Consider the following 72,089-nt stretch of genomic DNA (forward strand, 5'->3'; position numbering starts at 1 on the left):
GCGATTTTAAGATTTAGAGCTCCAAAGTTTAAAAACACAGCATCTACGGGACACCAGTGTTGTTTTCTGTAACTTTGGGGCAAATTTAATTTTTGGTCCAATTTCCCAAAACGACAGTGTATACATGGACCAAATTGTTTGAATTTCTAAAAAGCCCATAACTTGTCTAATTTAAGATTTAAGCTCTAACATTTATAAACACAGCATCTACAGGACACCAGTGTTGTTTTCTGTATGTTCAGGGAAAAGTAATTTTTGGTCCAATTTCCCAAAACGACAGTGTATACATGGACCAAGTCATTTGTTTTTCTATAAAATCCATAGCTTTGCGAATTTAAGATTTAGAGCTCTAAAATTTAAAAACACAGCATCTACAGGACACCAGTATTGTTTTCTGTAAGTTTGGGGCAACTTTCATTTTTGGTCCAATTTCCCAAAACGACAGTGTATACATGGACCAAATTGTTGGATTTTCTAAGAAACCCATAGCGTGGCGAATTTAAGATTTAGAGCTCTAAAATGTAAAATCAAAACATCTACAGGACACCAGTAATATTTTCTATAAGTGTGAGGCAAAGTACATTTTTGGTCCAATTTCCCAAAATGGCAGTGTATACATGGACCAAATTGTTTGATTTTCAAGAAAGCCCATATCTTGGCGAATTACAAGATTTAGAGCTCTAAAATTGAAAAATCACAGCATCTACAGGACACAAGTAATAATTTCTGTGAGTTTGGGGCAAATTAAATTTTTGGTCCTATTTCCCAAAACGTCAGTGTATACATGGACCATATCGTTTAATTTTCTAAAAAGCCCATATCTTGGTGAATTTTAGATTAAGAGCTCAAAAATTTAAAAACACAGCATCTACAGGACACCAGTAATATTTTCTGTAACTTTGGGGCAAATTTTATATTTGGTCAAATTTCCCAAAACGACAATGTATACATGGACCAAATTGTTTGTTTTTCGAAAAACCCCATATCTTGGCGAATTTAAGATTTAGAGCTCTAAAATTTAAAAACACAGCATCTACAGGACACCAGTATTGTTTTCTGCAAGTTTGGGTCAAATTTAATTTTTGGTCAAATTTCCCAGAACGACGGTGTTTACATGGACCAAATTGTTTAACTTTCTGAAAAGCCCATATCTTGGTGAATTATAAGATTTAGAGCTCTAAAATTTAAAATCACAGCATCTACAGGATACCAGTATTGTTTTCTGTAAGTTTGGGTCAAATTTAATTTTTGGTCAAATTTCCCAGAACGACAGTGTATACATGGACCAAATTGTTTAATTTTCTTAACATCCCATATCTTGGCGATTTTAAGATTTAGAGCTCCAAAGTTTAAAAACACAGCATCTACGGGACACCAGTGTTGTTTTCTGTAACTTTGGGGCAAATTTAATTTTTGGTCCAATTTCCCAAAACGACAGTGTATACATGGACCAAATTGTTTGAATTTCTAAAAAGCCCATATCTTGGCAAATTTAAGATTTAGAGCTCTAAAATTTAATCACACCGCATCTACAGGACACCAGTTATAATTTCTGCATGTTTAGGGCAAATATAATTTTTGGTCCTATTTCTGAAAATGACAGTGTATACATGGACACAATTGTTTAACTTTCTGAAAAGCCCATATCTTGGAGAATTATAAGATTTAGAGCTCTAAAATTCAAAAACACAGCATCTACATCTACAGGACACCAGTGTTGTTTTCTGCAAGTTTGGGACAAATTAAATTTTTGGTCCAATTTCCCAAAACGACAGTGTATACATGGACCACCACTGCCATGTCCATCTTCTTTTTAGGGGAGGCAGTAGCTCAGTGGGTAGTGTATTGCTTGGGAACCAGGGGGTCACCGGTTCAAGTCCCTGCCAAGGTGCCCCTGAGCAAAACACTGAACCCCCAATTGCTCCCCCCTCTGTAATGAGTAGTAATGTAATGTATGTCGCTTAGGATGAAAGCGTCTGATAAATGATCGTAATGTAATGTAATGGACCAAATTGTTTGATTTTCTAAACAGCCCATATCTTGGCGAATTTAAGATTTAGAGCTCTAAAATTTAAAAACACAGCATCTACAGGACACCAGTATTGTTTTCTGCAAGTTTGGGACAAATTTAGTTTTTGGTCAAATTTCCCAAAACGACAGTGTTTACATGGACCAAATTGTTTAACTTTCTGAAAAGCCCATATCTTGGTGAATTATAAGATTTAGAGCTCTAAAATTTAAAAACACAGCAGCTACATCTACAGGACACCAGTATTGTTTTCTGCAAGTTTGGGACAAATTTAATTTTTGGTCCAATTTCCCAAAACGACAGTGTATACATGGACCACCACTGCCATGTCCATCGTCTTCTTAGGGGAGGCAGTAGCTCAGTGGGTAGGGTATTGCTTGGGAACCAGGGGGTCACTGGTTCGAGTCCCTGCCAAGGTGCCCCTGAGCAAAACACTGAACCCCCAATTGCTCCCCCCTCTGTAATGAGTGGTAATGTAATGTATGTCGCTTACGATGAAAGCGTCTGATAAATGATCGTAATGTAATGGACTAAATTGTTTGCTTTTCCAAAAAGCCCATATCTTGGCGAATTTTGGATTTAGAGCTCTAAAATCTAAAAACACAGCATCTATAGACACCAGTAATATTTTCTGTTATTTTGGGGCAAATTCAATTTTTGGTCCAATTTCCCAAAGTGACAGTGTATACATGGACCAAATTCTTTGATTTTCTAAAAAGGCCATATCTTGGTGAATTATAAGATTTAGAGCTCTAAAACTTAAAATCACAGCATCAACAGGACACCAGGATTACTATGTGTAAGTTTGGGGAAAATTTAATATTTGGTCCAATTTCCCAAAACGACAGTGTATACATGGACCACATCGTTGGATTTTCTAAAAAGCCCATATCATGGCGAATTTAAGATTAAGAGCTCTAAAATTTAAAAACACAGGATCTACAGGACACCAGTGTTGTTTTCTGTAAGTTTGGGACAAATTTAATTTTTGGTCCAATTTCCCAAATCGACAGTGTATACATGGACCAAATCGTTTAATTTTCTAAAAAGCCCATAGCTTGGCGAATTTTAAATATCGAACTCTAAAATTTAAAAACACAGCATCTACAGGACACCAGTATTGTTTTCTGTAAGTTTGGGTCGAATTTAATTTTTGGTAAAATTCCCCAAAACGACAGTGTATACATGGACCAAATAGTTGGATTTTCTAAAAAGCCCATAGCTTGGCGAATTTTAGATTTAGAGCTCTAAAATCTAAAAACACAGCATCTATAGACACCAGTTATATTTCCTGTATGTTTGGGGAAATATAAATTTTTGGTCCAATTTCCCAAAACGACAGTGTATACATGGACCACCACTGCCATGTCCATCTTCTTTTTAGGGGAGGCAGTAGCTCAGTGGGTAGTGTATTGCTTGGGAACCAGGGGGTCACCGGTTCAAGTCCCTGCCAAGGTGCCCCTGAGCAAAACACTGAACCCCCAATTGCTCCCCCCTCTGTAATGAGTAGTAATGTAATGTATGTCGCTTAGGATGAAAGCGTCTGATAAATGATCGTAATGTAATGGACTAAATTGTTTGCTTTTCCAAAAAGCCCATATCTTGGCGAATTTAAGATTTAGAGCTCTAAAATTTGAAAACACAGCATCTACAGGACACCAGTATTGTTTTCTGTAAGTTTGGGACAAATTTAATTTTTGGTCCAAATTCCCAAAATGGCAGTGTATACATGGACCACATTGTTTGATTTTCTAAAAAGCCCATATCTTGGTGAATTATAAGACTTAGAGCTCTAAAATTCAAAATCACAGCATCAACAGGACACCAGGATTACTTTCTGTAACTTTGGGGAAAATTTTATTTTTGGTCTAATTTACCAAAACGACAGTTTATACATGGACCAAATTGTTTAATTTCCTAAAAAGCCCATAGCTTGGCCAATTAAAGATTTAGAGCTCTAAATTTAAAAACACAGCATCTATGGACACCGGAAATATTTTCTGTAATTTTGGGGCGAATTCAATTTTTGGTCCAATTTCCCAAAACGACAGTGTATACATGGACCAAATTGTTGGATTTTCTAAGAAGCCCATATCTTGGCAAATTTAAGATTTAGAGCTCTAAAATTTAAAAACACAGCATCTACAGGACACCACCATTGTTTCCTGTAAGTTTGGGGCAAATTAAATTTTTGGTCCAATTTCCCAAATCGACAGTGTATACATGGACCAAATTGTTTAATTTTCTAAAAAGCCCATAGCTTTGGCGAATTTTAGATTTAGAGCTCTAAAATCTTAAAACACAGCATCTGTAGACACCAGTAATATTTTCTGTAATTTTGGGGCAAATTAAATTTTTGGTCCAATTTCCCAAAACGGCAGTGTATACATGGACCACATTGTTGATTTTCTAAAAAGCCCATATCTTGGTGAATTATAAGATTTAGAGCTCTTAAATTCAAAATCACAGCATCTACAGGACACCAGGATTACTTTCTGTAACTTTGGGGAAAATTTTATTTTTGGTCTAATTTACCAAAACGACAGTGTATACATGGACCAAATTGTTTAATTTTCTAAAAAGCCCATAGCTTGGCGAATTTTAGATTTAGAGCTCTAAAATCTAAAAACACAGCATCTATAGACACCAGTAATATTTTCTGTTATTTTGGGGCAAATTCAATTTTTGGTCCAATTTCCCAAAGCGACAGTGTATATACATGGACCAAATTGTTTGATTTTCTAAAAAGGCCATATCTTGGTGAATTATAAGATTTGGAGCTCTAAAATTTAAAACCACAGCATCAACAGGACACCAGGATTACTGTGTGTAAGTTAGGGGAAAATTTAATATTTGGTCCAATTTCCCAAAACGACAGTGTATACATAGACCAAATCTTGGATTTTCTAAAAAGCCCATATCTTGGCGAATTTCAGATCTAGAGCTCTAAAATCTAAAAACACAGCATCTACAGGACACCAGTAATATTTTCTGTCATTTTGGGGCAAATTAAATTGTTGGTCCAATTTCCCAAATCGACAGTGTATACATGGACCAAATCGTTGGATTTTATAAAAGGCCCATAACTTGTCTAATTTTAGATTTAGAGATCTAAAATTTAAAAACACAGCATCTACAGGACACCAGTGTTGTGTTCTGCAATTTTGGGGCAAATTATATTTTTGGTCCTTTTTCCCAAAATGATCGTGTATACATGGACCAAATTGTTTGATTTTCTAAAAAGGCCATATGTTGGTGAATTATAAGATTTAGAGCTCTTAAACTTCAAATCACAGCATCAACAGGACACCAGGATTACTATGTGTAAGTTTGGGGAAAATTTAATATTTGCTCCAATTTCCCAAAACGACAGTGTATACATGGACCAAATCGTTGGATTTTCTAAAAAGCCGATATCTTGGCGAATTTAAGATTAAGAGCTCTAAAATTTAAAAACACAGGATCTACAGGACACCAGTGTTGTTTTCTGTAAGTTTGGGACAAATTTAATTTTTGGTCCAATTTCCCAAATCGACAGTGTATACATGGACCAAATCGTTTAATTTTCTAAAAAGCCCATAGCTTGGCGAATTTTAAATTTTGAGCTCTAAAATTTAAAAACACAGCATCTACAGGACACCAGTATTGTTTTCTGTAAGTTTGGGTCGATTTAAATTTTTGGTAAAATTTCCCAAAACGACAGTGTATACATGGACCAAATAGTTGAATTTTCTAAAAAGCCCATAGCTTGGCGAATTTTAGATTCAGAGCTCTAAAATCTAAAAACACAGCATCTATAGACACCAGTTATATTTTCTGTATGTTTGGGGAAATATAAATTTTTGGTCCAATTTCCCAAAACGACAGTGTATACATGGACCACCGCTGCCATGTCCATCTTCTTTTTAGGGGAGGCAGTAGCTCAGTGGGTAGGGTATTGCTTGGGAACCAGGGGGTCACCGGTTCAAGTCCCTGCCAAGGTGCCCCTGAGCAAAACACTGAACCCCCAATTGCTCCCCCCTCTGTAATGAGTGGTAATGTAATGTACGTCACTTAGGATGAAAGCGTCTGATAAATGATCGTAATGTAATGGACTAAATTGTTTGCTTTTCCAAAAAGCCCATATCTTGGCGAATTTAAGATTTAGAGCTCTAAAATTTGAAAACACAGCATCTACAGAACACCAGTATTGTTTTCGGTAAGTTTGGGACAAATTCAATTTTTGGTCCAAATTCCCAAAATGGCAGTGTATACATGGACCACATTGTTTGATTTTCTAAAAAGCCCATATCTTGGTGAATTATAAGACTTACAGCTCTAAAATTCAAAATCACAGCATCAACAGGACACCAGGATTACTTTCTGTAACTTTGGGGAAATTTTTATTTTTGGTCTAATTTACCAAAACGACAGTGTATACATGGACCAAATTGTTTAATTTTCTAAAAAGCCCATATCTTGGCAAATTTAAGATTTAGAGCTCTAAAATTTAAAAACACAGCATCTACAGGACACCAGTATTGTTTCCTGTAATTTTGGGGCAAATTAAATTTTTGGTCCAATTTCCCAAATCGACAGTGTATACATGGACCAAATTGTTTAATTTTCTAAAAAGCCCATAGCTTTGGCGAATTTTAGATTTAGAGCTCTAAAATCTTAAAACACAGCATCTATAGACACCAGTAATATTTTCTGTAATTTTGGGGCATATTAAATTTTTGGTCCAGTTTCCCAAAACGACAGTGTATAAATGGACCAAATTCTTTGATTTTCTAAAAAGCCCATAGCTTGGCGAATTTTAGATTTAGAGCTCCAAAATTGAAAAACACAGCATCAACAGGACACCAGGATTACTATGTGTAAGTTTGGGGAAAATTTAATATTTGGTCCAATTTCCCAAAACGACAGTGTATACATGGACCAAATCGTTGGATTTTCTAAAAAGCCCATATCTTGGCGAATTTAAGATTAAGAGCTCTAAAATTTAAAAACACAGCATCTACAGGACACCAGTATTGTTTTCTGTAAGTTTGGGTCAAATTTAATTTTTGGTCAAATTTCCCAGAACAGCAGTGTATACATGGACAGAAATTGTTTGATTTTCTAAAAAGCCCATATCTTGGCGAATTTAAGATTTAGAGCTCTACAATTTAAAACACAGCATCTACAGGACACCAGTATTGTTTTCTGCAAGTTTGGGTCAAATTTAATTTTTGGTAAAATTTCCCAGAACGACAGTGTATATACATGGACCAAATTGTTGGATTTTGTAAAAGCCCATAGCTTGGCGAATTTAAGATTTAGAGCTCTAAAATTTAAAAACACAGCATCTACAGGACACCAGTATTGTTTTTTGTAAGTTTGGGACAAATTTAATTTTTGGTCCAATTTCCCAAATCGACAGTGTATACATGGACCAAATCGTTTAATTTTCTAAAAAGCCCATAGCTTGGCGAATTTTAAATTTAGAGCTCCAAAATCTAGAAAACACAGCATCTACAGACACCAGTTATATTTTCTGTAATTTTGGGGCAAATTTAATTTTTGGTCCAATTTCCCAAAACGACAGTGTATACATGGACCAAATTCTTTGTTTTTTTAAACAGCCCATATCTTGGTGAATTATAAGATTTACAGCTCTAAAATTTAAAAACACAGCATCTACAGGACACCAGTGTTGTTTTCTGTAAATATGGAACGAATTTAATTTTTGGTCCAATTTCCCAAAACGACAGTGTATACATGGACCAAATTCTTTGTTTTTTTAAACAGCCCATATCTTGGTGAATTTAAGATTTAGAGCTCTAAAATTTAATCACACAGCATATACAGGACACCAGTTATAATTTCTGTATGTTTGGAGCAAATATAATTTTTGGTCCTATTTCCGTTAAAAGGACAGTGTATACATGGACCACCACTGCCATGTCCATCTTCTTTTTTGGGGAGGCAGTAGCTCAGTGGGTACGGCTTCCGCTTGGGAACTGGGGGGTCACCGGTTCGAGTCTCTGCCAAGGTGCCCCTGAGCAAAACACCGAACCCCCAATTGCTCCCCCCTCTGTAATAAGTGGTAATGTACGTCACTTAGGATGAAAGCGTCTGCTAAATGATCGTAATGTAATGGATTTTCTAAAAAAGCCCATAACTTCTCTAATTTAAGATTTAGAGCTCTAAAATTTAAAAACACAGCATCAACAGGACATCAGTGTTGTTTTCTGTAACTTTGGGGCAAATTTAATTTTTGGTCCAATTTCCCAAAACGACAGTGTATACATGGACCAAATTGTTTGATTTTCTAAAAAGCCCATATCTTGGAAAATTTAACATTCAGAGCTCTAAAATTTAAAAACGCAGCCTCTACAGGACACCAGGATTACTTTCTGTAATTTTGGGGAAAATTACATTTTTGGTCTAATTTCCCGAAAACGACAGTGTATACATGGACCAAATCGTTGGATTTTCTAAAAAGCCCATATCTTGGCAAATTTAAGTTTTGAGCTCTAAAATTTAAAAACACAGCATGTACAGGACACCAGTTATATTTTCTGTAACTTTGGGGCAAATTTAATTTTAGGTCCTATTTCCCATAACAACAGTGTATACATGGACCAAATTCTTTGTTTTTCTAAACAGCCCATATCTTGGCTAATTTAAGATTTAGAGCTCTAAAATTTCAAAACACAGCATCTACAGGACACCATTATTGTTTTCTGTAAGTTTGGGGCAAATAAAATCTTTGGTCCAATTGCCCAAAAGGACAGTGTATACATGGACCATATCGTTTGATTTTCTAAAAAGCCCATATCTTGGTGAGTTTTAGATTTAGAGCTCTCAAATTTAAAAACACAGCATCTACAGGATACCAGTATTGTTTTCTGTAAGTTTGGGGCAAAGTTCATATTGGTCCAATTTCCCAAAACAACAGTGTATACATGGACCAAATCGTTTGAAGTTGGTAGAGCGTTAGACTGAAGGTCTAAATGTCTCTTGTTCAATCCCAGGTTTTTCCAAAAATCCCCCTTGTCACAAAAATGTCAGTGTAACCACAGATGAAAAGGTCAGAAATGTCTGAAAATGACCATATCATACCATACCATATCTCTGCACATATCTTGAAAATAACCCACTTGGTCCATGGTTACGATGACATTTTTCCCGAATTTGACCAAAATTAAAATTTTCCCCTAAACTTGAAGCAAATGATCTTAGTGCCATCTACATGATGTGGTTGAAATTCTAGAGCTCTCGCTCTTTCCTTGTCCATGATATGGGCCTTTTACAAAAATGACCCATTTGGTCCATGGCTACTAAGACATTTTCCCAAATTTGACCAAAGTCAAAATTTGCCCCAAACTTGCAGCAAGTGACCCTAGTGCCATGGGTTGCAGACCCCCTTGTTGAAGACCTCTGCCTTAGACTAAGAATATAAACACAGCAAAGTAAGTAAGAACAAAACACAAAAATATAATCTGAAATAGTAAGTTGCTGTGCTGTCATCATTATTTCAGTCGTAAATGAATATGAAGGAAATGAGGAACAAGACAGGAGGTGGTCCAGCTCAACCCGATCACACATCTGCCAGGCAGCTGGTCCTCTCCACAAATCACGGTAGGCTAATAATGGAGGTGGGCCAAGGGGTTTTCCCCTCTGATCCCAGTGCTGGCGGCTCCAGGCAAAGGCTGTTTACACACATTAGTGGTTTGGTGGTAAAGAGTCGTCAGCACACATTATTGCTGACCCTGATGCAGGTGTGACTGCCCAAGCAAGTTGCCATCTGCCTCTAGAGCCTTGATTGGTTTCTGATAATGTAGTGAACATACTATATGCACCCTTAAATTGTCCATCAGGTGGAGCATTAGGATGAGTAAATGCTCTCTGTGGCCTCTGAGTTGCATTTGGCAGCAATTGTACCATTTTCTCTTTAATCACAGCAGAGGTGGTGAGATTATGGAGCCGTTTAGGCCAAAGCACATGCCTGCAAGTCATCATGACCTAATGTCTCAACAATTACAGGCCTGTGGTAGTCTGCACATAGGCCCAACTGCTTCAAGTGTCCTAAGAATGTGAAGTAATAGCTTCCCTTGCTATGTCTTATTTCACAGGAAGAGGAAATTCCACATTCTCCCCAGACTGTGGCCTCCACCTCGAGGGTGTCAAGAACACATGTTGCAAGTTTCACATTTGCAGATTTGGCATCTGCAAAAGCATTTCAGGTCAATTTCACATTGATGACATTTAAACAAGATTATGTATGAGACTATTTAGAGAGAACTCCCTGTGTTATTAATGCTAAAGTAAAGGGACCTGCAACAAAGTCTCTGCTGTGTGCAAACATGTCTTTCCGTGCCTAATGTGCATAATCATAAATTGTGGAAGACGGACATGAAGCTTTAGTTAACACGCATGTAACTAAAGCTTCACGTCCTAGGTACCTAACTTATTGCACTCCTACTCTAGCACTAGTTATGCTCTTAGCTGTTGGTTTTGGAAGGAAATGCACTCCCGATTTCTTGTGACCCGAAGTTCTTTTATCTACCTTTGTTGAACACACTTATTGGAAGTTGCTTTGGATAAAAGCATCTGCTAAATGACCGTAATGTAATGTAATGTAATGTCCTTTTGAATATAATTCTCTGCAGATTATGTAAAATCCACAACTCAACATCACGATAACCTCTATGTAACAATGGATGTTTGTTTGCAAAAGCAGGAAGACTATAATCCCTGAGGTCATTTTCAGAGTGGAACTTGCTGTATCGGGGCGCTAACTATAATCAATACACCATAAGTGATGGTTAACTTTTTTAATTGAGAGTGTGAGCCGACTTAGTTGCAAGCTGATGACTCAGCGGCTCGATGGAGAAACTTTGTGGATGCGCTCGTCCCTCTGTAATTCTCCAGCACAGCCCAAACCTTTTTTTACTGTTACTTTAGTGAAGTGTTAAGTGTTCTTACTTAATCGCTTGAAACTTTAATGGCAGCCCGTCCCACTTAGCTGCAGTTAAATGTTGTTTATTGGGCATTTCTGTGGGTAGTCACACTATTCTGTGTCTGTGTAGAAGTCGTGTCTGCTGCAGTCACTCATGTCAAAACTGAATGTTGTGTCTATCAAAGATTCTTCCAGGTTTGAAAACCTTTATATGATTTTATGATTATGATCTTACTTATTCCTGGACACTGGTGTATAATAGGGCTGTTAGACGACTAATGAGGGAATTGGAGTTGTGTGTGGAGTGTGTTACTGGCCAAAGTAAATGATTGGTAGAGGAGAGGGAACTGGGAACACACACACATTTTTAACACTGCTTGTGAGGGGTTGTCACTGTCATTACTATAATTACAAACTGGATAGTTTAGCATTAATCAGTAACAAAAAGACCAAGAGATGACATCTCATGTGGCATATGTCGAGTTTACCACATAAGATGTTTCCCTCAGGAAGCATTGAGTCTTAGGTCATTTCTGGTTTCTGGCATGGATCACCACAGGATGGATATTAGCCATCTGTAAGGCAGAAGGAGAGTTTGCTACTTATGAGGGGATTTGTTCGCTGTCCAGCTGTGTCGGTTTGCCTCAATTTTCTTTTAGGGTGCTGGTCGATACAGAATACAATGATCAGATCCCAAAGATATAGTTCCCAAGTATTGACATAACATGAAATTCTTCAATTATTTTGACATTCTATTTTTCTTGAAAGTGACACATTATGATTTCACATTTTACTTAAATCTGCTGTTAATCTCGCATCTGCTCCTAAGTCTGAATCAATACACTCATGCAAAGGTATCTACTTATTTAAGATGTCTGCAAACTGAGGAATGCTGAGAAAATGTGTCTGTCTTGGTTCAATCTTCACATACATAGTACACGGGACACAAGATTCCATGGACGTGGACACGTGTTGTGACAGAGCTCATGTAATGAGGCAAACATCACCATCAACATGTTACTAACATGCTTTGTCAATGAATGAGACCTCCTTGGTTCAGTCGTAAGCTTACTACATTTCACCTTGTGACAGTAGCAGTGTCAGCTACATGGCTATCATGGCCACTACCATTATGACAAGGAATGAAACAACAAAGACATCATGTTAAGGCCATGAGATCAGACATAAATCCTAAAATTACACGCAAGGGGCACAGCATGGCTTTGATATGAGAAGGACAAGTATTATAAAAATGCAATTCCATGCATAAGGATTTAGAATGGGTGTAAAACGTGAACTTTTCCTGTGACTGACCCTGTAGTGTCTGTTTATGCAGGTCATGATTCAGAGCCAGAATTGCACTCTAATCACTCAGTAGGTGGGTAATCTTCATAATTGAAATGCTTGAAATCCTTTTGCAAACAGAAGCTGTGCGGTAGCTGAATCCTTTTTTATTATTATGTGTATTACACATTTTTCATCAAGTGAAAAAGGATATTGAGGCAAATCCTATCAAGTATGTTAAATCTCATTTAGCTGCTGGCTGTGGCCCAAAAAGATGGCAAATAGCATTCTGCAGCAACTTTTAAACCATTGATTCTTATATAATATTCGCTTAAATATATATAAAAAAATTTAATGGAGCAATATGTGCGAGACTGTGATTACAAATATTTTTGAAAATGGTTTCCTTTGACGAAATTACAATTGTACTGGTCAGTGATGTTGGTTGATTGTTTCCTATGTGTCACCATGAACCAGCATGTTCCTCAACATCATTTCGTTTTCAGATTTTTTTAGATGCAATTTGATTTTTAAATGTGCCACTTGAATCAAGTCTAATTATTTTGAGCGCTTCAATGAATGCCAGTGTCATTACCGCTGGGACTGAAACTAAAACCAGTGCCTGCAACGTATAATAACTCTTCCTCCATCAACATGGTTCACACCTGGCCAAAAGCTTCTAAACTTATAAGCAATTTATTTCCCTGTTGGCTTTTTGTTTTGATGGCAAAATAAAATGGACTAAAGCTACATCACTCCCTGTCTTTAAACCTTTGAATATGTCGGAATCCACTGCAGGTGAAGGGGATTTCTGAAGGAACAGAAGATGCGAATGACCACGGCACATTCATACTTAACCTTTGGGGTCATCAAGGCCTTTGGTGTGTTCAATGTTGAGATACAACACTACTTTGAAACCGGAAACAGGAACATCATCAACATTGGATGACTTCTATTGCTGTGGCTGCCATCCATGTTGTGGGTGATTATCACATCTCTTCTTCTGTTCTTCTGTTTCTTCTATTTTTTCTGCACGTAAATCTTGAGTCTCTATTACAGTTTTTCACGATTGCAAAGGTACTTTTCTTGAAACATCCCACCACTTTCTCAGAATTGTGAAAAAGAAACCCAGTCCTCATACCACATTCACAAAACTTCGACTCGTCTGGCAAAATCAAACAATGGACTCAAAACCATTTTATCTTTGCTCAAAACCAAAACACTTACAGAGTGCAAATAAAGCCAGACAATATTTTACACTACTGAGCATTCATTACACACTACATTAAGACATCTTAAAGACTTAATTTTATTGTTTTACCTATTTACATACTGTACACATACTGTTAGCAGTTTGTATGACAGCAGTATCTGGCACTTACATAAGAAGTATAGTACTGTAAAAGAAAAAGAGGAAATTTAAATGAAACCATTGTCAAACGATTTGGTTTCATCATATGATTCGAAACATGTGTGAAGGATTTTGAGTGGTCGCCTGTAAATGATGCCGACCGTGTTGTAGTTGTGTTTTGTGGCCGATGTTTGGCACTTAGCATCAAAATGAAAATCACAGTGCAAAGTGTGCTCTGGTGAATGAGAATGTGTTTAGGGTTTTGCAAAATCTGTTAATGAGATCTGACTTGGTGAATGTTGTTTAAGGTTTTGCCAATGAGTGAATTGATTCAATAAATGGGTTAAGGCCAACGAAAGCGTCACTGGGTTAACACATGAAACTATATTCAAAACAATATTATATACTGTTGAAACACCAGTATGTGTTCATCAACCCTCAGTAATTACATGAATTGTGCCTGTGTCATATCTGTCAAAACATCATTGCTCCTCTTGAGCCTTTCATTCTTGAGATGACTCAGCATAAACACAGCCCCCTTGTGTGTGTCCCGCCCCCCGCCCTTCATCTTGCAGTGAAATCATGCCAAAAACATGATGCCTAATTCTTTTGGCTGTTGAATGAATCATACAAATCTTAATCATCTGCAGAATTTAACAGCTATTAACAAAACACTCAACAGCATCCAGCAGAGAGCTGATTCGTTCCTACTAGAGTGGTTGTTTATCATCTCACCTACATAAAGAGCTTGTCAGAATTGAATATTTAAACATGACAAGTCTGATCATTTGTTGCCACCAAGGATGTGTAAGAATGTTTTCAGATCTTCGATTCATTTGAAATTGAATCATTATGCAAATGTGATCCCACCCTGGCAGTAAGAGGCTCTGGGATTAATTTGAATACTCTAAACCTCTTAAGTCATCTGTGGTTTAACTCAATTTCTATTTTCAATGACAATATAACTTTTAAAGTAGCTAAAAATAGTCCTTTTTCTCAGGATGACCTTTTCATTTATGCAGCGTCCTCATTTCTTTTACATATTGGACCTCTCATGTGTGCTTCCTGTGTGCCTTTGCAGCTCCTGGAGCTTGTAGCCGGCGCTCAGCAGTCATAATGGGAGGTCTGTTATGCAGCTTAGGAGTGGCGACGGGGGCTTTTGCTCCTAACCTGGTTCAGCTTTACTTAACAGTTGCTTTCCTGAATGGTAAGTGATGCAAATACACACTCACCCTCACCCTCACACACTCACACACAGCTGTACATCATTCTGTTTCCCTATTGTTTTGCAGGTTTTGGTAATGTGTTCACATGGACTTCCAGTGTGACCATGCTGGGTTTGTACTTTGAGAAGAGGGTTCTGGTGGCCAACACTTTGCCCTGCGCTGGATAGTGCATTCTTACCTTTCTCCTTACTCCACTCATCCAGCTCTTGATTGACAGCTTCTCGTGGAAGAGTGCAATGCTGGTCCTGGCGTGTCTCCAGCTTAACCTGTATGCATGTGGAATGCTACTGAGGCCCCTAAAAGCCAGTAAGGTCTCAGTCTCAGTAAGGTCAAAGCAGAGGGAGGAGGGAGTTTGACCCTGAAACTGTTGGGAAAAGAGGATTTCTATAAGAACAAATGAAACTGTCTCGGAGAAGAGGAGGTGCATTCAAAGTGTGTCTTCTTTGAGTGGCAAATCTGAGACGGGGAGGGACGGTGAGTTCAATGAAAGGCTACTTAAATTCAAAATGTTATGTTAAAAAAGTTGCTGCAAAAAAAACAATCCTCACCTTGTACATACATTATAGGGCCAATGCTTATGTTCAGTAGCTGCAGCTGATGCTTGTCTGCCTCCTGTGTGTTTAGGTGCAGCAGAGGACTGCTACAGTAATTTTACAGGGCACAGTGTTGCTCCTCTGCCCAGTGTAGTAACCTATACACATTTGTTGATCTGGCTGCTTTCAGCTCAGCCTATGGCCTCGTATACGGCGCCGCTGCTTCCATCCACATCACCGTGCTGGCTGAGGTGGTGGGCGTTCAGGTTTGGGATTTTTCATGCTCATATGCAGCAGTGGAGGCCTGCTGCGAACACCCATAGCTGGTGAGACAGAGAGACGCTTTGATGTTCAACGTAACTTTTTGGATTCTCAAAAAGAAAATGACTTCAGCTACAAATTGTTTCTGTAAAACCTCCTGTGACCACAGCATTGCGTGGGCGACCCTCTACAGAACAGAGTACAATAATACTGTAAGGCAGTGGTTCCTATTATCGGAACAAAAACATCAGCAAAATTCATTAACCCTGTGATTCAAGGTTAAACTTTTTGACATTTTTCTGTTCCTTTTCCTACCAAAGCCATTAAATCTCAAACAATGGTTCCACATAAGCTACATTTTGCATTTTAAGTGAGGCGTATGGAATCTCTTCAACTATGACGAGACTTTTATACCCTTGTGTCAGGGAGGACCGCCCTTCAATTAATCACGGATGTGGCTGATGGTCCATCTTATGGGATCCTACATTTTCATATTCAGAGAGCCACCGTGCAAAAATACAATATCACAGGGTTTTATGAATGTGTTAATGTCATGGCCCACTGCTCCCTAAAGACATTTCCTTACTCCTCCTCCATGTTCTCCTCCACAGAGTTTCTGTTCTGTTACTTACTTGCACTATCATTCATGCATTCATTCATATAGGATGAGTTTATTGCACAAAATTTGGGTGGCTGTATTAAGATCCCAATTGAATTAAAACACATTTTTAATGCAAAATCCACGTCTTACTCCTGTCATACATGTCTGACATGTTCTGATGTTGACTGCATATTCCCAACAAGGCTGAACAAGCCTATTCTAATCATATTCAGGCCAGAAACAACTATAACCAACATATTGTTTTTTCTGGATCTACTGTATCTCTATAACTATTAATTATGTATCAAATCCATTTGCTTGCTATTGCCTCATTATCATCTTTTCTACACATTAGTGGTTGTTTCATTGTTCTGCCATATTTGATACTGTGACCCCTGTCCAAGCTTATATTTGTATCCACCAGCTCTATATTTGGATGCCTTTTGATATTGTATCATGGGAGAAATATGCCATTTGTTTTCATTGAGAGTGGTGTGTTATTTTTGAGGCAATGAACAATACAAAAGATATTTATATCCTGGATTCACATCTGCAGCAAAATGTTTTTTTTGAAGAATCCTGCGAACAACAAACAGACACAGGCAATGGCTCCTTGGCAGTTGTAATGTTTTCATGATTTTTCTAATGATTGTTAGGTGAAATCCCCTCATTTGTACACTTAATAAAATACATGTATGTATTTAATATTTTGTAATGCATAGATAAGCTTGTAGCTGCCCCACATTACACCATAAATAAATACAAGCTGTCTGGAAAGCGCTGTTAGTGGCTTCTAATCTGCCAGCATCTTTGGCAATCTGTGTGCAATTATCCTCATTAATCCATGTTAATTGTTGGTACTCAGGTAGAATTACAATGATGATGATGATGATGATTGGTAAAAACCCAGTCACAGCAGAATTAAATGTAAATTTCCTGTCATTTTCTGTACAAACAACACTCAGATTGGCTCTGCTAAAAGCCACAGAGTGTTGACCATGATTACTGGAGTTACGACTCTTTTTATTCACAACTTCAAATAATACTGTAGCAGTAAATACAGCCTGAAAAACATCCAGCTTGACTTTGGCAGCCAGGCAGAGCAAACCCTTGCCAGCAGAGTGTGTCCTGCCCCTGAGCACAGCCAGCACTAAATCAGTTGGGGGGGGAAACTCTCACGTGAAATATTGGCCCGTCCAACAGAGCGACGAAACAAAACACTCATCTAATTGTGGCTTGGATATTTCAGACAGCGGATAGTATTTATGGATTTGGAGAGGGCTGACCGTGTGGCAAAAAGACTCTCTGAAGTGTGACAGGCGTTGACACAGTGTAGATCTTTATTAATTATAAATTAACTGGCCGTGATGGACTCAAGAAGAAACTATACATACGTTTTATTCAAGCATGCTGCTTACATTTTGTCTACTGGGTCTTTATACGTCTGTTTCACCTTTCATATCTTCATTTCACTCCTTGCAGAAACCTCCAGAAAACCTATGAGTAAGAATTTAATTTAGATCATTACATTGTACTGAGGTATGTATAAAAATATTGCCTCCAGTGTCCTATTTATAACTTACCATGGTCCCTCTGACTCTGAGGTGATCACAAAGTTATGCCAAACTGTACCGTTTATAACCTGGAGTACTTCTAATACTTTGAAGAGTGAGTTGATAGATGTGTCAGATGAATCAAAGCGTTCTAAATATTTCCTGCACTTGCTTTACCACTGCAGGATGAAAAACTCTGGCTCATCCATATCTGTCTGACATTAAACGTTCGTATAAGTGATGCATTCCGAGCAAGGTCGAAGGTGTAAATATGATATATGAACGTTGTCACTAGACTTACAGATTGAAGACCTGACTGTCACAAACTTGCGGAAGGCTTTCACCTCACACATATTCCTGTCCCTTAAGGTTTCTTCATTCACAAGCATAATGAGCGGTTATGGGACGGGGTTCCTCAGGGCAGAAGTGGCTCTCGTAGTCTCTGCACTCTTACTTCTTCTCCTCCAACAGATGAACCATAGGGGTCAGGGGCTCGCAGCCAGCCACCCCGATCTGTCCACAGACAGCAATACCTCAAAACAAAAGCACGAGAAGTGGACAGGCTGAAGAGTTGCAGATGCTGAAATAATTATCTGAATCTCAGCTGCAAAGTTGTGAAAATAGTGATTATCCCCAAAAGACTGAGAATGTGGATTGGCTTGTGAAATTCAAGGACAATGTGGTCACAGTTTGTTTGCATGTGACCCTCACATGTGTAAACACAAAGACAAGTTGGGATATTTGCAACAAAAATTCAAATTCGTATCTAGAAGAGAATCATAATTAAATTCATAAAGTCTATTACTTAGCAATCAAATGCCACAACATCAGAATTTCAGAGTAATCTGGCACACCACCAGGGTGCAATTCAAAAACCACATGTTGTAAGAACCACAAAACTAGACTAAAATATGTCTGACATGTTTCTATTCTACATGTGAGGACTTGGAGTGGAGTCGATTCCACTCTCAATCAGAAGTTCAAAAGTTGATTCAAAGGACAAAAGTGTCAAAGTCACTTTTGCGTTTGAATGATTCAGTAACTCAGCGGAACATGTGGGCATGGCTCCATCCAGTGGCACTCCAGTAATATTGCATTTGAACTCTACACAGCTGCATGACCGATCAAATGTAATTTACAGATGTAAATCAAACATCACTGTAATCATTTCCAGCAGGATCGTGCTTCGGTCTATTTAACTGAAGAAAATGCACCAAACAGCCCCAAACACTCAACAACTGAGATGCAGTTATATAATTCTCTTGCTGAAATTGTTCAACCAAAACAAAATACATTCTAAATGGTTTGATTAAATTCTTTCCAAGTTATTTCTCTGTGTCGTCCAAACCACAGTGGGAAAGAGATTCTTATTTCTGCTTTGCTATGCTTGGAATGTGCATCCATGAAGAAAACTAGCTTTCTTAACTCTGGAGTAACAAGAGGCGCCGGGTAAAAACATCTTCAAACTGATATAATACAAATAAGTTTAAGTAAACACAGCACTTTCCATAAGCCTTTAATAACAACCTCAAAACCAAAGCCAAAAACCAATGGAGGCTGCTTTATAAACAGTAGCCTACACACTGGAATCCCCCTCTGCAAGCTGCATAGACACGCACTCTCTCTCTCTCACACACACACACTAAAAGATGAAGGAGGAAACCTGCCACAACAACAGAACTGGTCACAAAAAGACACACAAGACATTGATCTGCAAGACAGAGATGTTGACATAATGTTTCATAGAAAACTCGGCATGAAACAAACAAACACACACACGCACACACACACACACACACACACACACACACACACACACGGTCTGCTGACTCAAACAGAACAAACAATCACAGCCTTTCTAGAGTTACTTGATACCTGTGGAGTTTCTTCACTGCACATAATTATCTAAATATTACTGCATAGTGACCTCACTGAAACTTGAATCCCTTTGTCTCTGTCCTTTGACTTCTTTTTTGATTTTGATGCTGTTATGAGTATTTTATAACTTTTTATGTTGTCTGAATCTCTGTTTATCTGAATTTCCTTTATTATTTATTATTTATCTACCTAAACTACACTTACCATTACTTGTAGTAGCCTGTAAAAAGTGGGACAAATTGTGTTTTGATCTGGTGTGTACGTGTGTTCGTGTGTGTATGCGTTTGAGAGAGAGCGAGTGAGAAAGAGAGAGGGAGACTTTGAAGTCTGACAGGACTTATTGAAGCTGACTACAGCACCTCTCAGTCTAGTTTTTTTTCCCCTTCACCAGCCTTGCATCCAGGGGTTATGTTGTGGAATGTTGCTCAGCTACCTGAGTTCAAAGAGCTTTGGGAGCAGGACGAGGCAGAGGAGAGGTGAGGAGAGAAAAAGGACGAGCAAGGAGGGGAGAGCCGGCAGAGGGAGGGACAAGAGAGGGACGTGGGAGGAAAACAGATGATGGGTTAATGTGAGAAAGGAGAGACGAGCAGGGAGTGAGCTGGGAGAGGAAACAGGAAAATGAGGAAGAGTTAAAGAGGAGCAATGTAAGGGACAAGTGGAGGAGAAAAGGGGGCTGAGGAATGTGAAGAAAGAGGAGGAGACTGACAGAAAAGTGGCAATTAAATGCTCAGACATGACTGGATAGAAAACATTGCAGTAAAAAAAAGTAGTGTGTCTGTAATACTAAACTAAACAGAATGGAGCCCTGTTAGAAATGGGATACTTTCCTATATGAACCATACAACAGACAAAACTCGCTACAAACTAGATAAGCAGTATGCAAATTTGGCTTGCAGTTATCTCTGTCCTCTGTGTGACTGTTGTGGGGTGACATCACTATTTCACAGAAGTAAAGGAATAAAACTGAAAGTGATTAATAGCTATTCAGGATTTATGGATTTGGTTTACTTGATCTTGCTTCATGTAATCAGTTTAAGGCCAAAGATTCATTCCACCACTGTCAGAAATGTGCGGAAATGTATTTTTATTCTAGCGTTTTCCTTTTGAACAACAAGTAATTTCTATTTGCAATATTTTAGCAAGACAATCACTAGTTATGCTGAACAATTAGGATTTTAATATTACACACGAGGAAAGACACATGTCAAGCGATAATGCAGAGGCCAAGCAGATGTTTGCTCTGTGTGAACCGCACTTTGTCCCACTATCAGTGCTATCATTTCCCATCTTGTTCCTTCTAACCTGGCCCATCTTGTCCTCCTACTCCTATCAGATAATGCAGGCATCAAGCATTATGCAGGCATCAGCAGCTGCAACACATCAAAGAATTTGTGCTGTCATATCACTTAGACAGAATAAAGATGCAGAGATAGAGAACATTCCCATGGTTGTAATGTTTCCATTCCTGTGTCAGTGTATCTGGTTGTTAGTCTAATAAAAGGCAGTGGATGGCGCCGCGCTACTTTACTTTTATTGTCAAATAAATCATGTAAAACCCACAACTCAATTTGTTTGTGTGCACGTCTCTCTCTATTTGTCCACTTTGCTAAAACTCAACTACACAAACTGTACAAACATGCAGCCAATCACAGGATATAACACACATTTATGTGCTTCATCTGCTCCATGTTTACACTGTGTCGGACACAGATTAAACCCAATGCTGGGATGTAGCTACGGCTCGCTTTCCATTTTAAATGAGAGCCGCAGATCAAAGTAGAGTTTTATTGCACCTCAAAATAAACAAGTTTTGTTAGATTAACTGTGGGAGTCAGTGCAACATAGTGAGTCATGTTTTAGGTTACAGTCCCGTTGCAAGAGCTGTGGCAATTGTTCAATTTTGCACCGACAGGAGGATGAATTACACGGAAAAACATCATCATGCCGTATATGATTTGTTGTGCATTATGTGTAATTTTAATGTATTATTTCAGTGCATTTCTAAACCTTTTCTAACATTTTGCATCCCAAAATTTGCAACTTTCACCCCTCACCTAATCCAATAGCTCAGTTCATACCAAACACTCACCCCTGACCTCTGACCCTTTGAGCTGATCTTTGACCCAGGCTGACAGCCCTGATTTGGCGTGAAAGGCGGTGACAGGCTCCTGCTTCAGGCCCTGCACATTGACACAAGAGCAGCCCACAAGAGAAGCACACGGTGTATCAGCATGTTTCCATTTAATTGCATAACATGCTATAAAAATGTAAAAATGCCATTCATCAACTAATTCTATTGCAAGATCATGTCAGCATAATCCAAATTCCTTCACGGTTATGGTCATATTTTAAGTTCAATAACTGTAGAACGCTCCTTCTCCATTTATGTCCAGGCCCAACATCCTGTTTCAGTCATGAACTTGGCAAATCACAGAAGCAAGTCCACATAACAAAACACAGATGTGCAGACACAAATGTTATACATACAGTATAACACAGTGTATACAAACTGCATATACTGTATATGGATATGTAGATTTAACACCGTATAAATGTATTATGTAGGTATGGGACGCACACTTGCATACACTGCCTCACACTAACACAAACCACAAACTGTGCATAAATCTCAGCATGCTCTCAAACTGCACATATTCCATCCAGATGCACAGTTTGACTTCATTATGGAACATATGTCCCACATATTGAATCCCCCATGTCTCATATGGTTTATATAAAATCCTACTCGCAGAGCTCATCACTTTCTGTGAGGATGAGGAGCTGCCCTGGACTCTGAGTCAAATCAGTTTGTGGACACATACCAAATATTACAACTAATCAGACTGGAATTAATTCCAAGCATGTGATGTGAAACTCCACCCTACCATGACGACTAGAGGAACACCTCAAAAAGAAAAGAATGCTTCTGAACAGCCTGATCATCAGTCATCAGACTTTCTCTTCAAGCCCCTGCCTCTGTTCAAGTGCGTTAGACTGCTGTCTGCCTATGCTGTCTTTCAACGCCTCACAAATATCTGTCACAGCGATGCGGACAGAAGAGACCAGAATTGTGGCATTAAAATGTTATCTGTTATCAAGACAAGCAGCAATTGCCTGTAATGCAAGGTGTAAATGTATGCTGAACACACTGCAGTCTCAATGCAATCCAATCTGTGACACATCTGTGCTCGGATCTCAGTCCCACGTAGCTATAGGTGCAAATGTGATCTATAAAGCTGGAACACAATTGTAAGATAACATCTATTCTCACTTGTTCTTGTTTATTAAGTTTTTTTAAATTGGATTTTCGACCTGGAAAAAGGGAAAGTATGGACTGGCCCACATAAAAAAGGTGATTCAGGTGGAAATTCAGGAAATTCTTATGATGAAATTTAATCATAATGTTGCCAAAATTCAGACAAGGACACTTTTTCAATCCAACAAGTAAAAGCAAATCCGTCACATGCGTCCAATGTCATCCAAATTTGAGTGTAGTAGTAAGTGTGTGTCCTTAAGTAATATGTATGTGTGCCTGTGTGTGTGTGTGCACCTGTGAAGCTTCATAACTTATGTCTGATACCTGGAATGCATAAACGCGTCCTCTCTCTCATCACACTGTATCCTGTACTTGAATGCAGTTGTTTAGTTTACTGAATAACCGTGTATACATTCCTGGTGGAGGAAAGAGGCAGGAAATGCATGATGTATGTGAGACGATGTTGGGGACTGCGTGCCTCTGAGTGCGCTCATGACGGGTTTAGTGCTGGGAACTAGTTCAAAGTGGAGAGCGGTGACTGAAACGCCTGCTGCAACCTCATGGGAGTGTCAATATTAGACGGCGTGTCCAACTTTTAACAAGATAGAACAGAAGTGACAGTAAGACAGAGATGAAAAAGGTAGTAGAGGTAGTTTCATCTCTTATGCAGCACATATTGTCAGATCAAGGATAAAGTGTTATATATACTTTGTCATTGTCTAATCATCTCTTCACAAAAGACTAGATCCTCCTCAATGAACTTTAAGACTTTAATTCAAGCACAGGTGGACTGAATCTGTAGCTGTGTCCGCCTTGAGCAGGGATCAGTTGATTTTCCCAGAAACCTGTGTGATCATACCACAGCACTAATGGCGGTAAGATATTTTGAATTTACATCAGCAATATGCATTTGTTTGTATTAGTATTGTACATTATTCAGCAATGTAATGGGTTCATTTCATAATACAATACCTGATATTTTTACATTTCAACGATACAATGAACATAACAGTGTCGGAGTATAGTAAGACCTTACAGTTATGCAACATACATCAACAGTTATTGAACACTTAAAGTTCATTTTTCTCACTGCTGCGGCAGGGGACACACACATCTTTCTTTCTCACACCATCATTCAGTCACTCTCTACCCTCTTCCGTTATCTCTATATCTCTCCTTCCTGCTCCCTCTTTTCTCTCACTCTTTCACTTTTGTGTAACTAAAGCCGGGGGCCTCCCAGTGACATGAGCCCTGCTCCTGTAAAACTAATAATGATGGAGATTTGTGCAGGCTTAGCATTCTTTCTCCCTTTCAGCACAAGACACAGAGAATGGAGCGAGGGGAGGGAAGGGGCGAAGGTCTGGAGTTGGGGGTGAGAGGGGGAGAACATCCTAGTTTGAGAAGGAGATAGATGAAAAAGGGGTGAGGAGGAGAAGTGAGAGCAGTGAAGCACATAAGATGGAGAGAGAGAGACAGAGAGGCCCCCTTCCCTGAAACACACCACATGCTTTCATTCTTTATGGGTCAATGCCAATGAAATCACACTGCATCCTCTGAAAACATGTTATTCAGCCCCAGGAGTCCACACACACACACACACACACACACACACATTCATGTGAACCTACTGAGGCATGTGCAGTTCAAGTTTTCCCACTAATGCTGTCATATAAGCCCTGCATGTCCTGTCTGTAAGAAACGATCAAGAATGTAAACATGGATGTTGGGTAAATTCACTTCATAGTTGCGCATACGTGTGCTTGAACTCCAGACTGACAGTCGACAAGAATTTACTACCCCGTACTTAGCGAAGCCCCTTATTTTCCCCTCCTTCAATGCCGCATGCAAGCAAAGCACGTGAAGCACAACCGCAACATGTATGTCCCAACCACACATAGACACAATCCTGACAAAGATCACCAGATGTGTTGTGGGATGCAGCGAGAGGGCAAAGGGGGAGGTCTCACATACACACTGCCCTGTCTGAATGTGGAGCATTTGCACTCTCTCCTCCCTCCTTTCACTCCCTCCCCTTCTCTTTCATAGAGACGTGTGCATGCCATGCCAGCAGACGGTTTCAACTCCTCTCAACAACTGATGCATGGACAGCTGCTGTTTCTTCGCTCCCCTAACTATTCTCCTCCGTCCCTTTCTTCCTCACACTGCCTCCATTCATTCCTTCTCTCCGTTGCCCCTTCTTTCCCTGTCATTCTGCTCTGTACTTTTCCTCAGGCAGATATAAAGGCAGGTCCTGTTTGAAGGAGGGAGCTTGTGTAATCTCTGGCTGCACATGAGCACCGGAGACTTTTGGTTTAGCTGGAAAGGCACCACAACCGGAGACTTCAAAACCCCCTACAACAGAGGCAGAAAGGTTGGAATAAGAGCAGAAGGAAGGAATACACAAACGGGAAAGGACGCAAAGGAGAGAAGCGCAGAAAGAGATTGGAATTGGGTAACAGGAGTGTGGTGACCATGCCGGGCACACTGCTACTACTGCTGCTCTCCCTGTTGGTCCTGTCCTCAGGAAGTGATGCCAGACAGATCAGGAAAAGAGGACTCAACCATAAGGTGGGGCTGCCAACCTCACTCTTGACTTTTTGTATATCTGTGTGTGTGTGTTAGTGTGGAAGCAGGAGATAAAGCACAGACTCTGTCCCAGGGCTTTGAGGTTTCACACTCTGAGCACAGTTTTGTGGCTGAGGTGAAAGTCTCTCAAGTTGACCACAAATCTCTGAAGTCTGCACAGAATGGATAGAGGGTGAAGTGTGCAGACAGGATCCAAAGTAAGAGAGATACAGAGTTCACTTTGATTTTGAAGCATGCACAACCTACAGTGGGCAGTTTCTCAGTTTTGACAAGAAGTTGCTGCAGTGCAACAGGTTGGAACACATTAATATTTGAAAGGTTTCCATAGAGAGGGAGAGAGAGTGTGTGTGTGTGTGTGTGTGTGTGTGTGTGTGTGTGTGTGTGTGTGTGTGTGTGTGTGTGTGTGTGTGTGTGTGTGCGCGCGTGTGTGTGTGTGTGTGGGGTCGGGGGTGTTACTCGGGTAGGAACTGAAGTTGCAGACTGGGCCCCTGCTTGTTAAATCTATGGTAGCTGATTGATCATCTTTAACAAGAGCTGGCTGTAGCACACACACACACACATTTCTGCTCTCCTTTCCTCTCAACCACATGTCCCTCTCAGGACACCTCCCTCTTTCAAAGCTCTCTCTCTCTCTCTCTCTCTCTCTCTCTCTCTCTCTCTCACTCTCTCACTCTCTCTCTCTCTCTCTCTCTCTCTCTCTCTCTCTCTCTCTCTCTCTCTCTCTCTCTCTCTCTCTCTCCTACCCTCTGGACAGGCCAAAAGCAGCATCTTACTGGATGCTGCTTCAAAGCTGTAATTGGAACATGCTGAGATGGCCGTGCAGAGGGTCTGTGTCTTTCCCCCCCAAACCTTTTCATCCATCCATCAATCACTCTTTTATTTTAACTTCCTCCTTCACACACATATTCTGTACACACAGACTCTGCCTCATTCATTGCTCTAAGAGCCTACAGAAAGAGAAATTATAGTCAGTGTAGCCTCTGCACTATGCAATAGTGTGTCTTTAAGGGAAAAGAAACATTTCTAACAACCCAAGATCACCAGTGTGATACATACCTGCCATACAAACTTGACCCCTTTGTTTAGTTATAAGTTGTTAAACAGAATTTTACCTCCAAATACTGCATGAAAACCGATGCTACACCATCTAAAACACCCTTTCTTTGCAGTATTCTCGTGTTTTTTTACTGTGTTATGTATGTTTTCCCTGCCTGTGCTTCCTATCTATTTATCTATCTATCTATTCCGCACCTGGCTGTTTGTTGGGAGGGAATCTCTCTTTGAATGACGTCGCCCAAGGTTTCTTCCTTTTACATGAATTATACATTCAGGATTTTTCTTAGAGTGGTCTGGACTGGGTCAGGATCCATCTGCTGTTCTGGGCCTGTAAAGCCCTTTGAGACATCGTATGTGATATTGAGCTATACAAAGAAATGGGACTCGTTTTGATTTCATTTACAACAGGAAAACATGGGTTCCTCAACTCCTGATTATGACAGCGACCAGCCACACAAATCACTGCAAAACAAAAATACCTTTAAGTACTGCCAAAGGGAAAAGCTAAGATGAAACTAAGACATATAAAATAAACACAACATAAACTAAGACTGAATGTCTGCTAGCCTTAGATTATTTCTGGATTTAGTGTAAATTACTGGGATTTGCTTTATGTTAACGTATATGGTTGCAATGTATGTGGAAAATACACAGTTTGTATTTTGATAAAGTAATGCTTTTTATATTTATTTAATTAATTTCAAGTTTTGAAAAAGAATATTTGAATTAAGAACGTGGAAATACATCATTCATAATTTACAAAACGCTGAAAATATTTTAAATGCATTATGTAGAGTAAAGTGTATTTCCTTTTCATTGTGATGTCATTGTCTTTTGTTTCCTCCATTCGACCTGTACCTAAAGGTCACCAGAAAGGTGTCTGTCTGACCTCTGAATCAAATTTTCTCACCCTGTGTCCACCTTCTCTCATCTCAACTTCCCTCTGCCACGGGGTTCAAAGTTCACCATCAACAATTTCTTAATTTCCTGCGTATGCCTTGACAGGCAAAGTGTTGCAGAAAGAATTCAGGGTGGATGCAGGGTGGCAAACATCAGAGAGAAACTTAGAGCAAGTGTAGAGGGAAACAGGTGGGATGGTGTGAACAGAGAATGGGAAAGATTAAGGGAATGTCACAGTAATTGTAGTAATAATAACTCGCCTAATACTTTTTGCATTTGCATTTGACTGTGGCCCTTGGAGAGGCTCTGGGGGAAATGTTGTTGTTGTTGTTGTAGAAGAAAATCAGTTTTCTCCAAGAAACCATACAGTACATTGCTTCTGATTCACAAATTCCTCATTTATCACACATACACATGCACACCTGGTTACATGCCCATGCCTGTCAGTGTGCATGCTATCGCTCATCTTTACAGGTCCGTTTATTTGATGGGATGTGTGGGACTGTGTTGTGACAAGACCTGGAATTAAGAGGGAGGCCTGCAGATGCTCAGTAACGTGATTCCTTCGTGCTCTGCTCTGCTTTGGACATTACTGATCAGATCCATACACTGCTGGATACCCTACCATGTTCAAACTGTCCAGTAATAGAATGGGAGTGTGTGGAGTATCACTGTCATTTTCTTAAGTCGTAATGTCTGGAAGCTTTGTAAAAGAAAAGTCATGGTTTCAATAAGGGGAAGGGATGGGATCAAAAGTGACATTTTGGGCAAAAGAATAAGCGTGTAGTACATTAAAATGGATTTCTCAATGGGAATATTTAAAGATATACAGACATAAATGCATGAATACACTGACTCACAGATGGCTGGCTGTTCTGTGTTCTGGTTTCCCCAGAGTCAGTCAGGGGACACTTCACATGCCACTGGTGGTATATGTGCCACAGTTTGAGAACCGCTATGCTAAACAAATGTGATCTACATGCACAAACACTATTTTTGTATTGATCATTTTATATTTAAATGATATATATGTTCAAGTCTTGGTGTGGATTTTAAATCAAAGTCAGCCAGTGGTTTGGTCAGGTGAGCCGGTGCATGTCACACACACACACACACACACACACACACACACACACACACACAAACACACACAGAGAGAGACAGAGACATTATCATCTCTCCACTTTGCTTTTTTCACAAGGAGCCTCTGATGTTCCAGACATTCCTTTATTTTGGCAGCAGAGAGACTTTCCATCTTGTATTATCTCTGAACACCAGACAGGAAGTTATGTGCAGTGTGTGTATGTGATGCCACATCAAAGCGCAGTACATTTATTGTAAAGTTGAAAAATTATCATCAAAGTCTTCCATGATTGTAGTTTTGTACAGCAGTGTAATTCAGCAGAAATGTGAGGTGGGGCCTCTGGTTGAGAGACAGCAGATGCTCTTTCTAACTGCTGTTCCAGTTCTAATTATCTGTGTTCCCAGTTCTGTGGTGTACAGTAAATCAGACCTCTAATACATCATGGTTCTCGCTCCCCACACAGTGTTTCACCGTGTCAGCAGGCCCACGTTTGAGCAGCATGTCTTCGCCTCATTCACTCAAACTCTCTTAGTTCATTTCTCTCACAGTGTAGCTTGATGCGTCTGAAGGAATCTCAAGGTCTGACCACCGCTCCGTGACTTTTACAGACACAAAATTAGTCCTTCACAAAAACAGGAAAGAAGCAATGTTTTTATTGGCATTTTAATTGCACTCGAGGGTATTTTGTGAAATACGAAAATGTATATCTTAATGATTGGAATAATAACTCATTATATGTTGGGTTTACACTCATTGTGAGTGGTAGAGAGTTTTGTCCCAGACCTTTTCTGATCTAGAATCTGGTGGAGAGAGCTGAGTGGTGTGCAATTCTGCATCATAATCCACCATCTCTCTGCCTATTTATTCAGTCAAATGGATCTAGTTCATCTTTGGGATGTTACTCAATTATAAAATGATCTCCATCCATGATTCATTAACATTCACATTTCCTTAGAAAAGTTGATCAGATTACAGTCATACAGGGGGTATTTGTTCTCCTTATTTGAGTTTTTGGGGGCAAAAACGTAGAATGTAGGAATGGTTGTGCCCTTTCCCCCCCTGCCCTAGAGCCAGACAGTGGTTTCTCCCCATGAAGTCCCCATAAAACACTCAGAAAGAGAGGGGCATAGAAAGAGAGAGGGTTAGGGTCAGTCTTTGCACCCAGCCACCCTGGGAAACCAAGGGCAGGTGAAAACAAACAAAGAAACAGGGGCAAGAATGTTGCAGGCAGAGAAAGAGAAGCAGACAGACACAGAGACAGAGGCAGGGGCGCCTTCAGACAGGCATGAACATCACACACGGGCCCGCTGGCAGTGTGTCTGCAGGAGTGCACAAGGCAGACAGGAGGGTAAATAAACAATGTGGAACATCAGAGAGATGTGTGCAGGATTGTGGTAAAGACTAGACATGTCAGCCCCTTTGACATACAAAGATTTAGAGATGAGCAGACAGAGGAGGAGGCCTGAGAGCTAAGATCTTAAAGTGGCGAAAAAAACGGACCTGAACTGAGAATACAAGCACGTGGCAGGACTGAAAATACCGGAGATTTGGTTCTCTGAGCCTCCAGAGTCGAGTACAGTAAACACACAGGAAGCATGAATGGCTTCTACAACATAGGCTTTTCATGTGCAGAAGAACATATACACACACTCATATAAACAGGAAGGGCATACTTATCTGGACCAGTAGTGAGTTTTGTAGGAGACTCAGAGAATAGATCGGATATGAGACAAGGAGACAGAAGCCATTATCTCCATTATCCAATCAGACTTTGTAGTCGCCATTCATAGATCAGCCAACGTGACTCCAACCTGTACACTAACATCCAGACATCTGTTTACAGTAAGAAAAGACTGTAGCCAGCGGGGGGGCAGGTTCTGATCCCAGACCTTCAACTGAAAACATATAACTGAATAATATGCAAGATCTTGCATCACGTAACTTTTCTGAGTTGCGGTTGTAAAAGTCACACAATCTTCCTCAATTGAATGGTGTGAATCCACCCCCAAATACCAGTCCACCCACTGTACACACAGATGCCCAAGGGAATTGGTGTGTGTTCCTTACAACACATACAGTGAGTGTGATGTTACCAGTGCCAAACTAACCAACCAGTGCCAAACATTTGCTTTCATTTTTACGGTTGTAGAAGAAAGTTAATCAAACCTGTTGAATAAACAATTCAATTCAATATAACTTTATTTATATAGCGCCACATTAAAACAAATGATATGTTTAGTAATAGAGGCGGCATCTTGGCGTACATTTTGTGTTTAAAACAAACCCCTCTGCCTGTGTGAAGTCTGCCTCTGCTTGGCTTAGGGTGTTTTGGCCTACTTTTCATTACCAGAGGAGTGTTTGTTCCCACGCTGACTGTCTGTCCTAATCCAGGTCCTTACTTATTGCAGGGAGGCAAACACGCTACAGTCAAAGCTGCTGTATCTGCTATTGCTCTGCTGAGCTGAGAGACCGGTTAGATCAGGTGCTGCCCTCTGCTGATCCTGTTTGAGCATCTGATTTTCAGTTACAAGTCCAAAACAAGTCTCAAATCATCCCAACACAAATCCAAGTCAGCCTCTAATAGTTTAATGACTAAAAGCGGCAACATGCATGTAATAATTGCACTAGGCAATACAAGATGAGGGAAGTGGCGTCACTAAAGCAATTAGACAATAAACACAGAAAACATTAACATTAAATACAAACATTAAATACTTTTTTAAATTTTAAGTCTAAAGTCAAGTTACCCTTCAAGTATCACTTGGTCACTTTCAGGTCCTGAAAAGACATCTAATCACACTAAACAAGTTTCATTTGATCACACCAAAAACAATGCTAATCACACTGAATAGGCATCTTATTACACTGAAAAGAACTGTGATCACACTGGGAATGCATGATTACACAGAAACCAGCTCAGATCTCAATGCAATGGCTCAGATCATGCACTCTTCACACTAGAAACAGCCAAATCCACAGCCTCATGGGACATTTCTGTGCTTTCTCTGTGTCTCAGGACTACGAGAATCCAAACCACTCCCAGTCCACACAGCCCCAGAAGAACGATCGGTGTCCCCCGCCACCCCAGATGTTGCCAGAGCGAGCATGTGAGGTGCCCGGTTGCCGATCGGATTCAGAGTGTGAGCGCCATAAACGCTGCTGCTACAATGGCTGCATCTACGCCTGCCTGGAGTCTGTTCAACCACCTCCAGGTCAGCGCAACCAGCAGAACACTTGCTACAAGATCAGCAGTGCTTTCTCACTGTATTATAGCATTATAGGTCCATGAATCACTAACAGAAACTGTGTTTAATTGGAATATTGTGCTTCAAAATGTTGTATTCAAAACTTCTGGTATAGGAAAAAGGAATGGAGTTTTGTTTCCAGAAACTGTAATTAATGTAAGGTTCAATTTAACCAGTATGTTTTGTGTGCATGTGTGTGTGTGTGTGTGTGTACTGAGCAGTGCTGGACTGGCTTGTGCAGCCCAAGCCTCGGTGGTTGGGGGGCAATGGCTGGCTGCTAGATGGGCCTGAGGAGGTTCTCCAAGGTGAGTACAGACACCTGAGCTGTAACGTTTGATTTCTCAAACTTGGAGCCATATCATGTAACACCTGTCTGAAGGATTTGGTGCTAATTATGAAATTCCCTCTGCGCCCTGCATTACATTTAACACATAATTATCATTATTGTTGCAGTTATAACCTCCTGCTATTTGTTTACTGGTGATATCCAATTCTGTATCATATGTACTCCCCAACATATCTTGTATAACGACCTAGTGAGGAAGAAACGAATAAAGATAATATTTTTCTGGATCAATCAAAATTGTTGGATTAATACGTAATCTGTTGTCAAATTAGTCCGGCCCAGATGAACAGAACCAGAGTCCAAAAGATGGAGCATGTCTTTAATGAGACAATTTTTGCAGCAACAATCCACAATCAGTCACTTGTCAGTAGGCTCATCAGCACTATTGTGTGTTACTCTGGCCTTTGCTGTAGCCGATTGCTTTTTCCATGTGCATTGAACTTCTGGGGATTGCAGAAAGGCATTTTTAGGAAATGTAACAAAAATACACCAACTGATTTAAAGACAAGATGTAATTATGTACTGATGATATGTGTGGTATGTTCACTGTATACAGTCACTTATACATATAAACATATATTGTGTGCACACTTCTTTTACACATAATATCTATTCTGCCCAATAGCTGAGGCCTGCAGTACAACTGAGGATGGAGACGAGCCTCTCCAGTGTCCAACAGGCTACGAGTGCCACATCATCAACCCAGGAAATCCTGCTGCTGGCATCCCTAACCGGGGCCAATGTATCAAGCAACGAGGCAACCCTGGTGAGACTGGAGTAATTCTGACTGATTAGCCTTGTGATGGTGATGAAGAATGTGATGAAGAGATTTAAAAGAAGATGCTGACTTGGCAAGCTTGATGCCCACGCAGAGAGAATCATATTTAACGTGCCTGGACAGAATAAGCTGTCAAAGCTGCCTTGGAGGTGGATAGTTGGTGGAACAAACAGCTTGTGGATCTCAGGTTTCATTGTAGTTCATAGGGAATTCACATTTCTACCGTGTGAGTGGAAGCTTCAACAGAGTCAGATAAATTCTAAAACTCACAGTAAAGTGAAAGGATGATAAATGATTTTTAAAACAAAAGCAAAAGCAAAATCAAGTTGTGTACCCTAAATAAAGGGCATTCAAAGATAAAGATGTATTGTAAGAAATGGCAAATGTGCATCTTAAGTAATATCAATCAAACTGATGCTTGGTTAAAAATCAATAAATAAATAAATAAATAAAGTCAAAAACAAGGAAGAAACTTTATTAGAACAATGTCAAGTATTTAAGTTCCGTAGTATAACTGCATTGTTAGTGCATTGCCACTGCCCTGAGAGTCAAACTGCAAAGATATTGCTTCTGATGTGTGTTTGTTTTTGCTTTCTGCTCAATTATTTTTTAGATGGACGTCCCATAAGGCACAAATACTTCAAGGACTACAAGGATTACTTAGGTAAGTGAGGTAATAAATGGATAAAGAACACACAATAGTGCAGATTACTACACTAATACATGTAATGTATACCTGCCTGGCATGATGATGTATCTTTTCTGACAGCGACTACTTCTAATAATGCAGTAGGCTACGAAAAACATCATCACAAGAACCTGGGATGAGGTACATTTCAGATGTGAAGTATTTATGTATTATTATGTGTAATTATTAGTATTCATTTATGTCATATCACATTACAAATCAATGTAATCTGCAATACATTTTCACATTCTTCAATCAGCAATTTTTTCTCCTCCCTCAGATCAACCGAATCTATCATCAGCCTCTGCTACGACCATAAGCTCCGCCCACATCAGATCTGACCGACATCTGCTACCTTCTCTTTGCTCTCTCCCTGACTTAAGTCCTCTTCCTCAGTCATGATGTCCTCTGGGAGACACAGAGAAGCTCCCTCTGACATATATTGTAGATACAAATGGGACAGAGGGGTGTTGATGGTGAAGCAGAAGGAAGGGAGGGCAGGGTGCACACCAAAGCTCTAAAAGAGGAGGAACACGTGCTGTTTTTCCTTTTCTTTTCTTCTTTTTTTCCACAAATCTCTTTCATCCCTTTTCCCTCTTTTCCTCCCCACCCAGTTCGCTTATTCTCACACACTCTCTAACCTTGAGGCAGATGATGGCCGGTCAGTGGAGAAAATCAAGACCATGTGGGCCCTGTAAATCATTCTGCCCCTCTCCCTCCCTCTCTTAGAAGGACACTGCTCAAATTCCACCTTCGGAAATCTGGAACATTTTATCAACCAAGGAAAACTATTTGACTGGACTCCAACAGTGATTAAACACTTATACATTTATTTAATTACTCTCGATCTCATTTGTTTAACTTGCCATGCAACCTCAGCTAGAAAATACTCAAGTTTTCAAATCAAATGGTAATGGGTTTTTTTTAATGCTGCCTTTAAATCAAGAAGAATAAGCTGGTCGCATAATAAGCTGTGTGTGTGTGTGTGTGTGTGTGTGTGAAACAGTGCAGCAGGAACCATTCTGTGTTTGCAGGACTGAAGTGTAGAGAGTTTCTGTGTAACTGGTGCCTTGTTTATTCTAAATAAAAGTTCATGTATATGAACATTGGCCTGGTTTGGTGTTTTCCTTTTCAGTGTCAGTAAAAGTAAGATTCAGCTAACTAGTTTTATGTGCACACCTTTTACTTACGTCCTGCAAAGCCGCCACTAGCCTTTCTCTTCTCTCGCTCTCTCTCTCTCTCTCTCTCTCTCTCTCTCTCTCTCTCTCTGAAGTGATACATTGTTACTTTGACCACCATTGGCTGCAGATAAAATTCCAAATATGTGTTGGGAAAACCTTCAACAACAATTCAATGAATGTGAGTCTCATTTTCAAATTCAGAGGTTAAAACAGGAAATCCCCATTCAAGTGAAGAATTTTAAACACTTCAACACACATCTTCAAAGACTCTACAGTCTACCTGAAGACAAAACATTTCAATCAGCGGTCGCTGTTGTGTAAGCCAACAAAGTTAAGGACACTTTGTCTGAGTCATCAGCTCTTCCTACTGACCCGAAAGAAGAATAGTCCGGTTTCACATTTCACTGGGGGAAAATTGGCCCAATCAGCATTAATAATATAGAACAGGGGGCCACATACACAACAAGTACATTACACCAAAGTGCCCCAGAATGTGAGAACTTTGATGTTTTAACAGCAATAGCAATGAGTGTTTTTCATTTTGTTGGTGTATATTCACCTCTGCTGCTGCCGAGATGGTTCAATTTCCTCTGGGGCAGACCTATAACTTTGATCTTATTTCTGTCTTATTCTGTTGTTATGCAATGGCACTGTATAGTGCATGGTTTTCATTTGAGGCCCTGCTGGGAGACACATGTCTGCTTTGAGTACAGTAGGTATAATTTGCACTTAAAAGGTTTGGTTTCACAATCCAGAGAAAAGGGCCACATAAAAGATTCATGCATGTGGCCATTGTAGACTGATGTTGTGTTTTACAGTATTGCACGCACCTTGAAATCACAGATAGACTGAAAGTACACTGTCTCCCAAGATTTCTTCCTTTTTTCCTTATACATTAAGGTTTTTCTGGGAGTTTTTCCTCATCATCCTAGAAAGCTTTGGGCTGGGTCGGGAATTACTTGATGTTATGGGTCTGCAAAGCCCGTTTGGACTTTGCATGTGATATTGGGCTATATATTTTCTCACACTTGAGAAATAATATCGATTGCAGCAATAAGCAAGCAAAATGTATCTGTATAATCCATAATCACAAGCAATGTCAGACTTTACAGATCCACACAGCAATGTTTCCAGACAAAAGCTCTTAAATAAGTAAAACAGATAAAATAAATATGTGAAACCTAAAAAAAAAGACAAAAGCACAGTAGGGGAAATTAATTGGAAGAGAAGTGTGTAGTGCATTACCACTGTAGACCAGGAGATGGAGCCAGAGCAAGAGTCAAAGACCCTTGACGAACAGATGCAAGCTGGCAGTCATAATAGGTGATTAGTAGCAGCTGTGGGTAATTTCTCCCCCTAGGTTCCCCCGCAATTCTCATTACTTATGACACGTGCAATGACATATTAAAGGATATTTGTACAATTTGTCATCATACATGAGACAATACACAGTGTTATTTTAACCCAATATGTGTGCTGCAGATTGGTAATAATAAAAGTGGAAACTGTTGCACTACATTGTTCATAGGCTCGATGATAAAAACAAACAAACTCATCCAAAAAGTAAAACATCCTCTTTTTGGACTCGTACGCTCAACACAACCTTACAAAATGGATTATATTGGTATTTTGTCCAGCACCTGATCCCAACCTGGGTTGCGTGTGAATATGACTTTGTTATTTGTTAACATGATTGTCATCACTGAACATACAAATGAATTCCTTACACATTACTACTATTCATACTACTATTCATTGACCACACGACCATAGGAAATTGTTTTAATTATCATAATTCTGTCGCAATATTTTTCAAATGTTTGTCTTTTATTGCCTTCTGTATACAATCATAACATGGCACTTCATCCAATGCATGCTTTCATCCATTTTCAGTAGGGATCACTATTTATGATGTGTTTGCAAAGTTTTGTGAGGTTTTCATGCATGTTTAAGCCCCACAAAAGTGCAAAACACTTGAATAAATAAATTATTAATATTATTATAACTATATTATAAATTAATAATAAGTGTCATTATTATTATAGGCACACTAATGATGATAATTTGGAGTTGAAGCCATAACTTGAATTTGTTAAATCAGTATTTGTCTGGGTTTTGTATAGTCTCTCTCTCTCTCTCTCTCTCTCTCTCTCTCTCTCTCTCTCTCTCGCTCTCTCTCATGCACGAGCACGCACACAGGTAATCGCGCGCGAGCCTGAAGCTGCGTCAGGGAAGCCTCATCAACTCTCACTGAGCTTTGGATGCGCTCCATTTACTTGCACGTCACTTCTTCTCCTACAAACTACCCGCTGCTCACGTCTCCTATGGCCGCTTCATCTCTGCCGCCCTGTTGAATTATTTCACCATGAGCGCTCCTAACAAATCATCGGAGAAAAGGTGAGAGAGTTCGTCCAGTATGATGACAACTTCATTATCTTTTATTTAAAACTTAAACCTGAAATATTCATATTGCATGCGCATATTTTGGGGGGTTATCAGGTATTTCTATCCAATGATTATGATAAATATTTCATGCATGATATTTATGACTCTTGAAATATTTAACTGTTATAAAATAGGAAAAGCATAAAATAGGAAGTGTTCAGTCTTACGGGACAGGACGCCTTTGTAAATTGGCAGAGGTCGTTTTGATATCAGACAAACCAAGAGTGAAACAAACTTGCCCAGAAGATGTCACTGTAGCTTTTCCAAAACACAAATCCATCGAGACGTCCGGAAATATGCAGCTGTGATTTAAAATTCTCCTAAGGCTCCTTATGTCACCTGAACGTTACATGCTGTTACGTAATGGGACACTCGTTAAGATCAAACCTGTTTACAAGCAGCATTGTCTCACTGGACTTACTTTAGCAGTTTGAGAGATGGATACCATTTCATATAAACTATTTTATTACTCGCAATATTGCTGTGTTTCTTTATCGATGTAAGTGTTTGATCTCTGACTAATCAGTAGTATTTTCAAAGATAAAGTAACTAAATTCCTTCCTGGCATGTGGCAGAATACTGTGGCCCCCATGAGCTAAATCTCTGACATTTGATTCAACAGGAAAACAAATAAGCTGGATAAGCTATTAAAGGACAGAAAAGGAACATTTCCTCTACTGATCAAGGTAGGAAAATGCCCTTCTACAGAAATATGTCATTTGAAGTTAGTAAAGATAGTTTTTCTCAAGCTTTTTTTTTCCTCATATGCCCCTAACATTTGGCATCCATGTTATTAAGGGGGGCTGGGCAGGCATCCAGCACTCCTACACCCCATAATCTGCCAGCTGTTACATGTATATTATTTGGACTGCACTTAGCAGAAATTCTTTATTATGGAACACTCTCTTCCTTGTGATGTGTGTGACATTTGTGTGTAGCTTCTAAACATGAAACATCCATTGCGTATATGTTCAAAACTATATAGCTTTTTGTTGTCAGCAGCGGAGAAGTCATTAATATATTATATTTTACTATTTTTATGTATATCCTTGCAATTATTCTGTATAAAAAACATAAATAGATGGCACAGTATGGATACATGTAGGGAATAAAGTTTATGCTGCATATAGTAATTTAATTGAGTGCACTTGATTTTTAAAATGAATTGAATTACATGATACTACATTTAGCAGAGATTTTGTCTGCACTTTTGGTTTGAATTATGAGATCTAATGAGATGATTGCCCACATCGAAAAGAAGTACACACATTACTCTACTCTGAAGCAGTGAAGGACTTTATATAGGTTTAGTATGCTGTGAGTGGATGTACAAGGTGTACACAATGCAGAAATCAGTGTCAGTTAATAAGAGTGCTATCAAAACTTGAACATATTCGTGTCACCCTCCTCTATCCTGCATTAAACAAACAGGGATCAGAGGTCCGACCTGTTTAAAATAAGTGGCGGGCTCACTCTGTAAGATCATAGCCTTGATTTCACTTGACCCAGCCCTTATCCTCACCAACAGTTGAATAGAGAGCGTGCCTCCCCATTATTCTGATGAACCCTGCCCCTGATAGGGTTTCTCATCACAGCTTTGTCCCTCACTGACACCGGACCCCCACAATTAAAGCCAGCCATTTAGCCAGAGAGCTCACCTCCACTGAACTACAACAGATATCAGTGTCACTGCGCACAGGGTTCACGCCACTACTTTACTTCTCATCAATAGCTGCACAAGAGGTGTGTGTGTGTGTGTTATTGAGAGGGAGAGAGAGAGATTGTCCAGCCACTGGTGTGTGCTGGATGTGCATCTTTATTTTGTGTGTTGTAAGCTTTCATGTGTGCCAAGTCAAGGCATCCACCTAACACGATGGCCTGTGGCTTGTTGTCATGGCAGGCACACACACAGGCTCAGTTGCCTCTGTGTTTCCTCCATAATACACCTACTCTCTGCCCAGGATGACTGTTATCCCTCCCACTGGCCCACACAGGACTGTGAAATCTGGGTAGTGTAACTGGCCTTCCTGCCATGCCTGGGTACACTTGCGGGGCCACTTGCTGCAGGTTTCCATGGGGAGGAGATTTTGTGGAACTGCTTCTACAAAGGACAGATGGACTGAGACACTCCCCAAGTCCTAAAAAACGTTCATTTGATTTTGAAAAAGAATGTTGGGTAAACAGCCACCCAGGGAGAATTGTTAATGAGTGCCTGGCTTAGATGCATGTTCTGTTCTCACAGTGAGTCATGCAATATAGAGCTGCTAAACATGGCAATGCCAGCATCCTCCCCCATTACACTTCCTCCTACTGTCTCCATAGGAGCAGGAGCAATGTTGTGTAATGATGTGTGAAATCCTGCCTTTCCAGAAAAAAACATTGTTATATAAGAAGACCTGCATGTTATCTTGGCTCATTCCTTCATACGTGATGTTACAACATAAGGCAATCCACACTGTTCTGGCTATTTAAGTTAAAATATGATCTGTGTTAGTCTAGCAGGCTAGAGTGTGACATTATATGCTAGTGGTATCTTTGTATGAAGGCTAGTTTAGGAGATTATGCCTGAGCCTCAGATAATAAAGCCACCATGAGTTTAGCTAACACAGGATCTCCTTTACAGACTCCATCTGTCCTTTGTGTTTTGATTACACTCTGTGTGGACCTTAGATTGACACCCAAAGACAACAATCTGCATTTTGCACAATTGTTGCACATGAGATAAAAAAAAGGATCAGTTTGCAATGTTTGTTGTGGAAGGTGACAGAAGAGATAGATGTTGTAAGGCCAAAAGAAGGACTAAGAATGTTCCTGTTGCCTGGGTGACAAAGCACACCTTTTCCAATCACTTCTATAAGATCATGGATGTAGGGAAGCTGTTTTAAAGAGGCCCGGTGGAGTGTGTATGGGATACAGCCAATGAGCAGTCAGCGATCCACTGTTGCTAAGCCGATTTTAGCGAAGACAGTAAGAGGCCAGAGTGACAGAAGTATTACTGGACATGGAGAATGCAACATGGGCACCTGTGCTGTCTTGTCTTGTGGTTTTGAGGGCAAGCTCGAAGTCATCTGAGGACGAGGTGTGTGCTCCCAGAGCTGCTGGAGATGCCTATCATCACTCAGCAGGACTGGATCTGAGTCCATCCCCAGGTCCAATGCCTCAGACCTGGCAGGGCACAGTCTGGGGCATTCAAGTCAACACCTGCACTAAACATGATATGGGCTAGATCTCGCATTGCTATCAAGCCCCTCAATGTTACTTTGCATATTTGACACAGAAACAAACACACTAATGTTGACTATACTACAGACAGACACACACCTTTTAATACCTGCAGCAAGGTCTCATAGTGTGCCAACGTTTTCACCTAATCAGCACCAATTAAGTAACAGACGCATGGCCCTGGGTCAGATCCAATTCCAGGGATGGGAAGGAGATGATGTTAGATGAAGGAATGATTAATGAGGTAAGACATCTGAGGAAACGGCAACTTGGGAAAGTAAATATGATGAGATGTTATGCCTATGGTGGACCAGGGAGTAGAAGTACTACTGTAGAAGTTGTAGTAGAAGCTTCTTACCTGTCGCCTCTCAAGTAAAGGTACTTAGTAACACATTTACATCTGTATTGATTGGGTGAATGGCTGCGTTGCTGAGGAATATCAGGCAGAGAAATGGTTGAGAAAAAAAACAGGAAGAACTGAGTCCCTTGTATATTGACTTGAGGTAAACATAAGGTCATCAGGATTGGTATGATTGATGAATTAGAATGTTTAAACCTTCAGACCCCAACCTTTCTAGGGCAAACTCCTTGTGTTTTGTTTTTCACCCTCTTTACCACGGTGCAGAGAGGTTCTCCACATGGGTAATGAGATTTGGCTTGGCCTGAGCCCTGCTTAGTTTTCAGCTGTGTCATGATCACACACACACACACACACACACACACACACACACACACACACACACACACACACACACACACACACACACCTGCTGCATCTAAATGATGACAGATAATGAGGCTAGTGTGTGTGTGTGTGTGTGTGTGTGTGTGTGTGTGTGTGTGTGTGTGTGTGTGTGTGTGTGTGTGAACTTGTGAACTTGACCCATATTTCACACACGCTGTGTGTCTCAAACTGCAGATGCTGCTGTCCACCTGCTAGCCGGTCAAACTACCCACACTACCTGCTGCCAAATAACGGGAGACACTTGATACCGTCTGATCTGCCTGGCAGTTCACTTTGCTTATTCACTTTGCCTCGTGTGGCACCTGGCAGCTGGGGCCCAACATCATGTTTCAGGTCATAGTCCTCTAAATGCAGGTCCCCGGGGTAACTGTGTCCCACCTGGCCTGGTACAGCCCGTCTAACTGCCTGTCCAGATCTGGCCCAAATGGATCAATCTAATGGAAAAAGATATGGTCCTCTGTCTGAACAAATGATCCTGTTTTACTTCACCTCAGAGATGTGGATTAGTCATAACTAACTGAAGGTTGCAGGAAGAAGAACGATAGCGTATCAACCAGGATACTGTAGTATCAAGCTGACAGGGCGGAAATTAAATCCTCTGGTTCTTTGTGAAACAGAAATAGCTGCATTTTTCCTGTCATCAAAAGCAGATGATGTATTATTTTACGCAGAAGGGCAAATATATCAACTATGAGAACTAAGAACACTAAATACATATTATTTCAAAAATATGATAAACATTTAATGAATGCTCTTGCAGTTTAACACTTCAAGGATGATATTGTGTAAATTGTTGATATTATCATTGGGTCGACTGCAATGAGTCTCCAGTGAATCAATGCATCCTCAGCAACGTATAAGGAGACGTTGAAAGCTGATTAAAGCACATTACTATGGCGACCTATAAAATGCATAGTCAGTGTCTGTCCTCCCTTGGAGTCTGCTGCTATAGAGCAGGCTGGAGGCCAGAGGCAGCCAGGGTGTGGTGGGATAAGATTTCACCTACGCATTATTTGTCAGCAATGCTGCTGCAACAGGGGTTTGTAGCAGCAGCAAAGCAGACAGAGAATGATAGGAGAGGGAGGAGGAAACCAGGAGGCACATGGCAGAGAATATGACAGCTCTATTGGCTTTGTCTCCAGGAAACAGTGGCAAGTAAGTAAGGGAGTGGGAAGTCTGTCGAGCCCCACGGGAGCCCCATTAGCGCTGTGCCTCCTGTTCACCTGACTTCCTCGACCCCATGAAGAGCTCACCTGAGAGCATGATGGGATCTGTCTGTCTCTCGCTCACCCTCCCTGTCTCTTCCCTCCCCAAACCGCAGTCCCAGAGGCCTCTTTCACAAGAGGCTAAGTAGCAGGCCCCTGCTGCCGTGTCTCCAGCTCAGGATGGGTCCCTTGTCGAATCCTCTCAGTACGTCAGTGGCAGCAGCAAAGACAGAGCACTCTCTCACCGATTATAGCAACGGCACAAAGCAGCAGCATCCTTTCGGTGTGTGTCAACATTCTGCCTCTCCTCTTTCTGCCTATTTGTCTTTATCCTGGAGTAGGGAAAAGGAGTTTGGAGGAGCCTGATAGCAGAAAGAACGGAGAGATTGTGACTTTTTGGGAATCTTCCTTTTCAAATCCAGGGAGCAGTGGAAAGATGTGAAGAATCCCAGGAATCTTTGCATTAAACATTTCTTCAGGACACGGCTAAAGAAGACCATGGAAATAATGTGTGTAATAACAATGGAAATTCACATCTGCAAGCACCAATTCTTTGAAGAACAAGGAGGATTTTGCCTTATAAGTCAGGGTCAAAGAGCGCCAGCAAGACTTTGAGCTCCTACGCATCCTAAAAATACAAGGGATTGCTGCGGGCCATCATCATCATCATCACTACCATTGTTGGTTTTGCTCCTGAAACAAGAAGGGGTCTTATCGCATATCTGCTGAAATCCCCTCTGCCTGGAAGAGGCATGTAGAGGCTGAGTGGATTTCCAGGCGTGGTTGTGGCAGCATGGGGAGGATGTGCTATGTGGGAAGACGGGACCTCACCTGCCTGTTGTGGTTTTAGCCTGCAGGGCTGCTGCTGGGGCAGGAACAGGAGGGTCCAACCTGAGGTATGTGTGAAAGCAAAGGACAAATGTGATGACAGAATTCCCATCTTCCCATTCACCTACAATCCAGCCAAAACTAGTCATGTCCTGTTAGCTGTAATGAAGTCTCAGTCTCAGGGAGTTTTAGAATCTAAGTGGTAGTATAGCCTTTGATTTGGTTTGTTCCAGGTATAGGATTTGATAGTTCACTAGGTTTTGGTTGCCATGGGAAAGATACTGTGTCTGTATTGTTTCGTCACCTTGGAGACAAACACCACCGTGCGTTATTGCTGCCCCAGGTGGACTCTGGTATGCTATGGTTTCTTAGCTGTATTACATTATTGCACATCTGTATCAAACTGAAGTAAGAATCGATTGAAGAGAAAGTCACGTGATGGTTGGTGTGGCTTGGATGCTTGGTGGGAAAACACTTTGCTGAGTCAAACTAAAACAGGTGATTCTGTATAAAGTATAGATTATAAGTAGTACCTATAAAAAACAAGTTGTTAAATGAATGATTAGCTCATGGTTGAATACTACTACTGAATATTTGCGATCCTTTATGTTTGTACATCATATGTTTGATACCTGCTGCATTACCTCCTGCTGAGTTGTGTGATCCAGCCAACACGGTTAGAAGTTTGACGAGGGGTTCTTGTCCTTGTCTTTGCTCTGGCGACTCCCACAGGAGACGGCACAAAAGGGGGCAGGATCTGGGAAAGAACAGTATGGACCAAGGGTGAGTTTTGCCCTCCTGGTGAAACAGGCCACAGGCCGAGACAAGAACTGCAAGAGCATGAGGAATTGAGCTTTACAATTCGGGGAACAAAAAAGCCTTGAACTGCCCAGTAACTAGTAAAAGCCCTTAAGTTGTGCAATAAAAAAATAAGTAACTCCTGTGTAGTTCATTTCCTCCTCGTGCTACCTCATTTCCCAGTCCCAGTCTGTCCCAGCTGTCATCTAACTCGTGTAAGATGATTGCCTCCTTCTTCAGTCCTCGTTGTTGTTGATGCCATATGTCTTCAGTCTCCAGTTTTCCCTTTCGGTCCTCAGTCCTTTTCCCTCGTCTCGTCTGTGGAGGACTCTAACAGTGGGGCCAACCATGGTAGTTCCATCCTGTATATATGGTATCAAATATAGCTGCGGTGATGTTGTTTTACATCATGACAAATACAAATCTGGTTAAAGTACTGAGGGGAATGGATTGGGAGAGTACAATAAGGAGGAGAGGAGCAGCCTCCTCCTGCTCTGAAGTGAGTCCCTTGTTGCATAACAACAGCTGTCTAATCATATTCATCTCACACATCTGTTCTGGGCTCCTTGTAAGGTGCAGTAACTAGGTTGTCTCCCTTGCTGTGGGGATTAGTCACTGGAAAACAAAAGCCTACTTACACGAACACCACAAGGGCAGAGTGGTGTTACTTCTGTAACGCCTGGTCTCTTGTTACAGTGGAGGAGAAGATGTGATTTCACATCTCACCTCTGTCATTTGAAATCCTTCTTACCCTTGCTTCCCATTAAGTCTGGGGATAAGTGCTAATGCTGTGAGACTAAGATATCAATTTTAACAGTGAGTGATATTTCACTGTGACTTAGGCGTAATGATAAAAAGGCGGTATTGCCCAAAGCTTACAGAATTCCTGGAATCAGCACAAGATCTGGAAACCTCAAAATGAAGCCCTGACAAATGACATAATCTCATATTGATATGTTTACAATCACAATATACGTTACTTATTCATTATGTTGCAAAACTCTAATTGATGCTTTTTATGTACACATCTTTTCTATGTATTAGAGCAGAGTCATGATTATAGTCGCCATTATGTCACGTGTTCTGATACAAGACCTACTGTCTCTTTCAGCACATTCACGAGTGAAAATCCACAGCAAAACAAGTTCATTATTACTGTGCTTCTTTGAATCAAAGGTTTATAAAAGGGTACCTATGGTTTGAAACCTATTTGGAAGAGTGGGAACCCATACCTTGATGGGAATACAATCAGTTACCAAAGCAAAACATTTAGCAAAAACGATGGTTGAATTTGTGATTATGACTGCTTGTTTGCTCAACCATAGAGTGCAATACTTTACTGAAATATTATATTCAATCGTCGACACAAGCTCATTTCGGGATGGATTGTTTCCCTCTTAATGAAAGCTGAGATTTCCGTGTAGCTCGTTGCTATGGGCTCTAGTTTGGAAGTCTGACATCGTGACTTGTTTGAGGGAGGAAAAAAAACACACTCCTCCGACGTGTGCGCCTCTGCTGAGAGCCAATCCTCTCATACTGCGTCGGTGTTGCAGAGCTTAGCGGAGGTCGACGACACTAAATGAATAAACACTCAATTCTATATCGGGAGGCTCCCCAGCTGTCAGCGGCACAAACCTGAACAGGTGGAGGAGGAGGCATCGCGTCAAAGCGCACAGATCCCCCCCACCCTCCGATCCTCATCTCGGTGATCTCCGCTCCTCTGACGGCCGAGCGCGTTTTGTCCTTCGTCCGGTTCGTAAAAACCAGGAGTACCTAAAGGAGCCGCTGGATCCGGATCCGGATTTTATTCGTTAAAGCGGAATCAGTGTAGTCGTGTGGGACTCTGATCTGAGCTGGGTGGATACAATGAAGGATTTATAATCTAACCGCCACCGTGTTGTTTCGAGTGTGAAGCAGCTGTTTGCTTATGTAGACTTGCACCACACAGCATGTTGCCAGAAATAAATAACAAGGTAAGATGCTTTGGTTTGGTTTGGTTGGTTATCTAGTCGTTCCAACAAGGGAAACGCGTAAAAGTTGCAGTGTAGTCGCCTATAATGTTCCTATGCCCAGTTACTGAGTGTAAAACGTCATTTTATGCTTTGGTTTCTCTTGTGATGTCATGATATTCCAGGCTCATGTCGGAACTTTCTTGATTTGCATAGAAGATATCCTTCAAAGGCATCATCTCAAGAGTTCATTGGATTTTGGAATTAAAAAAGACCAACAGGTTGCCACTTTGGAATGATATTAAACTAAACCTGGAAGTCTAGGCCTAGATTGTGATCTTATTCCCTGTGGTGAGTTGGAGTTGTCCCACATGAGTGAACAGTTGGTAGTCCAGCCACTTTCTGCTGACAAGGAGCCAAGGTATGATGAAAAAATATGATCCAGTTCTATTTCAGTAGTTGGTTCGCCTATTTATTTCAATGTTTGTTGTGCTGACAGATTCTGTAAGTCAATATGTGTCGGGGTGTATTCTTCACACCTTACATGGACACCAATATAAATTTAAACCCCGCTGTTTTTGGAACTTTGGAGAATCTTATCTTTTTATAAACAGAAAAAGAGGAGCGCAAGAATGTGAATGTTTGCTGTATTTTCCACAAAATTTTGAATTTTCCACATTTATTTCACTATGATCGTAGTTACTTAATGCTGCACACATTGTCTCATATCTGGTCACGTCTGAGGCCAAAAAGTCATGCGTGATGATGTGGGATGTGTGAGGCAACAGAAGGCGTGAGCGCAGGTTTACAGGTTTGTTGATGTTTACATCCCTTCGTCTGGGTTTTTACGGCTTTCCTGACCTTTTGGCCAACTGACCCCGGAAGACCTTAATGAGCTAAAGCATCTTGTCACACAGGGATTGATCCTTTAACTCCAGCAAACATGCATGTATGGATTCAGCAGAGAGAGAGACAGATCATGCTGTTGTTGAGTTTCATTCCCTTGCTTTCCATCCATACTGTGAAAACAAGGAAATCCTACCCAGCAAGGTGCCTTTGAAGCAAATGTTCTCTGCCACCCAACACAAACTTGACTTTTAGGCGAAGATACAGGGGCTCGTTCATCACAGAGAGGAGGGGCAATCCAATATTTACATTTTTCTGTGGCAGTGTGGCACGTGTCGCATTCCACCAGCTCAGTGTTCATTAGGGAGGCTTACAGTCGTCCAATAAAGGTGATGTTCATAGCTTGCTGCCATTCACAAAGACTTGCATACATTGGAATTGCTAAGTGACTGACTGTTGCTATAGTGAAACATTTCACCTGTGGATTCCAATGCAAACATGTCTACTGAGCTGGCAAACTCTGGTCATGTCCTGTCCTCCTGCTACCCTTTAGATGATGATGATTTGCATTTATTTGCTAACCAGTGAAGATCTCATTGGGGAAACTGTTCCCAGTTACCAGTCTCACCCCCTCCCTCTGTGAGACGGGTAAAGTGAGTTTAGCCCATATCTCCATATGGGCCTTAAGCTTTATTCCACCCATATGGTGTCAGCGGAACACAGTTGCATGGTCACGCACTGGAAACTAAGGCACGTGTCAGATGGTTTGATGTCTCAGTATTGCAAGTATTCTGTATTGGTCAGTTTTGATCTACAGCTTTATTTAATTTTAGATCAATTAGACATTGCACTAGCGACACCTTTAGGCAACTGCAATGTGCACAGCTTTGAAGGCACGCGTACATCCACTAACAGACACATGGGAGTTCATATGTGTACAGAGAGTCAGAACATATTGTAGCTTGTTCCCTGGGAGTAGTGATCTATTTAAGACCTATATAGTGCCTTATATGTGATGATGTGGCTGCAGCCCTGCTTGGCTGCTTATCCTTATACCTCCATGTTTCTCTAAGGGATAATTCTGTCAACATGAATAAGAGGATGCTTCTGCTCAGAATGTTAACAGAAATTGCATGTGAGCAACCCACTTTTAAACAGGCTGTTTTAATCGCACTTTATCACAGATTTGATCAATTTCCATTATTCATTCACAGACATCGCGACCGGAGGCCTTCCCTCACCCCCACAGACTACCAACAGAAAGCAACCGTCTGGGAACAAACCGACCCTGCTCACAGGTCAGTTCTCTGCTCAAAGGTCACGGAGAACATGTAGCAGTGGTAGAAGAGAATGATAATAATGTTAGTAAAGGAGAAGAAAGAAATGTTTTATCTACACCCTTTAACACATGGAGCCATTCATTATCACTACAAGACCTCCATTTCTTCAGCGGTTTCATACAAATCCGCATACATGTAGTGAGCTGCATAACAGCATTCCTCAGTAATGTTCTGTTGTGCTTCACGGTGGATTATCGTGTTGTTTTAATGGTTCAACTGTCGTCTACGTAACGCTCCTCAAGGGTGGCGATTGCAGCTCTTAAGAGGAGAATACCCTCAAGAAGAGTCTCATTAAATAATGTCACGCATGATCCGAGCAATCCTCATCCTACTGCCAATTATCTGATTCCTCCACACTGTTCATATGTCATGTTTATTTACAAATCTGCCTCTGCATGTGACTTATAGAGTTCTAAATAAGAGAAGAATGGTTCCTTAAGCAACAGCCTCCCCAGTTGTGCACAGGCACATACTGTATCTGTGTTTACTTCCTTTGCCTGCCTGTTGTGGCAGGTGATGAGACTATATTTAGGACTATCTCTATGCGTCACAGCCAAGTTGGCAGATCCTGCAGCAGCTCTTACACATAAGTTAAAATATCACATCTATCTATAGACTGGAAAGGTTTTTTTCTGCTGGAATGCTGTTATGTAGAATTCTATTAATATGAAATAATCAATTATATTGTTCGGATAGTACATTGCTTAAGGGAACATATCCCATGCATGTTGTGTTTCAGTAAGAGCTAAAAGTGTTCTGCTCCTCTCTGCAAACCTTTATAATATCTTGGCATAGGTCAGAGGTCTGATTGTGCACATCATTGCCAGGGTTGAGACTTGCAAGGCTGTGACACATGTAATCATGCTCCCAGAGCAAGCAGCATGGCAGCCAAAGAAAAGTGAGCTGCTGCTCTTCACCTCCCCTGCAGAGCAGCCACAGACAGACTGTGTCAGGTCCCAGCCTTATGGGCTTTGTTCCCATTTAGCTGTCACCCTGATCAGTAATTCCACCCGTTGCCTCCTGGGGGTCCTGGTCACCTGAGCCTCCACTGTCTCAAAGGATGTAGCCAACTGGCTGCAAACACAAACCAAGGGTGTAACCTGACAGAAACACTTTCTCATGAAAAAAGGAACAGGGCTCCCAAAAGCTTGTGGCTGAAGTGTAAAATGATCAAATCACATGAAGGCTCCTCTCTCCCATTTTGTTCTCTGTGTCCTTTGAGCTACTCAGTATTTGCTATTGTGTTGTATTTAAATGCAAAATGCTTTATATTTTGATATAATGAGCTCAAAAGACTTGGCATTGGAAGTTTGCCAGATCTTTTTCCCTTGTTTGTTAGTAGACTCAGTCTGTCTTCATCTAATCCTTTATTCAAACTGCTATTAATATCAGGCTTGGAGACTTTGATACACCCATCTGAATGTACTCAATTCCTCCCCTATCTGAACCCAAATCATCTACCAACGGCCTCTCTATTTGCCTCTGTCTTCTCCTGTCCTCTTTTCATTTCATGTTAATGTAAATCTTCTCCTGTATGATGGATTATTCTCATTCAATAATCCTTCTGGCTTCTAGAAGTTTGGCCCTGGGACTTTGCCTCAGCTTGAGCCACCAGTGGTCCAAGTGGTGGTCACTAATGCCAAAAATCAACACCAGCAGTCAGAGAGCATCCTTCCCCAAATTGCCAACAAAGGGGGCCGAAACAACTACCAGACACACTCGGTGAGGCTTCTTTGTAGCACTTGCAGCATAATATACTCAATAGAAACAATCAGTATGATGTAATCTGAGTATCTCACGAGGAGAAAAACATTAGAATTCCAGTATTTTTTTATGGACAATATGTAGAACAACTAGCAACAGAAACTGCATGCAACCTTTCAGGGTGCAGTGTTTAGATAAGTTTAAGATTTAAGATACTTTATTAATCGTCATTTTGCATGCAATTCACAGCAAATCGCATGCAATTGAAATTTATCTTGCACCCCCTCATATCACACACACACAAACACATGCATCACAGAGGGGGTGCAGGGCAGCCATTATACGGTGCCCGTAGAGCAGTGTTAGGGGTTTGGTGCCTTGCTCAAGGGCACCTCGGCAGTGCCCTGGAGGCAAACAACTCTCCAGCTGTCAGTCCACTTTCTTGGTCCATACGGGACTCGAACCGGCGACCCTCTGGTTCCCAAGCTGAATCCCCTATGGACTGAGCCACTGCCGCCCCTACACTGCTATGACCTCATGAGGGCAGCCAGCTTCTCTTTATAATCCTCTGTTATTGAATTTAACATACTACTGACTCCTGCGTCCAAATAAGAGCTGATATTCTGAATTTCAATGTGTGATGACCGGACAGGATGAGAGACTGAAGCCCACCCAGCAGTTCCCCATTCGCTTCGGTACAGCAGTGGACAAAGTGTCAATCGCCCGCAACAACAAGATTTTCAGTAACAAGCTGGAGAAAGAGAGATCATATGAAGGAGTAAGACTGCCCATGGCTCCCACAGGTATGTTATCGTGCCTTGGAAAATAAATAATATGGAATAAGAAGGGCAAAGAGAGAGGATGATGCATTTATTCCCACACTGATCCAAATTTGAATCTTTTGTGGGTGTCGCAACACAGTGACTCATTTCTCCTACACTTCTTCTGCCTTGTTGCAGAAGCACTGAAGAACTTCCAGGAGCGACTGACAGAGTTTGAGCAGGAGGAAATCATGGACTATGCAGAGGTCTGGTTCATGGGCCTGGGTGCTCAGAAGATTGAGGGCTCCCCCGAAGCACCACAGAACTCTGGATATGATGATGAACACGGAAGCTACATCAGGGTAATGTGTGATGGATAATGAAGGACAGTAGATTTACATGATCTCTGAGCAAGCCAGATAAGAACAGTATCTATGTGCTTGAGATGTGCTGTTCACACATTTGCACATGTTGATGCTTCCAACAAGCACCTTAATGTACAGATATTCACAGGCTCTTAAGTCAACTTTGATACCAAATATCTACTAAGCACTGTTCTAGTCTCTGCAAGTTCATTTCCATACATTTAACATAATGAACTTGATTTGTTCATATTGTTGTAACTGAAAATAATGATGATACCTGATTTTGGAGAATGTAGTCAATTTGTGGGTTTCCTGAATGTGTTGGGTGGAAATGTTGGATGGTTTTCAAGATAAAGTTAACAGAACAAACTTGTCATGTACATGAATATGTATAGTTTATAGTAAGTACAGTATATACTTACTATATAGTATATCATTATTCCAGTTTTAGTATACATACTGTTGAAGTCCACTTAAATGTTAATGAATTCCTCCTCTTCAGGTGCTGCATGACCACATTGCCTACAGGTTTGAGGTGCTTGAAGTCATTGGGAAAGGCTCCTTTGGGCAGGTTCTAAAATGTCTCGACCACAAGACCAATGAGCTGGTAGCCATCAAGATGATACGGAATAAGAAAAGGTGCGGGTCAGCCTCAACATTTCATTGTGACCAATTCACATTTGAACAGTCTCATAAAAGCTACTTCCACTATAATTCATTTGATAATATATAGAGTGAGTTGATGATTTGAAGAGTCTGTGTTATGGCTCTCATGAGATATGATACCCTGTTATGAAGTTTTTCCCACATGCCTCGACTGTGATCGTTTTACATTTTAGGAGTCTGCCATCACCGGGATCCTGATTTAGAATGATCAAGTCTGTACCTTGTGGTGTTACCTTTCATGTGCTTCCTTACTGGGGAGCAAAGTGGCTCTAACCACCCCAGACTTGCTCAGTGGATGTAGGAGCCTTTGTGTTCTCTTCTACTTCAATAATGCAAAAAACAAAATGGTTGCAAACAGCCACAGCAGCTCTGCCTCTGGCCTCTGGAGAGCTGTCCTGTGTCTCAGTCAAGCCTACAGTCTAAGCTCTTATTTCTCATAGGGAAGGATTGTGTATGGGTGAACTACACAGCTATCCTGGTGTTTTCAATGTCCTAGGATGATACTACTATCATTTTAAACATGAAATATTTATGTGGCATATCAATGGTTTATGAGACTAAACCTTACATCATCTATTATTATTTCTTACTGTTAATGTGGACTTTGGCTTGTCACATTCTTTATTGTAACCGGGTCCCACCTGGAAATTCAGAAATAACAGATGATCAAATCACAAACTAGTATTTCGTTTTATTTTCCTAAACTAACTCCATCTGTGATTTTGTTTGTAGATTTCATCACCAAGCTTTAGTTGAGCTGAAAATCCTGGATGTTATAAAGAGGAAAGACAAAGACAATCTGCATAATGTCATCCACATGAAGGAATACTTTTACTTCCGAAATCACCTTTGCATCTCCTTTGAGCTTCTTGGGTTAGTACACACACATACACACACACACACACGCCACACACACACACACACACACACACACACACACACACATTCTGCATAGAAGCAAGCAGGCCAATATACAGACATTATTGAATGAAGAATCACTCTCCAGTAGACTCTCATGTGAGGGCTCACTTGTTGTTAGTCATTACATCTACGGCTGCATGACTCCATTTAACTGGGATTTAAGTGATCTGGATTTGTGTACCTTAATCCAGCTGTGTTTATGCAGTATATGTAGGTTAGCCTCGATATCTATTTGAGGGAAGACAGGTTTGTGTATCAGTCAGGCTAAATGACCTTTCGAGGACGTCTTTGACTGCCACCTTGTCTAGCATTACAGTCACCAAACCCTTTAGTTAAAGCCTTTATTAGGGCCATATCTCTTTCGCCTACTTGCTGTGATGTGAAGGCTCCGGTTATACAGTCTTCAGGTATTTATCCTTATCTCAACTACAATAACATAGAATAGAAACAATTTCAGAATATTTCCTAACTGCTAAGTGTAAGTGTGCACTTAGCAGTTAGTGGATCTTACATTACTATCTTACATAGGTTGTGAGGTGTAGAGTGGCGTCTCCCACCAATACCCCCACAACATTCACTTTGTTTTATCGAATTTTAACCGCATTGTGAATTAAACGCTCATTACATTCTGTATCATCTCAACAGGGTGAACTTGTACGAGCTGATAAAAAAAAACAACTTTCAGGGCTTCAGTCTTCCTCTTATCCGTCGGTTCGCCCACGCTCTTCTCAGGTGCCTGCAGATGCTGTACAGGGAGAAGATTATCCATTGTGACCTGAAACCGGTATTACCTTCTATAACCTGTCTATAGTACAATGTTTTTCCCAAATATTGAAATATTTTACTTTAAGCAAAAAGCATCTCAATGCCTGTGCACAGATTCCCGTTATCAGAGTCAGGTGTTGTTGTTTATTGACTTCCAAGTCTTCCTCATGCCAATTTGCGGGGATGTTGCTCACTCTAGTGGCATATTATAATATTGCAGCCGATATGTATTTGAATGATAAATGGAAAAGGGCTCTGTGAATGAAATATTTAAATCCATTTTGTTGTACTGCTGTTACAGGAAAACATCCTTTTATCTCAGAGAGGTCCTGGAAACATCAAGGTGGTTGACTTTGGATCAAGTTGTTATGAACAACAGAGGGGTGAGAAGCATATATTTAAAATTTAAATGTCAAGGATCTCAAACAAATGGAAACTCTGATTCACTTAATGTGGTCTTCCCTCTCTTCCTTTCACATATCGACATTCATCCCCCCTCTTAGTCTACACATACATTCAGAGCCGCTTCTACCGCTCCCCAGAGGTCATCCTGGGTCAACCCTACAGCATGGCCATTGACATGTGGAGTCTGGGCTGCATTCTGGCTGAACTCCACACAGGCTATCCTCTGTTCCCAGGGGAGAGTGAAGTGGAGCAAATAGCATGCATCATGGAGGTAACATACCTTTTTCACCGGTCTCTATTTTCCTCTCCCTCTTTTCTTTTCTTTTCTTGCAGCGTTACACCTTTATTTTGTTTTCAAAGCAAGTTTCAGAAGTTGTCATGATATTTTAACTTACAGGTGTTTGGAATGCCTCCAAACGACTTTATTCAGACAGCGTCAAGGAAGAGGCTCTTTTTTGGTGAGAACTTTCATTATGTCGATTTACATTGAAGTCTTGCTTCTGTGGATATTTTTGTATGGCACACTAAAATATATCATGATTACAGTAGGTTATAATTTAGGATGTGCTAAATGTAGTCAGAAGTCAAGTGGCTTTCTGTGTGGGAAGCCTCTGAACACTGATCATTGTATATATGAGTGCAGTGTCTGGTATTTGTGTACAGATTCTAAAGGAAACCCCAGGAACATCACAAACAGTAAAGGGAAGAAGCGGAGACCCAACTCCAAGGACCTGTCAGCTGCCCTCAAAACCAATGATGCTTTGTTCTTAGACTTCATCAGACACTGCCTCACGTAGGTGCTCTTCACAACTCTATGACCCAGTACATTTTTTTGTCTTGGATGAATTAATTGACTCCAAAGCAAATGCAACACAATTGTACAATTTGTTTGCGTTTAACATTTATTCTTTGACACACTTCAGTTCAAATTGAGTTTTAAAGATGTAACAACAAGCAGCAAATGCTTACGAACTGAAATGACTTGTTTGTCTTTCTCAGCTGGGATCCAACCAAGCGTATGACTCCCGATGAGGCTTTGCAACATGAGTGGATCCTGGAGGGCAATTTCAACAAAGTCCGGCCCAGAACCAGGCCGACAGTGAAAAACAGTCCGAGCACCACGGAAAACACCAGTGAGCACAGTTCCCGCAAACAACCAAACTGCAGGCCTTGTAAGTCAATAATGGCTTGATGAGATTGGAGCAGTGGTGGAATAAAGGTTAGAGAAGATGGTTGAAACGCAGTGCTTGAGCTCCATCATTACACCACTGGATAGGATATAGGATATACTTTATTGTCCCATGGGGAAAGTTTCTTTGGATTCAGCTTAGCTTCATTGCATCTTGCACACATCCCATTTAGTAACAGAATGTCAAGCAAACCTAGTACTTTCTGATTCATCTTAAGATAACATTTAATATCCTTTGTTTCCATGGTGCAGCAGATAAGGTTGCATCAGAAAGCAGCACCAACGGCAAGTTGATACGAGATGATTCTTCTGGAGCAGGAACAAATATGTCCTCTGTCGAGCGTCTGCGGCCCATAGGGGCTTCAGCAGAGGAGGACGTATGTGAGGGCGATGCCCAGCTGCCCACAGATACCATGGGAGAAGCCAGTGGAGAGAGGCCAGTCCACATCATCATCAAGCCTCAAGAGGAAGTGGGCACCGAGAGGGAGGAGAGCCAGGAACCAACTGAGTGACTGCACACAGGGATTAGGAATAATGCTGCATTCAGAGAAACTGGGAATATCTGTGACTTGAAAGTTTCCCCCTTTCCAAACTGGGAGTGATGGAATGGGTGGGATAACGTGAGAATAAAAAAGGCATCTAAAATAAAGCAGTTTGGATTTTTGGTTGCTTTCAGAGCAAAGGTCACATAACTCAAGGCACTAACATGATGGCAGTTTTATAATGACCAGACAGAACAACTTCACTTGCCCTAGTAATTGAACTACACATTGCACAAACACAAAACTCAAATTCTTCTCGTGTTTGTGAGACTCACAAGATTGGATTTTTAAGCTGAAGGGATACTGGAATTGCATAGAAGTGAATGGAAATGCACCACACGTCATGTCAACTATATGCAATTGAAGGTTTGTGCTTGATTTTTGCACTGATCATCCGCAGAGGGACTCTTCAACGTGTTGAAGTGGAAAGTCTTTCCGGTTTATATGTTTTTGTGGCACATTTGGGTACTTTGTATAACAGTGCGGGCGACCTGTTGTACCTTTTTGTGAAGGAATGAAGATGTGGTTGCAAACAAAACAGCTACGTGTTGGATTTGGAGACATATAACTACATGCCACATTGTAAGTCTCAGTTGAAATAAGTCCAAAGTGGATCCATGATACTATGATGATGCATTAATTAACCATTTGCTGTCTGTGTCTCTTGTATTATTTATTGAATTCAATCTTTGCTGAGCATTGACATCTTTGATAAATTGTTTGGGCTTCAGTTTACTTTTTCCATCTGAAAATAAAGTAGCTCAGTTTAGTAGCTACTTTATTTTAGCTTAGGTAATTGCATGCATAGAATTTTTGTCAAATATTTGATTTCCTTCTCTCTTTTTTTGACATTTTAACCCTTATTTTACTGTCTCAATATTTAACATTTTGAAGAACTGTGTGCAATAACGGCTGAGCCAAAAATATTTTTCTACTGTGAAAATGATTCTCAATTGCCCTGTACCTTGTTATTGTACAATTCAATTAATTATATATTGATTATTGATTGTTTGAGTTATTTCATACTCAATGTGTTTTAACGTACAATGTTTCATATTTGTTTGACATTTTATGTACATCAGCATCAGAAAACGTGTCTTTGTAGCAGCATCTGTATTTTGTGTCTTTCTCAGCTGTAAGTAAGTATGTCAGTTATTTTTTGGGGTTTAGACAAGGTTTTACTTGTTATGTTGTTATTGTATACATATTTTGTATGTCTGCGTTAACATTTTTATATTACAATCAAATAGACAATCTTATTGATAGTTTGTGCCTTGCAGTATTCGTCAAATCATACACTGTGTGTGTACATCCGGATTAAAAACCAGTGAATTCTTGCCCTTTTATATAATTGAGAACTACCCCAACAGGATTTCTGACAAAGGAAGTCCCAGCAAGTGTCAAGAAACAATAATAATAAGAAATAATAGAATAACAGAATACTTTGATTTGAATCTTTACTTTCTGTACAAAGAAACTGAGGTTAGGCTGGTGTCCACTAGCTGTTGAGAAGCATGCTACCTTAGATCCAGAGATGTTGATAGCCGAGTCAAAAAATATTTTTTTTATATCTTTTATGGTCAAATAATAAACTTAATTCAATGTGTCTTCTTGGTGGTTCATAACTTCTGTCCTTCTGTCCTCGGAGATTTATACCTCATCTGCCCTCCAGTAACACAGTGCTCCATTGTAAGGTGTGTTTAGGGCAGAGCAGGTAGACAGCTGTGCTGTGCTGCTGTACATGTGCCAGGATTGAGAACCGCAGAGTTTCTCTCTCCAGCTCCTCACATCTCTGACCTGTTTCTGAATGAACTCAAAGCCATTTAGCCATCAGTGTCTTTGTGTTTAATGTGCTCCATAATAGCATAAACATCTTTTAAAATACAATTTTTATATTAACCAAATGACAGAGGGACCTCCTCCATGCTAAATCACACCAGCAAACAAGCACACAATTCACAGCAAAACCAAGTCCCTACTGTTAAACAACAGGAGGTTTATGGTTAGGTTAAACACTTCATGACATAACATGTTGTAGAAGATAAATGAAACACAAATGCACCTGTGTTGAACAAGACACACATTTCAATGCTGCACCCAAACGCTGCACTGAATGGAGAAATATTCTTGCACTATTCACAAAGGAACTTCAAACAAAACTCAGACTGCACCTCTTTGGTGCGTGCGTGCGTGCGTGCGTTACATTACAGTTGGTTTGTTTCCTATGAATTCTTTTTGTTTGCTGGTGTGTCACTTAAGCCTGTGACTGTGTTGTTTGAAGTTCTTAATGACGCAAGAATATTTCTCCATTCAGTACAGCCTTTGGGTTCAGCATTGAAATGTGCGTCATGCCCAACACAGGTGCATTTGTGTTTCATTTCTATTCTACAAAATGTAATGTCATAAAGTGTTAAACCTTTGGCTATGTCATGGCTGTTAAACCGTTTATACGCAATTGGAAAATTCTGCTCTTTTGACTAAAACAGAACACTGTTCCAACTGTAATACTGCATGCATTGCTCCAGGAATTGTATACATTAAAATTGTACAGCAATTCTACTAGATTTTTTGGATGTTTCTTTGTGCTGTGTTGCAATATAAAGTAACGTTACATCATTCAAAGTTCACAATTACAATTACTGCTGGATTCTTACCAAAACTCCCCATCATCCGCCACAGAGGCACATTTCACGATCCTGAGGGCTCACGGTGTTCCACAGAGGGGACCTGAGAGGACAGTGACGTCAGTAAATTAGGAGGTATTGCAGCATGTCATCATCAATATCATCAATCAAATGATCCCAAATGAACATTTAGGAGTCACTATGTATAGTATACATAGTGACTCCTATGTATAGTATACATAGTGACTCCTTAATGTTCATTTGGGAGCGGATCAAAGAAACGAAGAGTGGACAGTAAGTGCCGAGTGTTTAATACGGAGTGGACAACAAAATATTTTTTCACTTAAGTCCGACCAAAGGCTGTATGCCTGATATGCCAAGAAACTGTCGCGTTTTCAAAGAGTACAACATCAGCAGTCACTTTGCTACGAAGCGTGCTAACTACGCTAGCAAGCAGTCAACACAAGAAAAAGAGGCAACGCGAAACGCAAAGAAATACAGCAAATCACTTGACGACCTGCACGGAGAATTCTGCCGTAGGTTCTCTGATTTTGAAAACATTGAAAAGTCACTTCAGCTGGTGTCCTGTCCCCTGTCACAAGACGCCGAAACAGCGCCACAGGAGCTGCAATTGGAGCTGATCGATCTTGAATCTGACTCCGTCTAAAGGAGAAGTTTAATTCTCTTTAACGGAATGACTTTTATGCGTCACTTATCAAAGCCACGTTTCTAAACCTCCGGAAGACGGCACAGAAGATGCTAACTTTTTTTTTTGGCTCTGTCTGCTCGCATATGTGAGCAGACATTTAGCGTCACGATCAACAAAGCCCGTCACAGATCCAGGTTAACCGACCAACACCTCGGATCTATCCTGAGAATTGCCACAACAAAACTAACTCCAGACTTTGATGCACTGGCAAAAAAGGGAGAACAACAACACTGTTCTCACTGAAACTGAACGTGAATTTCTCTACTGTTTATTAAAATAAAATGTAATTAAATTAATGCATTTGGAAAACTACTAAACTTGTACAATGACACTTGTATGTTCATGCTTTGCTGCCTGTTAAAGGCCAAATACTTTCATATAATAGCTTTTACATGTCATTTATATTAGTTCACACAAACACTCCATCCATCCTTGACTGGCTCGGCCCCTGTCAAATTTTAGAACCCATTGTGGCCCGCGAATCAAAAAGTTTGCCCACCCCTGATGTATACTGTATATATTAATAGTAAGACAGATGTATTTTGAATGGAACTCGAATACATCCATTGAATTACCAATACACTGCATATGGCATGAATCAAACTCTGTCTGAATGAAACTAGGCTTCACTGAACTTGTTTCACTGCTTTGTGCAAAACCAGTCAGTCAGCAGTGACATCATCATAAGACAGCTGGGCAAACTTTCCTCATTGGTTGTTCTTTTGCCCTGAATATTTTCAGGTTACAATAATGCATCAGTGGGAATCCTTCTTACTGATCACACCAGTCTCCATTCCACTCACCTTTCCCCCAGTGGTTCCACAAACGGACCAGGTTTACTGGATTCTGCAGAGTCTTCATCTGAACAGCAATCACAGGAAAATATGCTTATGAACAAATGAACATACTTGTGTAGAAATGCCTAACACTGTCAAATCATTTGCACAGGTACGTGTGGGTGCCAGCAGCAACAAAAAGAGCATTTTAAGATTCTGATTCCTTCCAATTCTAGAAAGATGACTGTATAATTGTACCTGTTTGACACCGGTCAGTGTCGGCATGGCCTTCAACAAATCCATTTACTGCTACTGTGTTTTCTGATGTCTCCTATAGGACAGACAGGGTATGATACTTTGAAAGGCGAGAGAGCAGTCAGGTTTAGTATTTGGGTTAGAGATAAAATGTGTAAAATCTGGATGCTGCCAAAGACGTTATGGTATATCTGGATTTGTATCGAATTGAGTACAGGTGTGACACCATGTTCCAACAAAACCATGCATGGCCCGGGTACTAGGTCACAGTGTGGGTAAGACTAGAGGGAGTAAGATAAAACATGTTTACCCCCTGAGGTGTACCACACCCCATCAGTGATTTGGATTTGCTGGCTCTGCACATGGGGTCGCGCTGGATGCAAATGTAAAACACCACCAGTAAAGTCCACCAAAGCCTCTGTGGGGGTTCCAGCATTCATGTCTGCATATGTAACCTGCATTGTGTCTTGCATTAAGGACGAACTTGTAGCTGGGATGAATTGAACTTTATTCTGTAGAGAGAAGACATTAATTCTCATTTCTATCTCAAGTACATCCAAATACTTTATAACACACTATATAAAACAACCCAATTAACAATACAAATCCCTTTTTAGCTATAAGCCCCGAAGAAATAAATCCCCGTGGCCATGGTACTGCACCGTGAAGGCAACACGAATGAAAGAATAGCAAGTTAACCATGCCACAAGTAAAATACACAATTCACACGAACTACAGAACACGACACTACAGGACGAATAATCACTGGTATGAGTGGGGAACAACAGCAAAATTCGGTCCGCCTAAACAGAATAAATGTCAAATTAAAATGTACATTTCTTAAGTGAACACGCGTGCTTCCAAGGCAAACGAAAATACAAAACCAAATAAAAGTTACAAAACGATGTAAAGCATCACACAAATACCATTTCTAAGGGAGGTTATCGACAATATTTAACAATAGGATATATATATATAACACATACAATACAACGAAAATTGTAATGACATTTATTGCGGACCGCATTTCTACCCAACTTACAATACCTGCAGACAACAGACATGGATTCTGCCGCAGCTTACCCACAATGCCACTGACGTGCCCTAACTTCCAAAATAAAAGCCCACACCCATTCCGCAGGATTTAACAATATATGTATATATCAATATAACTTAACTATTTATTAACGTAAGTGATTAACCCGTTACACATAGGAGCCACACATCCCGACAAAGGTGGATGTGACTTTACTTTTTCTGAATTTTCAAAAAAGCAGATTAAACATCGTTATAAGTCAGAAAGAACAGAACCGTCTTCATACTTGGCGTAGGCTTTCTCCAGCAAAGCAGGCCAGAACTCATTTGGGGTTGTTGAGCGGACGATGAAGTGTGGATTGGGGACAATTTGCTTAAACAGAAAAATAGATTGTCATAGAATACAAAGTACTTTATCACACAAGAAATTATTCTGGGAGGCTTAATTTGAATTTTCACACATTTGCTGCATAAAACACAAGTTCTTTAGTAAGGGAGAATTTTGCTCCCATATTATTCGTCTCAGACTTCATGCTGGCACCTCTGCACTTTATGAAGGTATTAAAGCACTCACCCCTGGTCTCAGCCACACCACACGAGCCAGGTCAGCTTCTGAATCCAGGACATCTTGACCAATGGATCTTCTGTCAGGGGAGAACATGTCGTCTACATACCTCAGCCCTCCTTTAACACAGTACTGTGTTAGTTGCTGGAAGTTTTGGTTAAGGAACGTCTCAGGGTTATCGATGTTCCCACCGTCTTTCCTGTGTCGAGCCTTAATGATGCCATGACACACACATGGAGGAGGCATGGCTGCAGAGTTTTGGCCTCTTTTGGGAAGTCAGAACCATCAGCCTTTAGTGTATACTTCCAAAGTGGACAGGCGATGATGCAAACAGTGAAAGGTAAATTCAAACATGTTTTTTTATATTGCAGTGTATGAAAGCACCCTTGTTCTCATGTTCAGACCTGTCAATGCCACAGAAAAATGGGCTTATCCTTTTAATCCTCTGGGCAAAAGCAGCCAGAACTGTGAAGTTGATTTGACAGCTTTGCTCCTCTTCTTTCAGCATAGTTGTGCTGTGTCACATACACATGCATCAAAAGCTTGAACACTAAGCACAGGATGACAGAATTGAACAGGATGGCAGACGACTAATACAGTTTATATCCTGCATGATACCTGACCTTAATACTCTGTACTGCACATACAGTAATAAAACCCAGACAACTTAATTTCATTATAATACAATTTTCCTGTTTGTGCTCGAGTAGCTCATCATCATTTATGATTTAGGCTTTTGCAGTTGTGGTTACGTTCAATCCAAAACATCTTACCTAAAAAATGATACCACGACAGGTACAAACCTTTTTTTTTTTTGCAATTTGCAATTTGTTTTTATTGAAGCAGATATTGTACATGACATTGTGCATACAGGTTAAAGGGAATTTTGGAGATCATTTTTTATATAGAAAGAGGGGAAAGAGGAGAGAAAGAGATAGAGAGAAGAAAGAGAAACCCCACCCAACCCCACATTCATACAACCCTGCATTCACACACCCCCGTCCTGGACTGCCTGAAATGCAAAATAAAATGATAAAATAAAATAAAAAGGATCTGATCTGTGTTCTTGTAATCAGTCACTGGTCTGGCATTGCCTGTAGATCTGTGAAATAGGAGAGAAAAGGTTGCCATCTCTGATAGAATTTATCAGTGTGGTTCCTCATAGTGCATTTGATTTTCTCGAGTCTAAGAAAGTACATTGTATCCTTAAGCCATTGCAAAATAGAGGAAGGGGTGAGGGATTTCCAATGTAGGAGCAGGCGTCGCCTGGCAAGCAAAGAGGTGAACATGATGATTTCCTTTTGTGGGGTGTTAAAACGGTGTAGGTCATACAGAGTACCGAAGATGGCAATATAAGGGGAGGGTAGAATTTGTAGACAGGTACAAACCTAAAGCTATACAGTGAGGCAGAACACAGGAAGTTAAAGTTTCAAGTGCTGTATGAATATTTCATTCTTACCTCGCCAACTTCAGAAAGTTAAAGTGTGAAGCAGCCAAGTGTTTGAGTGGATCAGCAAGCGAAAGGGAAGAAGCGTCAGCTCTTATAACATAAGAGTGAACCCTGAGGGGGCGCTCAGATGGCATATTATTGGGCATGGACAGGCTGAATGGGCTGGCAGCCATTCATCACAAGGTGTGTGTGTGTGTGTGTGTGTGTGTGCGTGTGTGTGTGTGTGTGTGTGTGTGTTTGTGTGTGTGTGTGTGTGTGTGTGTGTGTATGTGTGGCATGCAATTCATGCCAGGATGTGTGTGAGTGTCAGGACCCCGATACAAGAGTATGTCCCTTTCTACATGCCTGTTTTACAAGCCATACACTTATACCAACAACATATTATTCATTCTAATTCTTTCGCCTATGCTCGTTCCGCTCAGCTAGGGATTATCTCGACGCACAGGTTTGCGTCGCTTCAGAGCAAAGTTTAGCAATTGTCAATTAATTCAACATTTTAGTATTTGAAAGTCTGCTTCATCTAGCAATATCACTACTCCTAAAAACAAAACAATACATTAACTTCTCAATATAAGGTACACCAGAATCAAACATACCTTAGGCTATGACACGTGTTGATCAGTGAGTTACAGCGGAGCTTGCACGTGGAAGGATCTAAAAAGCAGATGTGCCTTCTCAACACCTCAAGCAGAATGTCAGGAATTTCTATGTGTCTTCGTAGTTAATGTTACCTTAGCCCTGAATTCCAATCTCCGTTGGCTGTGTTTGTTTTATTATCTAATCATAGTGCCCTCAGTGTGTTTCATCTGGTGTTCCCGCAATATGCAAATTACACATAACAATACAATACAATTGGCATCTTTGTGATCTTCAATGATCTAGAGAAGAACCCGCGGACCATGCGGCAGCAAGGACCACCTTCTTCCCTTGACAGGGCCCCATCCTGTGGGAGGCAGTGGCTCAGTGGGTAGAGCTAAACGCTTGGGAACCGGAGGGTTGCCGGTTCAAGCCCCTGCCAAGGTGCCCCTGAGCAAGGCACCGATCCCTCAATTGCTCCCCCCTCTGCGAAGGGTGGTAACTGTAATGTAAGTCGCTTTGGATAAAAGCGTCTGCCAAATGATTGTAATGTAATGTAATCATGAAACTATACACGACTGGCTGCCAAAGGGGTAGCCAATCAAATGAATTCATTTGTTAACTAAAATTCGGTTTTCTTTCTTCTATTCATTAATGACCAAAGGTTGTTGTTTACGCTATTATACTGTAAATGTGACCATCACACATTGATTTATGTATCACTAGTACAGATAAATAGCGTTGTTTGTCTTTAAAGTTTGGTCTTTCATTGTGCTGTAACATAAAAACATAATACGTACCAGCCATCCTGACATTGGAGATGGAGCAAGCTGCCAAATTTCATACTCTACTGTATTATTGGCAGTCAATTTATTGTTGACCATACACACTTTAAAAAGGTTTGCTTATTAATTTAGCCTCCCATCTTTGGCCAGTGCATTCTTGTATTACAAGTGTGTTGTCTTTCACCTCCAAACACCTTTGTGTCGCTCTGTTCTTAAGTTCTTTGCCCTAAAAAAGGGGAGAAGAAGAATCAAGAACATTGACGTTTTTCTTCCCATAATATTCAGACAGCCATTTTTCCCATTTTGGTTACGATCATTTCTTTCATCCTGAGAATTTAGTGAGAAAAACGTGAGACCTAATATAACAAAGGCCGGACTAATCACCAATAATTCCAACTCTACACTGACTTTTAAAGAACTTCCTATAATATTTGCCAAAAACAACATGAAAGTGTTTTATGTTGTAGTACCTGACTGAAGTCCCAGTAAATCCCCATCCCCTTCTGTATCGCTTCTTTGCAGCTGTAAAGGCCGGGCTCGTTCTCTTTGCCGCCGGGGTCGGTCAAACACCGGTTGTCATGGCCCTTGAAAGATTTGATGCCGCCAATGTAAAGCTCACCATTTGCACGGTAATATGTGTACTGAAATCATACAAAAGGTCAGTATCAGTATCTTTTACTCTTACTATTGTACATTTTCAATTTTAACACCTTATCTTGGCTGACTTACTTGAGGTTGATAGTAGTAGCAGGGATGGGCGATGGGTGTGTGACCTGGCACGGGACCTTGGTCTATGCATCTGTCCGCATCAAGGTTCTTTAGCTATACATTTGAGAATGATGAAAACCAAGTGAAAAGTAATAAATCAATGACAATTCATGACAGAACACAAGTACATATGTGTAATACACAATATATAAAAGCACACTCACTCCCCCATAGGCAAGTAGATCATCCCAGGATTCCAACTTAGGAAACACATTATCTAGGTACCATTTGAAAGGTTTACATTTCAATTTTTCTCTGAGTTGTTTGCGCTCAGAGACATCCCCTATGTCAATCCCGTGGTTCTGCAGAGGCAAAGAATTTGACATGATGAGCTTGTGATAGCTTGTAAATGCAGAAGGTTCAATTACCTTGATAGATTTGTGAGTGCTAAGCAATACAGGAGTGTTAAAATTATTATTATATTATATTATATTATATAATATTAGTAGATCTAAAAAATGTATTAAGTATCCTGTTGTAGGAGCCTTGAGTTGTATGCTTGTTTTGTATCCAGTGGATGGACAGAATTGGTAAATACCTCAAATGGCAAGTTCCAAGCCAAATTGACATTGTGTTTGTATTCATCCAACCAGATTTCAGCGACTCTCAGAGCATTTCTCCTCATGTATTGTGACAGGTCAGGCGCGTAAGGCTTGTGGAGCCTCGCAATGTGGGCAATCTTAGAGCATGGGACAACCTCAACAGACCCTCCACATGTCCACACCTGTAACGGCAGCAATACACAATAAATACCATCCACTAAACTGCCAATAAAACTAAACCAAAATTTGAAATAACCTCTAATGCATTTGTTATAGAATGAGCCATGTCCATCCATACTCCAGAAATCCAACACATGACGTCATGGCTCATTTTGACCCCAACATTTGTTACAATTCAGTGCATTCATAAGAACATTATAGTCTGATTTTCATTCAGTGAGAAAAGTAATAACGTTACTTTGGCAATAACATGCATATACAATTTGTTAACTCATTGACTATAAATAAAGAATATACAGCGTTTGAGAATATTTGAAGTTTTAACATGACTTGACTGTGACTGCATCGTCACATGTAGGATTTGGATGTAGAGTTTTGTCTATACTCACACGAATTCCCAGCTCAACATTTTCCCCACCATACACTTTCATTCCGGGATCAAGGACTCCAATTTCCCCTAGAAACTTCCTATCAGCAACTAAAATTCCCATGAGCGATGGACTCCTGCAGGAAAACAATATCATGAACACATAGAAGCCACTGATTCAGAATTCCTGGCTCACCAACCAAATCATGAGTTATCACGTAATACAATTATTTAAAATGCTCATCACATCAATATTTACAATTAAAACAATGATGCATTTCACATGAACTTACTTCCCAGGCAATGAAGCATCATTGAGTTTGTAATACTCGGGTGAAAAGGTTTCATACATGCACTCCAAAGTCCAGTCAAAGGCCTGTGCTGCAGGAAGGTATTGAATAACCTGGAAGTCATCATAGTAGACTAAGTCAAACACAGGGGATGTCACCACTGTTCGGTCTCCCTTGATCTGTGTAAGCAGGGGCTCAGCCCTAGAAGGAGAGAGGAGGAAACGAGTTTACACATGCAGCTGATGCACACCTGTAAATGAAATCTTGTGTCTACAACGGGAAAGTGTTTTTGAATTTGGTCCCTGCCTTTCAAGTACAAGTACAAGTATTATGAGTAAAGATTGCACTTATGGCTCCACTTTTAAAATCAGCATCTCCAAGAATCAGTGCCACACAATCTTTCAAATAAAGAATTAAACAGGAGCCTCTTTGCCATATTCTTACCACATCTCATGGACTTCGATGTGGGCATCCAGAATGGCGACCACGTCGGCAGTAGCAGCACTCCATCCAGAAACTCTGGCTTGAGAAAGCCCTTTCTGCTCGGTATGCCTCACTCTTGTAATCTTGAGACCTGGGTTCTGCTCCTCAAGAGACTTTATGTATATGTCAAGATCCCCCTTCAGGTCCTCTGATTTGACAGGAAAAGGTGCATAGATACAGTATCTTGAGTTTAGAGAATAACATAGTGGATTTACTGTATATACTGTACACAAAGGCACCTACAGCCATATCAGTGATGAACAGTGATTGTAAAATCAAAGGACCAGAATTAAAGAAAGCCACCTGACACCTTTAAATTTGGGTCGGACTCAAATTTAAAGGGGAAGAATATGCCCACAAGCTGATTAGTGAAGGTCTTATTCTCCATGACAAAATATCTAATTAACGCAATGATATCCCATTGTATATTTATTGATGGAATGCGTCGATAAAGTTAATTTAGCTAGGTGCGTTCCATTACATGCTTTACTTCACTTTATCGCCCCCTCATGGTTGTCATTTTTGTTACATGGCTAAAGCTGATGCTTGATTGCTCTGTATCCAAATTTCACATTTGCATGTTGCACCATTTGGGCTGCAGCATCTGTTTTAGGTCAATTCTGGCAGAAAATTATTGTAACAAACTTAAAATGTTAGAAAACATGGCTACTGAAGAGAAGTTATGTCTCTATGAAACCAAGTATTGAAGATTGACAAACTCTCTCAAACTCTGTAGAAAGAGAATTTGACATTCAGTTTTTTTTCCCTTTTTTTTTTGCAATAGCTTAAGTTTGAGCAGCAGTAAGTAAGTAGTAAGCCTGATTGCTGATTTGCAGTTAGAGAGGCATCTCAGTGTCAATTGAAACAAGAAATTGGGTTAGGTTAAACAAGGTTAAAGCAAGTATTAACAATGGCAGCAGGGTTGGGCTCTGTGATAACATTGTCACATTCACACAAACACACCTTCAGTACTTGCGTCGTCTACCATAATGATCTCTTTCAGCAGGTATTTAGGGGTGCGGTCAATGATGCTGCGCAAGGCTCGTTTGAGAATAGATAACGCCTCATTCAGGTAGATCAACACTACTCCAATCGTTGGCAAGTCCTTTGGATAAGTTTTTTTTAAACACCTGTTTAGGAACAAACATGTTAGGCTGTTTAGTGAACCTGTTAACTGATGTCAATAATAACCAGGGCAGAGTGAAAGCATACCCTGGATCCCTGGTGTCTCGAAGAACTCGATCGAGTGGAAGCTGATCACTGAGAAAAGTATTGTAACCATACTTCTGAAACAAAGCCTCAGCCTGAATTTGGTCTTCCTCAGAAAGATCCTCTCCCCACCTTCCGAATAGGGGGGACAAAGGGAAGACTTTTTTCTTTTTGGGGGCCTCCTTTTGGTCCTTGCTGTCTGCTTCCAGTTGATCTTTTTGTTGTAACTTTTGGGCCTCCTTTTGGTCCTTGCTGTCTGCTTCCAATTGATCTTTTTGTTGTAACTTTTGGGCCCTCTTTTGGTCCTTGCTGTCTGCTTCCAGTTGATCTTTTTGCTGTAACTTTTGGACCTCCTTTTGGACCTTGCTGTATGCTTCCAGTTGGTCTTTTTGGTTTGTTTGGACTTGCTCTACAGCTTTTCTTTGTTGTGCAATCACGTCCATCATGGTATTTTGCTTTTTGTCTAAAGCTTTGAGGACAGTGTCTTTATATATTTTAATAGATCAGTAGAGAGTGAGAGAGAATGAGAGAGAGGGATAAAGCAGACCCATTCAAAGTTCAGCAATCATTATCATCACAAGACAAATGCAGAGACTTAAATAATTGTGACACTTCACATCCATTTTTTCATAAACATAACTTTCATACACAATGAAAATTAAACCTTAAAACAAATGACAACTACAAATCACGCTCTCACCTTCATTTATAGGAATGTCTTGATGACAAAATAGTTACTCAAAGTAGTACAGGCTACATTCACAATAAATAATGATAATAACAAATAAATATTTGTACATAGCCATAACTCACTCATTTCTTGTTGAACATTTCCAATGACGTGTAGAGCTGCCTCTTGTTTGGCAGAGGTGGTCGTCTGATATTCATATCCAATCTTTAAAAGGAAAAATATCACCACCGAAACCCCCAGAATAAGGATCAGTGGCTTGGCCCGCACTTCCCTCATAGTCACAACGTTGTCACAATAATCTGACTGAAGTGCAGTTAATGCAAAAACGTTCTGACTGGTTGAGCCAGTTCTCCATATACATCGTTCTTTGTGTCGGTGAATTGGCTCAAATCCCAACAAGGTGTGAAGCACGGCTCAATCACAGGAGGAGAAATGAGAGAGAAGAAGAAAAAGGACAGAAATATTGATTGGTGTTGTGGAAAAATAACTTTATTTATTATGTGTTTAATGTGTTTAACTTAGCATTCAGGCGTGCATCTGGGTCGCTTCACCTTTTGTAATGATAACATAGAGATGTTTAGGCTTCCATTTGTGCATGTTGTCGTGTCTTCACTCTTTCAGGTGTGGTTAATGGTATCCTTCAACACACACCCACAAACTCGAAACAGTCAGAAAAAAATGCAGCATGGCAGGAGATTCTGTCATGGGCCTGGATTGTTTGATTCCTCATTAACTGTTTCATTGTCTTTACTTTGTTTTCTTTTTCACCTATTTTACATGTTTGTATGGGAACATGTCCATGTTCCCATTATTGTTTTTTTCTCTCTCTGTCTAAAAACAATTCTTTCATAACAGCATGCTCATTATGTCAGATGCTTTCTTCAATAAAAATATTCAACACGAGTGAACACTGTGATCCTGCCAACAATGACAAATCTGTGTTGGCAATTTCTGTTGAAAAGTTGAAAAAGTCAAAATGGATGTTTTAGTAAGTTAAATTCAGCAGCCCCCAACTTGTTGCTTCTAACAGATAGGATTACATGGCCCATTTGATACAGTCAAGGTTGTGCAAGTTATTAGTCACAGTTGCATGTGGAGTGGAAGAGAGTTTTTCCCCACTACATGTTCCCAAGCATACTGTATGTACTTTGAATGAAAATGCTGTCCTTACATCTTACTCAGGTTAATGTTAATGACATACACGGCAAAATAGGACAAATGCATATTGCAACGTTTCAACTGCAGAGAAAGGACTGAACTTTGGAAGAGATCATATTTGTTAACACATGTCTATGATGTAATAATGCCATATCAGATGTAAACAAGGAAGTACCAACCAAATACCAACTCACAAAAGAAGGAAGACACTCAACAATTTTTTGAGGTTTTTGTGGGGGTTTTTGCACTAGAGGTGATTTCTTGTTTCATTCTACACTGTACTGTAACTGTTGCACAGTAATTTCCCTCGGGATAATAAACTTTATCTTATCTTATCTTAAGATAATGACTCGATACCTAAACATCATCTACATATGTATAGAATAAGATGCATAGGGATGCTGCAGCAGTCATGGGGATGCTGCAAACCTCCAAGAGAAGTTTAATAGTTGACAGTCTTGGCTGGCTCTGTCTCATCCAAGACTGCCAACAGGTAACGGTATCGGCGATGGCGACGCAGAATCTCGATCGCCTTTTGTTCAACTGTGGATGCAGTAATGCCAAGATCCTCCGGACCAGGAAGTCCTGGGTACTTCATATCTGTTGTGTGGAACTGAAAAAGAAAGGAAGGAACCGCAATACAACGGATTTCTGTGTGTTTGTTCAGAGTGCGCATATGCATGAGTGTTTTCTTACCTTATCAACTTTGTCTGGGGTGTCCAGGGTTCAAAAGATTTGAATGTTCAGGCAAATGTTGATTTTCTGTGTCTTTCCACATTCAAACACACAGATAAACAATAGAACGTTGTGTCTCTTCCTCGTTTGTTAGTGCTTCATTTGTGCTGCCTCCATTTTCAAGATTAACAATTACAATTTTACATTCAAATTTCATTTCATTTCATCTACAATCATAATAAAGGTTCCATCTCAAGCAACTCAGCCACAAATCAACACAAACGCAGCTCTAGCAATGCCACTATGTTTTTATCATTTGAAGAATGTGGCTGAGCGATTTTCACTCTCATACTAAATGTAAAATGGTAACAAAAAAACTCTTTTCTGTACAATTTTAATCTGTTAAAAACATTGCAGGCAGTATTTTCTGTCAAATCAACATAACTACTTTTAAACACAATTTTAGTTTTGGTCAAATAAATTAATCTATTGTAGTGTATCTGTACCTTATAATCAAATGAATTAATTTTTTTAACTAGAATTCGGTTTCCTTCTGTATTTTTTAATGACCAAACATTGTTAATGTTACTGTACTGTAAATCTAAAATAGTCTAAAATAAATAATAATCTATCTATCTATCAAACTGCCTGAGGTAACTGGGCTATGGTAGTAAGCAGCCAATAAAAAGTCGTGTGTTGTTCAGTGCATTTTCTGTTTTTCGTTTATTTCCTTACCATCAAACAAACAAACAAACAAACAGAAAAACAATACTCTCTTCCTCTGGTACAAACCACAAGCCAACCCTACCTGCCAGTCACCTGAATTGCCACCCATTTCAAAACAAAAGCATAAACAAAATACTCCATGAACAATACTATAACATAATAATAATATAATATAATAATAAAATTCGCCAGAGCTGGGTTATAAGCATTCTTTCGGCACGTTGGGGAGCAGTTTTAGCTGATATATGCTGAGAGACGTAACACTCTTGTCAACTCAGAGGCATGAGTGTCCCTTTCTACATGCCTCTTTTACAAGCCATACACTTAGACCAACAACATATTATTCATTCTAATTCTTTCGCCTATGCTCGTTCTGCTCAGCTAGGGATTATCTCCATGCACAGGTTTGCGTCGCATCAGAGCTGACAGTGCATAATGCGGGCCGCAAGTCAAACTGGCCAAGAAAGCTGTCCCTGTCGCGGGAAGAGGTGGAAATATGAGTCCCGTAGAGATTACTAAAACAATCGCATTACGAATAATCAGAAGTATTTTAAAGTTTAACAATCATCAATTTATTCAACATTTTAGTATTTGAAAGTCTGCTTCATCTAGTGTCGTGTTCAAAATACTTCATCAGGGCGGCAAGAAGGACTTCAAGTTGAGAGATCTCACTTAAGCTGTTAAATAAGCAAAAGAGGTTAAAGTTGTGATACAGAGCAAAACTCAGCTGAGGTCTCATGGTCTCAGCCGAGGTCTCACTGAGT

The 72,089-nt window shown here is 40.3% G+C and overlaps 4 protein-coding genes across 5 annotated transcripts; 3 read left to right on the forward strand and 1 right to left on the reverse strand.

Moving 5' to 3' along the window:
* The first annotated feature begins 13,068 nt into the window (after positions 1–13,068).
* On the forward strand, positions 13,069–18,334 carry LOC142991875 (monocarboxylate transporter 13). Its single transcript, XM_076142043.1, is given in 9 exon segments — positions 13,069–13,189; positions 14,675–14,800; positions 14,886–15,169; positions 15,172–15,216; positions 15,444–15,503; positions 15,505–15,610; positions 15,613–15,678; positions 18,137–18,153; positions 18,155–18,334. Coding segments are annotated over 9 exon segments (1,005 nt in total).
* A 6,603-nt stretch (positions 18,335–24,937) lies between these two features.
* wfdc1 (WAP four-disulfide core domain 1) lies at positions 24,938–34,688 on the forward strand. Of its 2 annotated transcripts, none has more exons than XR_012960987.1 (7): positions 24,938–25,469; positions 31,544–31,739; positions 31,994–32,077; positions 32,744–32,884; positions 33,510–33,569; positions 33,666–33,725; positions 33,865–34,688. XR_012960987.1 is itself a non-coding variant. In XM_076141836.1 (7 exons), the coding sequence occupies exons 1-6, from the start codon at positions 25,374–25,376 to the stop codon at positions 33,722–33,724; spliced, it is 627 nt and encodes a 208-aa protein (XP_075997951.1). In that variant the 5' UTR covers positions 24,938–25,373; the 3' UTR covers position 33,725; positions 33,865–34,688. The 2 variants fall into 2 exon arrangements, 1 of the variants encoding a protein (XP_075997951.1); XM_076141836.1 differs by having other exon boundaries at positions 33,510–33,560.
* A 12,041-nt stretch (positions 34,689–46,729) lies between these two features.
* Positions 46,730–55,944, forward strand: dyrk4 (dual-specificity tyrosine-(Y)-phosphorylation regulated kinase 4). Its single transcript, XM_076142047.1, has 14 exons — positions 46,730–46,768; positions 48,018–48,101; positions 49,719–49,865; positions 50,500–50,650; positions 50,807–50,970; positions 51,476–51,612; positions 52,372–52,512; positions 53,206–53,344; positions 53,627–53,708; positions 53,829–54,001; positions 54,128–54,188; positions 54,394–54,523; positions 54,730–54,902; positions 55,172–55,944. The coding sequence occupies exons 1-14, from the start codon at positions 46,730–46,732 to the stop codon at positions 55,429–55,431; spliced, it is 1,881 nt and encodes a 626-aa protein (XP_075998162.1). The 3' UTR covers positions 55,432–55,944.
* Positions 55,945–64,016: 8,072 nt separating this feature from the next.
* On the reverse strand, positions 64,017–69,087 carry LOC142992149 (putative polypeptide N-acetylgalactosaminyltransferase 8). Its single transcript, XM_076142465.1, has 11 exons — positions 68,889–69,087; positions 68,079–68,559; positions 67,830–67,996; positions 66,828–67,014; positions 66,387–66,584; positions 66,116–66,230; positions 65,543–65,728; positions 65,169–65,306; positions 64,966–65,058; positions 64,707–64,877; positions 64,017–64,462 (listed from the first exon to the last, which is right to left on the reverse strand). Exons 1-11 carry the CDS (start codon positions 69,040–69,042, stop codon positions 64,343–64,345), a joined length of 2,010 nt encoding a protein of 669 aa, XP_075998580.1. The 5' UTR covers positions 69,043–69,087; the 3' UTR covers positions 64,017–64,342.
* Positions 69,088–72,089: the final 3,002 nt, after the last annotated feature.

This window comes from Genypterus blacodes, unplaced genomic scaffold (genome assembly GCF_046128005.1).
Source record: "Genypterus blacodes isolate CSIRO-AG114 ecotype Tasmania unplaced genomic scaffold, CSIRO-AGI_Gbla_v1 ptg000021l_1, whole genome shotgun sequence".
Classification (NCBI taxonomy): domain Eukaryota; kingdom Metazoa; phylum Chordata; class Actinopteri; order Ophidiiformes; family Ophidiidae; genus Genypterus; species Genypterus blacodes.

Excerpts from the sequence above, each read along its gene's own strand:
- dyrk4 (XM_076142047.1), top strand. The coding sequence starts at position 46,730 with ATGTGTGAGGCAACAGAAGGCGTGAGCGCAGGTTTACAG. Across the intron at positions 46,769-48,017 it reads GCGTGAGCGCAGGTTTACAG|ACATCGCGACCGGAGGCCTT; the intron begins GTTTGTTGATGT and ends ATTCATTCACAG. Across the intron at positions 48,102-49,718 it reads CAAACCGACCCTGCTCACAG|AAGTTTGGCCCTGGGACTTT; the intron begins GTCAGTTCTCTG and ends TCTGGCTTCTAG.
- LOC142992149 (XM_076142465.1), bottom strand. The coding sequence starts at position 69,042 with ATGAGGGAAGTGCGGGCCAAGCCACTGATCCTTATTCTGGGGGTTTCG. Across the intron at positions 65,729-66,115 it reads ATGTTGAGCTGGGAATTCGT|GTGTGGACATGTGGAGGGTC; the intron begins GTGAGTATAGAC and ends CTGCCGTTACAG. Across the intron at positions 64,463-64,706 it reads TTTACTGGGACTTCAGTCAG|GGCAAAGAACTTAAGAACAG; the intron begins GTACTACAACAT and ends CCCCTTTTTTAG.
- wfdc1 (XM_076141836.1), top strand. The coding sequence starts at position 25,374 with ATGCCGGGCACACTGCTACTACTGCTGCTCTCCCTGTTGGTCCTGTCC. Across the intron at positions 25,470-31,543 it reads AAAGAGGACTCAACCATAAG|GACTACGAGAATCCAAACCA; the intron begins GTGGGGCTGCCA and ends TCTGTGTCTCAG. Across the intron at positions 32,885-33,509 it reads CAAGCAACGAGGCAACCCTG|ATGGACGTCCCATAAGGCAC; the intron begins GTGAGACTGGAG and ends ATTATTTTTTAG.